Raw genomic sequence first — 72089 nt, 5'->3', positions numbered from 1 at the left:
TTCCGGACCAGTGGAAGGACACTAGTGGAAAAACTGGTGATATGCATCTAAATTCTGTAGTTAATGGTACTGTACCAATTTCTTAGTTTTGATCACTGTAGAATGCTTACGCAAGATGTTCACATGAGAGGAAGTTGGATAGAGGGAATATGATAACTCTCTGTACCACTCCAGTAACTTTTACAAAGTGAAAACTTATTTCAGAAAGTACATGGAAAAGAGACCAGAAAGAAAAATTATATACTATTACAGCAAATTCCAGTCCACTATATTTCTTTGGAAGGAATGATGCTAAAGCTGAAACTCCAGTACTTTGGCCACCTCATGCGAAGAGTTGACTCATTGGAAAAGACTCTGATGCTGGGAGGGATTGGGGGCAGGAGGAGAAGGGGACGACAAAGGATGAGATGGCTGGATGGCATCACTGACTCGATGGACGTGAATCTGAGTAAACTCCAGGAACTGGTGATGGACAGGGAGGCCTGGCGTGCTGCGATTCATGGGGTTGCGAAGAGTCGGACACGACTGAGCGACTGATCTGATCTGATATAAGCTTACTAGAGAAGGTGAGAGGGATAGATGGAAAGAAGAAAGGGAAAAAGAAAGAGACACAGAAAATGAATGTGTGTTTGGCAGGCAGGTGCCTGGGATGAGATGTGAGTTTGTAAGATCTCCTACTGGTTCCTCATGTACACATAGAGTATGAACACCCCACAGTACTGGATGTGGCTCACTCTAGAAAATACAGCCCCTAGATGCAAGCCAGTTGCTTCATCTGGTCCTCAGCTGAAGAAACAGTGATCTGTTTCAACAGTAGAGGACAAACTGACTGTGGTCTTGAATGTGCAGCTGCTAAGTAACTTCAGTCGTGTCCGACTCTGTGCGACCCTATAGATGGCAGCCCACCAGGCTCCCCTATTCATGGGATTCTCCAGGCAAGAACACTGGAGTGGGTTGCCATTTCCTTCTCCAATGCATGAAAGTGAAGTCGCTCAGTCGTGTCCAACTCTTATCGACCCCATGGACTGCAGCCTACCAGGCTCCTCTGTCCATGGGATTTTCCAGGCATGAGTACTGGAGTGGGGTGCCATTGCCTTCTCCGTGAATGTGCAGAGACTCTCCCAATTTCCATCTGCACCTCCTTCTTTAGAAATAAAAATCCTGGTTTTCAGGCTGGAGCATTGTCACCCAGCTAAAAGAAATTTAGGAGATTATTTATTTGGAGAAAGAGTATAATGTGGCAGTGAAAACCAGGCCTTGGTGTCCATCACATACAGCAAAATCAAATATAGCTGTATGACCTCAAGCAAGTTATTGTCTATGTTGAGGCTTAGTCACCTTGTCTATAAAATAAATATAATGATAATCCCACTTTATAAAATTGCTGTGAAGATTAAATTTTCAACCCATGCAAATGCTTTAGATTTAGTGTAGTAATCTGGCCTAAGATATGTGTTCATTAAATGTTATTTTTATTTATTATTTAAATCTTAGTTATTTAGAGAAAATATCTAAAATTTATTGTGGTGGAAAGTTAGTAAAAAGACATTCATGTATATCTCTAGTTGCATGCACCATTAATCTAGTAGTGCCTCCTAGACTATACTCCTTCAGGACAATCTCTGTATTCTATCCACCAAATCACTGGATCTCTCCAGGTTCCTAAAATAAGGAATCCATCCTCTGCTCTAGTGACCAGAGAAGGGGAGCCGGAAGGGAAAGTGAATCTCTTTGCCTGAATGCTAATGTGAGTCCCATCCGCCATCAAAAGATCACTTCACCTCATGCACTTTTCATCTTTCCTCTTCCTTCTTTTCATCTATATATAATTGATACTCCCAGTTGAATAGTCCTAATTACTAAGATTGTATAAATAAGCTTTTTTTAAACAGCTGAAAGTTATAAATAAGAACTTCAGAATTCTTCTCTATCTGTATATGTATACCACATCTCCTTTATCTATTCATCCACTGAAGAATACTTAGGTGGTTTCTATATCTTGGCTATTGTGAATAATGCTGCTATGAACATGGAAGTGCAGGTATCTCTTTGATACTGTTTTCATTACCTTTGGTGGGATGTGAGGAGGTATTTCAACCATATTATGTGAATTAGGATATCAGTAAGTAAATTTCTAATAAGAAGATTTTGTGACTGTAAAAAAAAAATCATTTAACAAATCATGACCATTAAACTTCTTATGCTTATTTTATCATTTAATTTTTTCATATGGAAACACATATAATGGTGGCAGTGGGTTCCATAATCTTTCAGTACTTAGAGTCTCTAGCAGTCTTTATCCAGGCTACCGAAAGACACTGTAAGGCTAAGAAAGCAAGCTTGTGGAACAGCGGTATTGGGAGAAAGAGAAACCCACTTCTTTTAAAATAAATTTCTATTAGTAATATCTTTGTAACTCTAGCTACAACCTTTACCTTCAACTTTGATTCTCCTTTTATTCATCCCCTATATTTGATTTAGTCTTTTCTTCCTTTGAAAATAAGATTTAGATTTACCTTAGTCTCTTCCTTTCACTATTACCATGTAGCATAAATCTTTATCATGCCATTTTAGGATTATTTGAACAATTTCCTTTTCTGGTCTTTCTCACAATAGTTTAGCTGCTGGCTCTTATCTGATTAATTGTTCTATAATACCACTTTTACCATTTCACTCTACTGCCTCAGAATCTAAAATGAATCACCACTGCCTAGTGACTCATTCAATCTCTTCTCTCTGACTTTGAAAGGTTCTAATAATTTTATAGCACCTGAATTAACAAAATTTGTTTCCCTCTGTTTCTTAATATGGATTATAATCAGACTGGTCTTTGCTTTCCTTTCCACCTTGTTCATGTTGTTATTCCCCAACTATGCCAAAGATTGTTATACTTTCATGTCCAGAAGTGTTTTTACCTTTTTGAACATCACTCAGAATTTCCTTTGGGAATCATCCAGCTCTTACCTTTGGTCCACAGGTTTGCATGTGGGTGGACATGTGACCCAAGCTCGGCCAGTCAAAAGACCATGATCCTTTGGTCACAGCAATCAATTCAATAAAGAACACATGACCCAAGCTGGTCCAACTTGAGCCTTACCTGAGCCTTTACTAGGAACTTTTAGAAAAAAAATAGTGCTTGACAAAGCCAGGAAATAGCAACTAACATATTCCTGATGACATAATTGAGCTTTTAGATCTACCTATGCCTGATCTCCTTGGTAATAAGAAACAATAAATTTTTTTTCTGTCTTGACTGAAACCAGTTTGAATTGGTTTGTAAAGAGTACTCCTACCTCTTTGCCTCTTCAAGTTACACTTATACTTTAAGATCTAGCTCTCATGTCACTTGCAAGCTGTTCTTCCCTTTCCTTAACTCCCATTGTACCTTACTTAATCTAGGAAATGGCAACCCACTCCAGTATTCTTGCCCATGGACAGGGGAGCCTGGAGGGTTGCAGTCTGTGGGGTTGCAAAGAGTCAGACACGACTTAGCAACTTAATGAACAGCAACAAATCTATTTGTTTAACACTAAATCATCTCAACTGTTTAATATTTTCTAGTTTTACTTCCTCACTGGACCATAACCTTGAATGCTTGGAGCATAAATTACATTTCTCTTGTGTTCACAACACTTAAGAATTTTTTATACTTAAGATGCAAAACTGGTAAATTTTCGGATATGTTATTCTTCTTTAGGATGCCAATGGTCAGAATTTCAAGAATAAATGAAAACTGGGCAAATTGTTGCTAATCAGGGCCTCTTTTGGTAATTCTGTTCTCACCTTACTGATTTAAAAATAAATATGGTAAGAAAGAAGGGGAAATGATATCAGTGACTGTGTTATGGAGTCACATTTTGCACCACCTCCTGAAGATATATTTTGGGGTCTCTAGAAGGGCCTGATGACAGTTCCCTGTTTTAAAACGTAGGCTTTATTATTATTCAGATATGGTGAGACCAAGAGTTCAGGAGACAGCTACCATTGACAGGATGGCTTTTTACTTACAGTCTTTAAGAGGAAGGGCACATTTCATCACATAGGACCACAATGGGAAGCACTAGGACCAATCGTGAGATGGAGGGGTGGGGGGAGCAGGGGCACAAGGCTTTCTTGTGGTTTTCACCGGAAAGGCAAGGCAGGGTAAGTAGTCTTAGGACTAGCTAGTTTGAATAATTTTGGCAGGCTCTGCTGTGTAGGGTCTGCCGTCAGTCATCTGGTACATGTAGCTGGGTTGATTAGGACAGGGGAATATTGACTTACTGTGTGAGAGTTTGATAAAGAAGTGGTTTAAAACAGAAACAGACTCATAGACTTAGAGAACAAACGTTTGGTTGCCAAGGGGGAAGAGTTGGGGGGAGGGAGAGTTAGGGAGTTTGGGATTGACAGTACATACTGCTATATTTAAAGTAAATAACCATCAAGGACCAACTGTATTAAAAGAAAAAATGGAGAAGGGTTGAGAGAATGTTGCAGATGAGATGAGATTGGCCATGTGTTGATAATTCTTGAAGCTAATTGATGGATTCATGGGGAATTATTTTACATAATATTCCATATTTTGCATATGAAATTTTCCATAATATTAAAAGCTTTTAAAAAAAAGGTGGTTGAAGGAGCAAAATGGGTTCTGGATTGGTCAGTTTGTATATGCAAGGTTCAGAAGAGTTGTTAGCTACTGGATGATTAGCTAGCCTTGAGAGGGGCAGCATTAAGAACACAGAATATAAGAGGTGGGCGAGGACCTGCTACACCCTAGAAGGCCAGTGCCCCAGGGGCCACTGCTGGGATCTCCCACCTTGAGCTCCACTGACCTGAATTCCTGGGGTGAGCCTCTCTCATGGAGCCCTTTGAGGATTCTACTGCCCCCCTTTTTGATTATGGTTATGTAACAAACAAAAAATGTCATGCCAATTGTATTTTACAAATTGCAGAATTGAAGATACAGAGGAATGCCACCCAGTGAGCTAGGCATAGACTCCAAATGCCTTGAATTCCATTCTTTTGCTCTGGAGGTGTGTGCCTACATTGTTTAGTAGCTAAGTCATGTCTGACATTTTTGTGACCCCATGGACTGTAGCCCACCAGGCTTCTCTGTCCATGGGATTTCTCAGGCAAGAATACTAGAGTGGGTTGTCATTTCCTTCCCCAGGGGATCTTCCTGACCCAGGGATGGAGCCTGCATCTCCTGCATCGGCAGGTGAATTCTTCATCACTGAGCCAGCAGGAAAGTCCCTGTGCCTACATTGGGTGGTAGAGGTTAAGTTGCTAAGTCATGTCCGACTCTGGTGACGACACAGACTGTAGCCTACCAGTCCTCTCTGTCCATGAGATAAGACAAAGTAGTGGCAAATAGTAAACACAGTTTCTTTTCTGTTACTCATGCCATAAAATCCTTCCCAGTTGGAAAAGCTGTCCTGGTCCAATACTGCTATGACTATACAAGTAAGTCTGACTAATTCTGGATGGAGTTAGAGTGTCCATTTGACCCTTGTGTAATGATATATTATCCAAGGTAGGCTTTAATCAGTAAAAAGGGGGAAAATTGAACCACCATCTGCCTCTATTTTGTCTTACTGCTCAACTGTTCTAAACCCAAGCGGGAAAGAGGAGAATGTACTAACTGTATTGCCATTAATTACTTTTTCCATTTTTCCACATCACCTTGTAGGCCTCAGATATTATCTCTAGATCATTCTGTTAGGTAGGTAGAATAGGGAAAAGGAGTCCAAAATGGCGGTGGCTAAAAGACAAGGAAGGTCCGAGGACCAGAGTGAAGACTTCAGGCAGAACAAACAGAACAAACAGTACTCCTGGCTAAGCCCAATTTGCATAGGGCAGGCCCAGGTGCAGGAAAAAACATATAAAAGGAGGAGCCAAAGCGCTTTCTCTCGGACTCTCTCCTGCGTGCATGAGCTCTTTCTGTCTCTCACACACTCTCTCACTCTTTCTCTCTCTCTCTCTCCTGCTATCTTCTAAATAAAATAGAGCTGTAACACTGATTTGCCTAAGAGCTATAACACGATTTGTCCAAGACTCAAGAGCTGTGACGCGCCGAGGGCTTTAATGTCCATCGCTCCAAATCTTTGTTGTGATGAGATAAAGAACTGAGGAACATACACTCGTGTGAACATACACTCGCATGACAATTCTCTTTTTTTTTTTAACTATTCAACTTTCAAAATATTGTTGTAGATGGTTTATTAGTTGACTATACACATACAAGTTTGTTAAGTAAAATGAATGATACTGTATTTTTTTGTGACAACATAATAAAAAAGTATATCTTGACATAGAAAATCCAGCCAGTCATCAGTTTTTTTAAATAAAGTTTTATTGGAACACAGTCAGACCTATTCCTTTACATGTTCTATGTAGTTGCCTGGATGCTGTAACAGTGGAGTTGAGTAATAGTGAACGGCTATGACCTGCAAAGCTGAAAATATTTACTATTTGAGTCCACAGAAGTTTGTCAACACTTACTGTATATATGCTTCAAGATTGCCTACACTGTGCCAGACACAGCACTAGAACAGGAGAAGTATGTGACTTAAATCACTTCATATTCTGCCAGGGAACTACATATTATTTTAGCAACTAATAACAAACAAGTGTGAGGTGCTTAGTAACAGAGGAAGGGGAGCTCGGAGATCATAGGGGAAGGAGTGGCTCTCTGTAGGATGATAGGTGCAGGATGGGTGGGGACTCATGGGACATGACTGGAAAGACTCCCAGTGGCCCACAGGAAAAGGATGTTAGACTTCATTCAATAGGAAGTGGAACTTCACTGAGGAATTTGAATCAGAAGAGAAACATAATCAATACACTTTTGAAAAAGAAAACAATTTACTGAGAGAAAAATCATCTAAAGTCTCTAATATATCTGGGCACTCTCATATATGAGGGCAATCTGGAGGCTAGCAGATTAAATTAGGGAGTGTTGCAATAGACTAAATTATTGACCTAGGCCAAGTCCAGCCCCATTGGCAAGTAAAGTACATACCAGAATTCATTTGGCATACAGCATAGAGTTCATAAAGGAAGCTAAAGCCAGACATTAATTATACATACATAGTTATTTATACTTAGAGTGTAAGTTATACTTACACTACCTTTATGCTATGCTAAGTCACTTCAGTCATGTCTGACTCTGTGTGACCCCGTAGATGGCAGCCCACCAGGCTCCCCCGTCCCTGGGATTCTCCAGGCAAGAACACTGGAGTGGGTTGCCATTTCCTTCTTCAATGCATGAAAGTGAAAAGAGAAAGTGAAGTCGCTCAGTTGTGTCCGGCTCCTAGCGACCCCATGGACTGCAGCCTACCAGGCTCCTCCATCCATGGGATTTTCCCGGCAAGAGTACTGGAGTGGGGTGCCATTGCCTTCATGAAGATAAAGGTATTATTGAAACTGTTTACCTCAGATTGGGACTTGAACCCACATGGCTGGGACTCAAACCTGGCCAAAATCCAGTTTGGGACTCTAATCCACATGGCTGGGACAAAAACCCAATCAAAACCTAGTTTCAGGACCTAATGAAGCTCAGGTACTGATGTCTCATTGCAGAAAGAATTCAGTGAGAAACAAAATGAAAGATAAGAAATGGATTTATTTAGAGGGAAGCACACTCCACAGACTAAGTGTGGGCCATTGCAGAGGGTGAGTGCAACAGCCCGGAAATGTGGCATTGTTAGCTTTTATGGGCTGGGTAATTTCATGGAGGATTATTCTAACTATCTTGGGGAAGGGGTAGAGATTTCCAGGAGTGGGACCATGGCCCACTTTTTGGTCTTTTGGCCAGTTCCAGTTGACCTTGAAACTGTCAGGGTGCTTCTGGGTATGTCATTTAGCTTGCTGATTGAGGATCAAGGTTTAGTCTGAAGTTGACTTGTCTGTCATCTGGGACCCATTTGATTCTTATCGGTTTATGTTGTGTCTGTGGGCTATGTTCTTCTTTCAAAAGTTGAGCCCTGACCCCTTCCCTCCTGTTTCAGTATTAGTTGCCTTCCTAGCCGCAAACTACCCCCATCCCCACCTAGCTTAGACTATAAGACTTTCTTACTGATAAGAGAAAAGAGAGGCCTGATAGGTTTAGGCCAATATCAAAAATCCTGATTATATTTCAGGATTATAAAGATAATATTAATTAGTTGAAATCTGTCCAGATAATTTTGTCTTTTGTCTATTATTAGTTTAGAAATGGGAATGTGAAGCACTTTGGGAATTCTGCTGGGTGGCTCCCAGGAAAGTGTCCCTATTGTAGAAAAGAGATATACATGGGAGGAAACAGGTTTTGTTAAATTTGCAGTATCTGAGTGTGATGCTTGGAACTGTGGCAACCATCTGATGATTGTGAGGAATTAAGCTGGCATGTTGAAATAGCAGAGCCCCAGGACAGAAAGAACTGGGTTGATAATGTGGCTAACTCAATCTGGAGCTAATGTACCTTTGGAACGTCATGTTATTTTAGATAGTAAATGTCATTATTACTTAAGCTAGCTTTGGTTGGGTGTTCTGTTCATATCACTGAGAGCAGTCTAATGTAGACACCTAATGTAGGCTCTCAGAGAGAGTCTATCTGTCTTAAGTAAAAGCATTCATATGTGTATGTGGGTATGTTCTGTGTTGTTTCTAAAGCAGTGCTTTTCAAATTTTAATGTACCTATGAAACACCAGGGAATATTGCTTAAATGCAAATTCAATCAGTGAGCCTGAAATACTGCATTTCTAAGAGGCTCCTAGGATTTGTCCACAGTGCTGTAATAGGGTTCACAACTTTGAGTAAATGTAGACCACAGCTATACTTCATTAAAGGTTAGATAAATGGAAAACTTACAAGTGACTAATAGAATTTTTAAAGGGAGAGCCATGAATCAGGATGAGGTACAACAGTGACTGCTAATTCAAATAGATTAGTCCAACGTGTGTGAGTACCTACTATGCTAAGTTGCTTCAGTCCTGTCCAACTCTTTGCGACCCTATGGACTGTAGCCCACCAAGCTCCTCTGTTCAAAGTATTCTTCAGGCAAGAATAGTGGAGTGGGTTGCCTTTTCCTTCTCCAGGGAATCTTCCCAACCAGAGATCGAATCTGCATCTCTTATATCTCCTGCATTGGCAGGCGGGTTCTTTACCACCAGCACCATGGGAGATTAGTCCAATAATATTACTTATTAATTTCAGAAAAGGAAAGGGGTATATAGGTGGTGAAACCAGGACAAGATTTTAGAGGCTGCTTCTACAGAGAAAAAGGAAACAGTAGAACGCGTCTTTCTTATTTGTAGCAGGTGCTCAGAGAAAGCACAAATCCATGGTACTAGTAGGGCTTTCAGATGACTTTTACAGGCCTTTTGGCTGAAAATACTGTGGTACTCCTCCCTTCACTACCATAGGCAATCTAAACTACCACCACTGAAATAATCTGTAAAATAAGTGTAAGGAAGCCCAAATTTTTATTTTTCCCCCATCATTACTACTTTGACACATTTTTCTTTTTGCGGGGAGTAATAGATGTATTACTCTTCTTAAATTTTGAAAGGAGTATATTTGCTTGACTGGTACCTTACACATGTGCATGGGGATGCCAAGAAGGTCACTTGGCCCAAGATTTATGGATGGAGAAGCACAGAGTAATGTCAATTCAATTATGTTTTTAACTTGAAATGTTCTCAACAATGACAACAAAAAATAAATGATTTAGAGCTTAGAGAATGAGAAAACTTCTTTATAGGGACTACTTCAGTGCTTCTGGAAAAAAATAGTGACTCCTAGCAGTATGGTGGATAATCTATGACTTATTCTGAGTAATAGTTTGAGTTAGTTTGAAATTAACTATTAAGAGCATTAAACTATGTGTATATGAAGACTGCAACTGGAAGTGGCTCTTGTGATTAAAACATAAAGATTCACTTAAAGTACAAAGAAATTATTTACAGTAGTTATATCTTTAGTTCCATTATTTAAAGACAAACCATGGTATCTTTAGCCTAAATCCAGGTATTATTAATAGAACAAAGAAAACAGAAGCAAAACTAGCTAGTTCTGAGTTGAAGACAGTACTCAAAAAGAGCAGACTTACTGGAGGGATTCCAAGGAGAACCTGTAAATCCTAGAATGATGATGATTATAAGTAGACTCTGATATTAAGAGTCTACTTAAAGTTTCTACCTGCTTTTCCCTTTTTCCATGAGGCCCTTAGATCAATAGCAGCTTGAATCTTTGTTTATAAAAACAAGATATTTAAACATTAAAGAGTAGGAAAGAGTTTCTCTGCATAAGCATATTTCTTGAAAAATCTAGTCTCTCATTTTTCATCAGCAACATATACATATCTTTTCTTGCCCACCTCGAATGTCAAATTGCTGTAAACAATTATTTGTGGGACTTCCCTGGTGATCCAGTGGTTAAAAATCTGTGCTTCATATCCAGGGTTACTGAAGTCTCACAGGCTGTGAGCAAAATGATAATAATAATTAAAAAAAAAAAAGTATTTGCAATGTTATTTGCAAAAGTTAAAAAAAAAAAGACTTCATGAAACTTATTTAGAAAAAATAAGATCAACTTGAGTTGAGGCAGTAAATCCAGGGATTGAAAGTTTTTTTTAGCTTTGTCCACTTCCTTTCAGACCTGGGCTTTACCATTTAGGAACTGTATGACTTTGATAGTGTTACTTAAAGTCTTTAAATTACAGTGTTTTCATCTGTTAAGAAACCAGGAATGATGATACTACTGTAAGTACTAAGTTAAAGGCAATGATGTAGGCAGTGTTTAACACTTGTAAATTCTTTCATTCATTCCATAAACTGGTTTTAGAAAATCTTCATGAGACAGATATTGTGCTGGATGTTTGGGAATATGGGCTTGAACAAAACACATATGCCTCTTACCCCCAAAGAACTTAAGAGTCTGACAGGGAAAGCATCTGGTTAAAAGGTAAACCAACATAATATACAAGCACAGACTTTCAGTGAAATATCCACTTGGGGAATGTGAGACAAATACAAATATCAGTTCAGTTCAGTTCAGTCACTCAGTAGTGTCTGACTCTTTGTGACCCCATGGACTGCAGCACGCCAGGCCTCCCTGTCCATTACCAACTCCCAAAGTTTACTCAAACTCATGTCCATTGAGTAGGATGCCATCCAACCATCTCATCCTCTGTCATCCCCCTCTCCTCTCTCCTTCAATTTTTTCCAGCATCAGCATCTTTTCAAATAAGTCAGCTCTTCACAGCAGGTGGCCAAAGTACTGGAGTTTCAGCTTCAACATCAGTCCTTCAAATGAACATTCAGGACTGAGTTCCTTTAGGATGGACTGGTTATGATTAATAGGTGAAAAGGCTTGTTTATTTCTAAATCTTTATTTACAAACATTTATTTATTATAGACTCAACATTCAAAAAACTAAGATCATGGCAACTGATCCTATCACTTCATGGCAAATAGATGGGGAAAATGTAGAAACAGTATCAGATTTAATTTTCTTGGGCTCCAAAATCAATGCGGACAGTGAGTGCAGCCATGAAATTTAAAAATGCTTGCTCTTTGGAAGAATAGCTATGACAAACCTAGATAGTATATTAAAAACCAGAGACATCACTTTTCCAACAAAGGTCTGTATAGTCAAAGCTATGGTTTTTCCAGTAGTCATGTATGGATGTGAGAGTTGGACCATAAAGAAGGCTGAGCACTGACACTTTCCAATTGTGGTGCTGGAGAATACTCTTGATAGTCCCTTGGACAGCAAGGATATCAAACCAGTCAATCCTAAAGGAAATAAACCCTGAATATTCATTGGAAGGACTGATGCTGAAGCTGAAGCTCTAATACTTTGGCCACCTGATGTGAAGAACTGACTCATTAGAAAAGACCCTGATGCTGGGAAAGATTGAAGGCGGGAGAAGGGGAGGACAGAGGATGAGATGGTTGAATGGCATCACTGACTCGATGGACATGAGTTTGAGCAAGCTCAGGAAGATAGTGATGGACAGAGAAGACTGGTGCACTGCAGTTCATGGGGCTGAAAAGAGTTGGACGTGACTTAGTGACTGAACAACAACAAATTCATTATACAACAACCTTGAGAATAACGAAGGAATAACTTTGTTGGTGGGCTTCCAAGGTGCAAAGTGGTAAAGAATCCACATGCCAGTGGAGGAGATGCTGGTTCAATTCCTTGGTGGAGAAGATCCCCTGGAGGAGGAAATGGCAACCCACTCCAGTATTCTTGCCCAGGAAATCCCGTGGACAGAGAAGCCCGGCGGGCTACAGTCCATGGGGTTGAAAAAGAGTCAGACACAACAGAGTGACTGAGAACGCATGCATGTAAATTTGTTGGTAGAACTGGGAAAACTAAGGGATTATTAGTGTGTTTTGGATATTAATTCTTGGATATTAATTGACATCTGGATGAAAACATTACAAAACTTTCAGCCCAAAGGGCTCTATTTTATTTGGGAAGATTTTTGGGAGATTCCTGTAAGAGAAACTCATTGCCAAGAAGTTAGAAAGAGGAAGTCTTAAGAAAAGTGTTTTAAAAGAAGGTAAAAAGTGTATTCTAAAGAGCTGAAAGGAGAGAAAACATTTATTAAGCCAATATACCAGATATTTTCACTCTTTATCTCATTTATTTCTCCCAATGGCCCTGTATATCCATTTTAGAAACAATACAGTCTAGACCTCAAGTAGCTTTTTAAACAGATCACACTTACTAACTGGCAGAGCAAAAATGAGAAGTCCATGCTTCTATTAGCTTTTGGCTGCCTTTAGCTCAGTGCAAGAGGTAAAGGAGGGAACCAACACATTCGTTGGAAAGAATGAATGAATATACTTCAGCTCTGCTATTTACGTGTCCCTGCGTAAGACAGTTAATTTTCTGAGTCTGTCTTCACTTTTTAAAGTTAATTATTTAAAAAATTTATTTAGTTTTGACTGCACTAGGTCTTTGTTGCTGCACAGGCTTTCTCTAGTTGTGGCGAGTGTGGGCCACTTTCTAGTTCTGGTGGGCAGGCTTTTCATTGTGGTAGCTTCTCCTGTTGCTGTTTGTGGGCTCTAGGCATGCGGGCTCAGCAATTGTAGTGCAGGGGCTTAGTTGCTTTGAGGCATGTGGGATTTTCTCAGACCAGGGATTGAACCTGCGTCCCCTGCATTAGCAGGTAAATTCTTAACCACTGGACCACTAGGGAAATCCTCTTCATTTGTTAAAGGAAGATAACAAGACTTCCTTCACAGAATTGAGGTAAGGAACAAATAAAGTGATACAATAGAGAAAAACAAAATATAAAATATTAAATGTTAGATAGTGTCAACTACAAATTGGCACTTGCCATGGGTGCTTGCTATCTAACACTCACAAGGATTAAATCATGAGTTGCTGCAGCTGCTGACCTTTAACGGTCCCTGAAGGAGTTCAGTGTGGAGAGTAAAAAGGAGGCACTCTGTGCTCGGAGAAGAACTGGCAGGACAGATCTTCAGATTGTTAGATATTCTAAGGAGTTGATTTTATGAGCCGAATTCTTATATTTCCTCATATCTAGAAGAGCACCAAAATCCTTCATGGTAAAAACTGTTTCTCATGACTAGCAGAAGCTAAATAAGACTAACAGAAATGTTCTACCTAAAGTATATGCTTGATTGCATGTACTCCCCCTTTACCAAAATCACATATATACTGTCCCTTCCCCGTACCTCTTTGGAGCAATTTCTCAGAGGATTATGGGGTGCTGTCTCCTGGGCTGCAATGCTCATTTTGCCCCAAATAAAACTTAACTTGAAATCCTCACGTTGTGCATTTTTTAAGTTGACAGCAGCATGACACAAGTAACAAATTATGATATGTATAATTTGTGTGTGCATCTGAAAACAGCTGGAGAAGGGCATAGCAACCCACTCCAGTAGTCTTGCTTGGAGAATTCCACTGACAGAGGAGCCTGGTGGGCTCCATCGGGTCCAAAGGGTTGGACACAACTGAGCGACTAAGCACAAGCACATGAAAACAGCATTGGTAACAGTTAAAGTTATGAGAATTTATACATAGCTTCCAAGCACCAGACCCTAAGAGAAATGGTACTGGATAGAAAATTTGGAAAAATAAACAAGAAATTTATACACACACACACACACACACACGTGAGTCTCAGTGACTCTGGGAGGTGGTAATGGACAGGGGGACCTAGCGTGCTGTGATTCATGGGGTCGCAAAGAGTCGGACACGACTGAGCGACTGATCTGATCTGATATATTATGGGTGGTTAGTTTTTTTATGTATATACACACTGCTTTATCTCTTTATTTATTTATGGCCGCACTGGGTCTTCCTTGCTGCACACAGGCTTTCTCTGGTTGCAGAGAATTGGGGCTGCTCTATAGCTGTGGTGTGCGGGCCCCTCATTGCTATGGCTTCTCTAGTTGTAGAGCACAGGCTCTAGGCTGCAGGCTTTGAACTTGTGGCTAGCAGACTCTAGAGGGTGTGGGATTCAGTTGCTCCTTGGCATATGGAATGTTCCCTGACCAGGGATTGAACCCGTGTCCCCTGCCTTTGCAGATGGGTTCCTAGCCATTGCACCACCAAGGAAGTCTCCAAGAAATCAATGCATTTATCTGAAAGGGGGTATGAGTGGTTACGGACAGGGTAAGGAAACTTCACATTTGTAACCTTTGCATTTCCCTTTTTAATTTTGAACCATGTATTACTGCATTGCTATTCAAAGAAGAAATAGACTGTATTTTTTATTTTTAGACTTTAAACTTTATAAAAATATTATATAGAAATGTAGCAATGGCACCCCACTCCAGTACTCTTGTCTGGAGAATCCCACGGGTGGAGGACCCTGGTGGGCTACAGTCCATGGGGTCAGGAAGAGTTGGACACGACTGAGCGACTTCGCTTTCACTTTTCACTTTCATACATAGGAGAAGGAAATGGCAACCCACTCCAGTGTTCTTGCCTGGAGAATCCCAGGGACGGGGGGAACCTGGTGGGCTACCGTCTATGGGGTCGCACAGCGTCGGACACGACTGAAGCGACTTAGCAGCAGCAGCAGCAGCATTTCTATATGTAATATGTAACATTTCTATATGTTATTAACATAGATAACCACAGTACTTTAAACTGCCTTTTTTTTTTGATTACTAAATTATGAAAATGAAGCCACTTCATTTTCAACGTGATTATATCTTTTTAACAGAATTTGTGGCCCCAGGACAAGTTTATTGTTGTTGAGAATTAAACAGTTTTACCATTGTTTTGAAGTGCTTCCCTGATGGTTCCGAGGTAAAGAAACTGCTTGCAATGCAGACGATGGGGGGGTGGGTGTGCGGCTGGGGAGAGGGAGATGCTTGTTCTGTCCCTGGGAGGTAAGATCCCCTGGAGAAGGGAATGGCAACTAGTTACAGTATTCTTGCTAGGACAATCCCAGGGACAGAGGAGCCTGGCGGCCTATGTAGTCCATGGGGTCGCAAAGTGGGAGACGCGACTGGGAAGGTACACACCATTATTTTGAAAGACTAATTTCCTCGATGGTAGATTAAATTGAGTGGAATGAGTTATTTTCTAAGAATAACACTAAGTGCAGGTAGGGCAGCCGTTTTATTCATGAGTTCATAGAGAAATGGAGAGAAAAGTGAAAGAAGAGTTAGTGGTTAACTCTGACCTTGCTATGGGGTACCATTAGTCGTGCACCGCTATGGCTGTGAGCTTTGGTGGGCTTCCGAAGTGCGTGTACTACATAGGGTCCTGAATTTTTCCTGATCTGCTGCCATGACCAGTCCAGGGTGGGATTAGGACTTTTCTAGGTCCCCAAATACTGGAAAGATGACAGTGTCCCTCTCCCTTTATGCAATTAAAAACAGAAATTCACTTAATAAATTAAAAGTTAAATTAGGGTGAATGCAAGGCCTTCCTTCTAGACTTTCTGAAATAAAAGTTCAGAAAATTCATCAAAGCTGAACTTTTTTCCTGTATTTTTCTTCCTTTCTAGTATGTTAACCTTAATCAGAAGTCTGGCTCTAAAGGCGGAACCACGCGGTTCCCCTAAGTGGCCAGCCCTAACCCACCAGCAATCTCCTTCGCCCCACCCATCTGGCACTTAGCTCCGCCCACTTCACGTGTCGCCGTGACGTAAGGACGCTGTCGCAGAAGCCTGGCATCAAGTAAGCGCAGGTGGCTGCGGTCCTTCGTCGGGCTCTCGAATGCGCAGGCGCTGTCGTTTCGGGAGCTCTGAAGACCTGGCGGAGCCCGGCGCGGATGGAGGCCTCAGGGCGGCGGGGGCGGAGCGCGCCGCGAGCAGGGGGCATGTCCGCGGCGGGCGCCGTCTAGAGGAAGGCCGAGCAGCCACCACCACGCTTTCAGTCGCGGCGAGACGCAAGCGAGCCAGGCTGAGGGCCGCGGCGGCGATGCAGCGACGGCGGCGCCCACCGCCGCCCGCTTCTCAGCTGCCGGAGGGCTGCGGGGGAGGCGGCGGCGGCCGCGGGGGAGGCGGCGGGAGCGAGGAGGTGGAAGTGCAGTTCTCCGCCGGGCGTTTGGGCTCCGCCGCGGCAGTTTCGGCGGCGGCGGCGGCGGCGGCCGCGCGCAGCACGGAGGAAGAGGAGGAGAGGCTCGAGCGCGAGCACTTCTGGAAGATCATAAATGCCTTCCGCTACTACGGGTAAGGAGCCCGTGGCGGACCCCGGCTCAGCCCGTCGGGGCGCCAGCCGCTTGCGGCGGACCCGCCGGACGCCACGCCTCCGGGGCGTCGGAACCGGGCCGCCTGAGCTGACCTCCGGGCCCCCGAGTCATCTCGCACCACCTTAGCCCCTCCCGGCCCAGCACACCCGCGTGTCTGCCGCGCCGTCTGCTGCTCAGCCTCTTGTCTTCTGACCTCAGGATCAGATTAGCCCTCTTGCCTTCCATCCCTCGTTAAAGGTTTGGCTTTGAGGCCCGTGGGGATGACCGGAAAAGTGCTGTAAGAATTTCAGATAGAAGATGTTGATGGTAAAATCGTCCAGTGCTGGGCATGATTTGTTTGTGTTGTCGATGTCCTCCAAACTGAACAGACGGAGAACCCAAGTTCACCTACACGTGGGATGCTGTAGGACATTTTCCCCAAACTGTTGCCAATTCTTGTTGAGGGCAGCATTAAGATCCCCTGGCCCTCCCCGTCCTAGCTGCACCTCTCTTGCCCTCCCGGCGCTGTGAACGCACAGGCACTTTTGTGGTCCCGTACCCCCACCCCCCATTTGGCGCGGTGAACGCACAGGCACTTTTGTGGTGAGCGAGTGAATGATGCCACTCAGTGTCTTTAACTGGTGGATGAAATTAAGGTCGCAGATAGTCCGGATGTTCTAAAATTTGCAAATTTTTAGGGAGGGAAATGAGAGAAAACACTGTAGCCTTTATGATCTTTTCTGCAAATATGTATCGAATTCTCACTGGTTTGGGCATCGTGGTAGGACTTTTAAACTTCCTAACTTGGACTTTCTTATAAATAAATCTTAAAGTAGCTTAGTCACAAACTTGTAATTACAAGATCTGAAAGGGACTTAAAACAACTGGGTTTTCAGGTAAAGAAAGCACTTTTATTCGTGTGCGGGATGAGTCCACCGACTACTGTGTTCTGAGTCTGCATGTGGAATCTGATAGATGTGACCTCCTTCTCAAGTAAAACTGTTCCCTTAGATGGGCTCCTGCTGTGCTTTATGCAAATTTTTTAATATTGCTTGACTGACCTCCTCAAGGGCAGGGACTGAGCCTTATTTATTTTTATGTCACCAGTGCCTGGCGTTTTGTTGGAACTCTATTTTTAACAGGACGAGTAGTAGCAAAGAAGTACATTTGTCATTCCCAGGTAGTTTGTCAGTTTGTAACTGATGGTTAGTTTGTTATTATTCTGAATTTCAAAACTTGTTTAATAAAAGCTTATTTAGACTCTGATTACATTTGTGACGTGACTTTTTGAAGTTGAAAGATCTTGATGAAATAATTTACTGATTAAACCCAGGCATATGAACCATGGACCACATTACTTACGGAGCTCTGAAGGGAATTAGTAGTACGGGGATTTTATTAGTATCAACAGAGGGAGAAAGGCAGACAACCAGAGAATTGAATTTGTTTCAAGTATTACGTCTGGAAGAGAAGCTGACATTAGGTAGCTCAAAGTGGTAGGTACAGAAAAGTCTGGTATATTTTACTGTTGAAAAAATGTAGAAAGAATATTGGGAAATGTCCTGGGACTGTAGAAGACACAGTTAAAAGTGTGTTTGTATATTAGGTGTAGTATGTGTTAGGACTACTTTAGAATTGATATTTATGATTAAGTATCAGCTGGGCCTTTTTGTGGGGGAGGGCAAGGGATTTTGATCTGAAACTAGGACCCAAGTGTGGTAATACAGAAAGGGGCACTGTGTGTGTGTTCAGGTGGTTGGGATAGTGTTTCCTATACTCTTCTCCCTCTTCTGTAGCAGTTCAGTGTGAGATCGAGGAAAATTTCATTTTTTACAATAATCCTTTTTATTTGTATGTACTCAAAAAATAATTGAAATCCCTTATACTAAAAATAATATACAGTTAAACATATGTTTAGAATTACAGAAACGATTGTGTAGCAGAAAACACTGGATTATTACCTTCCAACATTTTATAATCTTATAGAGCTATACTGCCCAATATAATAGCCATTAATCACATCTGGCTGAATTTAAGCTTAAATTAATTAAAATGTAGTAAGATTTACAGTTCGTCTTTTCAGTCTCAGTAGCCACATTTCAGGTGCTCAGCAGCCACACGTGGCTGTTGTCTGCTGTCTTGGACAGTGCAGATGTAAGCCTTTCCATCATTGTAATAAGTTCTTAGGGACAGTCCTATTCTAGACCATTAGCAGGTAAATCCATCTATTGGAGAACTGGGTTTTACTGCTCACTGTCTTTTCGTCAGGATATAGGAGATTTAGATAAAGGTTGTGAGGCAAGAAATGTCTTCTGATTAGTATTTTCTCTTTCCAGTGGCTTTCAATTTTGTACTTCCTATAGATTTTGCTTAGATGACATAGTCTCACTAAGGTAAAATGATTATAGCATTGTACTGAATAGCAAAAAATGTTAGCCTTAAATTACCACTTTTGTTATAAATGGAGATACCTACTCATATAGGGTATGCTACATTTGAAATATTAAAGGTCTTGTCAGAAATGTCCTACTTTTAGAAATAGCAGTTAGGTGGGATCTTAAAAACTGAGATGTAGAGCTCAGGGGTGAGGGGATAGGCATGTAAAGAAGCAAGCAACTTGCAAAGGGTTGTCCAACCAAATTGTGGTAGAGTCTGGCCTGAAATCTAAAAGCATTAACTAAAAATTTACCCTATATTTGTAAGCAGTGATGCTAGTAAGACAATTTCAACTTTGGGTATTTAATAAATATTTAAAATGGGTTGAGACACTCTGCTGAATAGATATGTTTCCCTGTTTGGAATTCTAGAATAGTTCAACAGGAGCACAGGAATGGGTCTGTGATTCTTGGCTAGACCTATCATTGGACCCACTCTTATAAAAGGTGACTGAGTCAGAGTTGGGGTCACTGCCTTGTAGAGGGAGCTTGAGGTAGGGATACACTTGAGGAAATACAGCCACTGACCCTACTTTCTCCTCTTAGGTACCCAAGGATGTGGCCTCTTAATGCTGACTCAGTTTAGAACCAAGGAGAGTCTGAAGGTTGTAAAATATTCCTTTAAAACAGGGTTGGCAAACTTTTCTTAAAGAGCCAAGCAATGAATATTTTAAACTGAGAGCTAGGTGGTCTTTGTTAAATTGTAGGCCTGTGTGCTTGTATGAAAGCAACCACAGGCAGTATGTGGAGGAATGAGCATAGCTGTGTTCCAGTAGAACTCTTACCGAAAACAGGCAAGTAGCCAGGAGGTCATAACTTGTCCACCGCTGTCTTAAGCACACTGGTGATGTAAGCATTTACAGAAGAGTGAAATTAGCCCCAGTTAAAAAATCCCACAGACAGGAGCCTGGCAGGCTACAGTCTATGGGGTCACAAAAAGTCACGACTGAGTGACTGAACATGCTCGCACGCACAAAAGGATTCTGGTCTTCTTGATCGTGTGAGCTATGAGAAGAGGCATTTTAGGATGACTCGTTAATTTCTGACTTGGTGGATGTATGATGTACCATTGAGCAACAGCAGCCATTTAGGAAGAAGTACAGATTTCTTTGGTGGGACATGTGCTAAGTTCAGGTAGGAAATGTTGAGTTTTGAGGTGTGCTCAGAGGGTGGTTGTAGGGCATCTAGTGCCCAGGAATTCAAGGAAGGAATTACTGTGAGACTGTTTAACCTATTCACAGTATATTATAAACTGTTGCAGCTCTGCTGTTTGCTGACTTTAAGTAGTTTCTTAGTGTCATACTCTACTGATAGGGATGTCAGTTGATACAGTTTTTCTGAAAATCAGTTTGTATCAAGAACTTTACAAATTCTTCCCTTTTCTGATGTGGTAATTCTTTTGGGAATTTGTGGTAATTTTTTTTCCTCTAACATATAGATAGATTTTGAACATAAAAAGTACATTGTGTAGACAGGTAAAAGTATCTAGATGCCCAGTGTTTGGGAAATAGCTAAGTAAATTTTGGTTGTGTAAGATGGGATGATGAGCAGCCCTTTTAGTCATTTGTCATATAGTCATTTGAGAACTTTTTCTGCCCTGGGAAAATTATTTTTAAAGGATGAAGAAGTTCAGTATTTCTAAAACTTTAATATGTAAGTGAGTCACTTGATGATCTTGTTAAAAGGCAGATTACATTTCAGTAGGTCTTGCATGAGACCTGTGATTCTCCACTTCTAAGCACTTCCAAGTGACATGCTGCATTTTTGACTAGAAAGGTATTAGATTACTTTGTCTTAAACAACAGCAATAAAGCAGAAATATGCCAAAGAGTTTGAAGTGCTTACCTCTAGAAGAGGAATTATTAGGAACTTACCCCCCCTGAGTACTTTTACTGCTCTGTATTTTTCATATTTTTGCTATGTATATATTAGCTTCATAAATTAGATATACCTCCTATATTTGAGCTCTAATTATGTTTTAGGCACTGGGCTAAGTGTGTAGTGTGCATTATTTTGTTACAGTTTCAGTGAAATGTGTTAGGTAGGCAGAGGGGTATTCTGGTATTTGCCTCATGGAGTTTTATGTATGTTTTTCAGAGTAATTCATTTTAAGTGACTTGGTTTAGTGCCTGACACTTTCTAAGTCTCAATAAATCATAGCTTCTATCATTATCATCATTATATATTCCTTGTTTATGTATATGAGGCAGTTGAGGCACAGAGAAAGGAAGTAACTTGCCAAGAGTCACATAGCAAATACGTAGCATAACCTGGATTTCAGTCCAGATCAGGAAGCAGCAATTGGTGCAACCACTGCCAACTCCAGTTTACATTAGCCCTAACCACCCTCGGAATACCACCACACACAATCTTCTAAAAATGTGACCAGATTTTTGCATAAGTTATGTCAAGGGTTTCTTCAGAATCTCCTTAGATGTGACTGTTCAGAAATTAGACACTGATTTGACATAAGATAAAAATGAGAGAATTATCTGGATGACTAGAGGGATTCACGCAACCAAATGAAAAAGAATATTTTTCATTTCCATTTAGCACTGAGTAAATGCCAAAGAACGTTTAAAAGAAACACATCATGCATTTATGTATTTGTTTATTTGTATATGTAAATTGTAAAGAATGATGTAGTGAACATCTACCACTCAGTTTAAAAAAAGAACATTATCTTATCCTTTTCCCCTCAAAGGACATAATTTTCCTGAATTTTCATTTCCTTGCTTTCCTTGTAGTTTTTCTACATATGTTCAGTCCCTAAAATATATTGCTTATTTTTATATAAGATGAAATTTGTACATTATGTATTTTTCTGCAACTTGCTTTTTTCCAACAAATATTTTGTTCCTGAGTTTTATCCATTTTATTGTGTGTAGCTGTATTGATTGATTGTATTCCATTGTACAACTATACTGTATTTTCTTTGTTCAGTCTATTGGAGATGGACTTTCTGGGTTGTTTCCAGATTTTTTGCTTGTTATTGCTTACAGTGCTGTGATGAGACTTTCATGTGTCATGTGCCCATTTGCAAGAGTTTCTTGATTTTGTGTCTAAAGGTGTATGATTGCTAGGTCATAGGGAGTGTGCATATTAAGTTTTTACTAGGTAATGCTAAATTTTCTGAAGTGGTTGTACTAACTTATGCACCCACCATCAATCAGAATATAAATATTCTAAATCTTCCACATTTTTACCAATATTTCAGATAGTCAGGTGTTTCAATTTTGCCCATCTATCTGACTGATGTAAAATGATATTTCATTGTGAGTGTATTATTTAACTTTTAAAAATGATGTTCTTATTAGGTTTTATAAATTGGTTGTCCTCAAAGTGACCTTTAGAGTTATCTGGAAACTGTTGTGAATGTTGTTGTATAAAAAGCTATAGAATTTCAGTTTTTCATTTGTTTACTACTTTTGTGGCATGTAAGATCATTTACAGTATTTTTTAAAAAATTCAACTTGGTTGACTCAGTAATTTTAAAACACATATTGTGTATATTCTGATTTTAGAGCAGCATTCTGCTACTTGATGGATAAATCTAAAGCATTCAGCTGTTTTGCTGAAAACCTTTTTTTGGAAATTGAAATCATAAAAATAAACTTATTGTGCATTAATCCTCTTTATGTTTGCTTTTTTTCCTCCCTTCTAATTGATGCAAATGTTTTAAACTATTGGTCTTTTGTTTAGTTGCTTAGAGAGTTTATAATACGATGACAACATAGAAAACTTCATAAGTCAGTATCCTTTAAAAAACTGAAAGATTGTAAATGGCTGGACAGTATACATTATAAGGAAATAATTTGTACAGGAAGACAACCTTAAATATTTTAAGATTGGCCTCTGGTGAGAATTCTTTTGCCAATTAAAAAAACACCTTTTATGTTTTAGCACCAGTATGCATGAGCGAGTGCACCGAACAGAAAGACAGTTTCGATCACTCCCAGCTAATCAACAGAAACTACTTCCTCAGTTTCTTCTTCACTTGGACAAGATCCGGAAATGTGTTGATCATAATCAAGAAATACTACTGACCATTGTGAATGATTGCATACATATGTTTGAAAATAAAGAATATGGAGAAGATGTATGTGAAATTTTGTTCTCTTTGTTTTTATTTTAGGCTTTAATCTCTATATTTTGAGATCTTTCTGGATTTCGTTTCTGTAATTTTGCACGGCTCATTTGCTCTACTTGGAAAATATTTTCACTTATGTTCAGTCCCTTTTATTAGGCTTGATAGCACAGTATACTGGAAACTGGATTTGTTGGCAGATTCCCCCTCCCCCCCCAAATATACTAATATATACAAAATGCATTTTGATACACCTTTCACATAGTGTTCTGACTATTACAGCATGTGGAGTTAGTGACATACATTTTTATAAACAATTTTACTAGCTATGTAAAATTAATTTACCTTGAAATTTTCAGCTATTGATATTCATCTTTTACTTAAAAAAAATTATTTTTACTTATAACTCTCAAGGAACTGGCAGAAATAGGAGCTCAAGTCCTTTTTGTATCCACAGGGTAGATGGAGTTGGGCCACTTGAGCCTGTCCATGCTGTCCCATGAGTGACCTGAAGGAACTTTCTTCCCTCTCTTAGAGTTTGGTCTCCATAGCAGTCCAGTTCCGATCCTCTCATGCGTACGGATTGCTTAGTTAGATGGTGGCTTCATGATTAATGAGCCATAATTTATTGAGGGTAGAAGTGAGACCACCAAACTCTTTTCATTTAGGGTCTCAAGCTGCACTTGAACCCAGGTTGAGGTGAGAGGCTAGTGATTTACCTTCTAAACCATCTATAAAGTATCTTTATAGCGTGATTATTTAACTATAACCATATGCAAGAGTGATTACTTTCTGAAAAACTAATTGATTTCTGTTTTTTAAACAGGGGAATGGAAAGATTATGCCAGCATCTACGTTTGACATGGATAAGTTAAAATCCACATTGAAACAGTTTGTGAGAGACTGGAGTGAAACTGGGAAAGCAGAAAGGGATGCCTGCTACCAACCAATCATTAAAGAAATTTTAAAAAATTTTCCAAAAGAGAAATGGTAAATAGTATCTTGTTTTTAACCAATTTCTTTATGTAAGCACTGAGTTTCTCTAAGAGAAATTTCACAGTCTTGATTCATTTTTACAGTTGTTGAGTGCCTGTATTTTTTCATGTGTTGGTGTGTGCTGTTATATGTGCTGTTCTTGGGTGCTTCAACTGTGTGAGATTGCAGTTAATGTTTTGAGTAATTACTGTTCTAGCACTATGGGAAATTATCTAGAAATTAAATAATGGTTAGATTGAATGTTCGTTATCAATGATGTCTATCCTTTTATAATTTGCTTTATGGCAGAGTGAAAAGCTCTAAACTATTTTAATTTTCCTCTTTATGGAATATTTGTATGCAAATGAGTGATCTATAGCTCAGAGAAGAGATTCTTAACTTTTTTATGCCATGAAAACTTTGAACAGTCTGAAGCCCATATTTTCTTTTTCAGTAAAACATTTCTAAATGAGTAAAGTGACATACATAGGATTGCAAAGAAACCAGTTATTTTGAAATATGGTTATCAAAATGCTTAAGCAAGCTTGTGATATAACCTGCTTTTTTATCATGTATCACATTAAATAAAAGTCTTAAAAGGAGATTTTAATAGATTTTGAAAATACCTAAATACTATATGTTATTTTGAGAATCTCAACAGCTAATATGAAGTGAAAATATATATAATGCCTGTTGGTGATTAAAGTCATGGGTACTTCTAAAGCTACTATTGTTTGTTGGCTGCATTCACAATTGATAGAAACATATCAGTTAAAGGCTAATGAAATTAAAATGTAATTTTTTTTTCACCCCCTTGTAGGTACAGTGAATTCTTTCCATAGACCTCTTTGGTCCATGGATCCCAGGTTAGGAACCTGACTCAGAGGTTATCTGTTTAAAGAGAACCAGTGGATGGAGTTCATTCTATTGTTTAAAGGATCTTTGAGGAAAGAAAGCCTCCTTTTCCTCATCTTCCCCTCTTTGTTGATTGACATCTTTAAGTTTAGATGTATCTATCCAGAAATTTCACTACATATGTGTATGTCCCTTCTCTTCTTTGAAAGCATTTTATTTTGAAATAAGTTCAAAGTTACCCAAGAAGTTGTATGGATTGTATAGAGAGCTCCTGTGTATTTTTTACCTAAATTCACCAATTATTTACATTTGCTTTTTTGTTTCCTTTTCCTACTTCCCTTCTTTCTTCCCGCTTTTATGTGTTTATCCACGGCAGTACATATACACAATTATTTAAACTATTTGAGAGATCAGTTTGTATTATATCATGTTTTTTACTACTTATTATTTAGTTTTTTCTTGAGAACAATGATATTCTCTTACATAAATCCAGTGCAGTTACCAGATTGAGGAAATTTAAACTTGAATATTGCCTTCTCATCTATGGTCTATATTTAAATTTCACAAATTATCCTGATAATGTCCTTTGTAACACTTATTTTTCTGTTCAGTCTAGGATCCAGTCCAGAATGTTATGTTTAATTCTGATGTCTTAGTCTTTAATCTGGAAGAGTTCCTTGCCTTGTTTTTTTTTTTAACTTTCATGACATTGACATTTTTGAAGAATATGAGGAAGTAATTTTATAGAATATTCTTCAGTTTGACATTGTCTTAGGCTTCTTCGTGGTTAGGTCTAGTTTGTGTGTCCTCTCTCAAAATAATACAGAGTTGATGTTGTACCCTTTTCAAGATATTATTCAGAGATATGCAGTGTCTGTTAGCCCCTCATTGATTTTAATCAAGATGTTATTTGGTTCTTCCCACTATTTAGTTACTGTTTCTCTTCTTGCAACTAATAAGCATTTGTTGAGGAGATACTTTGAGACCATGCACTTAGTATCCTGCTCCTTTGCAAACCCTCTCTCTCCTAAAATTGTCATCCATTGAATCTTGGATGAACTAACCTTGTTATGATGTTTGTGGAATGGTGATTTTCTAACTCTACAGTTACCAGCATTCTGTTAATATTCTTATCTATCTATTACAGGGATGACTCATGGTTCCTATTTATTCAGTAGGTTATAATCCATTACCATTGCTTTTTAAATTTTCTTCTTTAAATTTCCTCAGATTTGGCCAGTAGGATTCCAGTTGGTTGGTGCCTATGTCCTTTTTGCATGGCATGCTTCAATTAGTTTTTTGAGCACTTCCTTACTTTCTGGAATAATAAAGACATTTCAGTTCAATTTTGTGTCTTCTCTGCTTAAGTCCTGGAGTGGGGTATTTTCCCAAGGATCTGGTTCCTTTTAATGTAGAATGGAGTGTAGAGACCAAGATTTGATACTAGGCATGTTCATTGTTCCTGAGATGTCATTGCTTATGGGTCTTCTAGCAGATAGAACTTAAACACACACCCCAAACACTAGAGATCATGAGTTCATCTTGGTACTTTCAAAAGTACCTTAGCTTCCCCCATTCTCTCTGTCTGTCTGTCTTTTCCACAGTGAAAAACCTGGCTTCTGACATCAGTATATTTGCTTACTCACTCAGTCCTACAATACTTGGGCTTCCCTGGTAGCTCAGATGGTAAAGAATCTGCCTATAATGTGGGAGACCTGAGTTTGATTCCTGGGTTGGGAAGATCCCTTGGAGAAGGGACTGGCTACCCACTCCAGTATTCTTGCCTGGAGAAATCCATGGACAGAGGAGCCTGGTGAGCTACAGTCCCTGGGGTTGCAAAGAGTCGGACACTACTGAGCAACTAACACTTTCTTTTTCTACAATACACACAAAAGTTTCAGAATTGTTACCTCCATATTATAGGAAAAACAAAACTACCAAAAGGAGTTCAGGATTTTCCAGGAAGTATTCTCCCCCCTAAATTAAGGGTTTTTAATAGAAATATTCTTCACTGTTTACTCAAATTAGCTCCCTTTCAGCCTTCTCACCCGAGGTCTGGTTATATTTTTTATGTGAAATCCAGTATATTTAGGTTTATTTGTTTTTGTTTGCTTTTAGTTTTAGGGTTGCGTGTCCCTGTCTCTTCCCCCATTCCTGTTGGTTTTTTAATTTTTTTGATTTGTGGACTATCATCTTGACAAAACTATATATATAAAAAAGTGATATTCAGAAAAAATGTCATTCATTCTTCTGTCTTTTCTTTACCCCACTCTACCACGTAGGTAATCACTATTACTGATTTTTCATTTATCCTTCTTGTTTGTATTTTCTGTCTTTTTTATGGAGGTAAGTAGGTAAGAATTCCGACCCCCCCCTCCACAAGGTATCCCCTTTTGTCATACACAAACTGCAGCATAATATATATTTTATTTTGCACTTTGATTTTTTTGACTTAATGATACATCCTAAATTAGCTGTATGTCAGTTCATGGAGGTCTTAGTCAATCCTTTTTTTTTTTTTTTAACAGTTTCAGACTACTCCGATCTCCTATACTTGGTTATTTAAGTAAAGAAGTTGGCAGTATCTTGCAGTTATAATGCTATAGTTAATAACCTTGTGCATGTTTATTTTTGGATTGCTGGAGATGTATCTTTAGTGTAAATTCTTAGATGTGAGATTGCTGCATCTGAAAGGTAGATGTATATTGGTGCAACAAAATACCATAAATTTAACTGCTTAAAAAAACACATGTTTGTACTTCATAGTTTCTGTGTGGGTAGGGATCTGGCCATGGTTTCACTCTGTGTAGGATCTTACAAGGCTATAAACAAGATATCTGCTTGATATCTTGATTTGACTGTAGAAGCATAGACTTCCAAGCTCATGCAGATTGTTGGCAGAATTTGTTTCATTGTGGTTGAAGGCCCTGGCTTCTTGCTGACTGAGGGCTAGAAGCCTATCTCAGCTCCTGAAGGTCCCTCACTCCCTTGTGGGCTTTCACAAGTGGCTACTTAGACTTTGTCAAGCTAGCAAGAAAGTCTTTAGAGTAAGCAGGCTGTTGTTACATTATAAGACTTCACTGAGTGTTTTATAATGTAACACGATCACAGGAGTGACATGTATTGGCATTGCTCAGTGGGTAAAGAATCTGCCTGCAGTGCTGGAGACCCAGGTTCAATTCCTGGTTTGGGAAGATCCCCTAGAGAAGGAAATGGCAACCCACTCCAGTATTCTTGCCTGGAGAATTCCATGAACAGAGGAACCTGGCAGGCCACCATCCCTAGGGTTGCAAAGAGTCACAGAGTCAAGACAGGACTGAGCAACAACACTTTAACTTTTTTCATATGTAAGTATTTATTTCTGAACTCTGTTCTATTCCATTGGCCTGTATGTCTTTCCTTATGCCAGTACCATACTTATTTTAATTTCTGTAACTTTGTAAGTTTTGAAGTCAGGAAGTGTGATTTGTACATTTTATTCTTTTTCAAGATTATTTTAGTTCTTTGGGGCTCTTTGCAATTTTATATGAATTTCAGAATCAGTTTCTCCATTTCTCTGAAAGAGGCTGTTGGAATATTGCCAGGGATTGTGTTGAATAAGTAGATTGTTTCTGGTGGTATTGATATTTTAATAATGAATAATATTTCCCAGGTGGTGCTAGTGGTACAGAAGCCACCCGCCAGTGTAGGAGACGTAAAAGGTGTAGGTTTGCTCCCTGGGTGGGAAGACCCCTGGAGAAGAGCATGGCAACCCACTCCATTATTCTTGCCTGGAGAATCTTACGGACAGAGGAGCCTTGTGGGCTACAGTCCATAGGGTTGCAAAGAGTTGGACACACCTGAAGTGATTCAGCGCTAGCACTAATTCATGATATAGGATGTCTTTTCATTTATTTAGGTATTCTTTAATATCTTTCAGCCTTGTTTTTTAAGTTTTAGTATACAAGTTTTCAGTGTAGCATCTCCTTGGTTAGATTTAATCCTAAGTTTTTCATTCTTTTTCATGTTATTATAAATGGAATTGTTTTCTTAATTTCCTCTTCTGATTGTTCTTTGCCAATGGATAGAAACAGAACTGATTTTTTAATGTGTTTATGTTTATTTTTATGTGTTGCAACTTTGCTTAATTTGTTTACTGGCTCTAGTAGCTTTCTTGTTGGTTCTTTGGGATTTTCTGCATAAAAGATCATCTTGTTTGTGAATAAAGGTGGTTTTTGCCTCTTCCTTTCCCATTTAAATAGCTCTGGAAGTACATCCTTATCTAGTTTCTGGTCTTGGAAAGCTTTCAGTCTTTTCACTTTTGGGTGTAATTTTAGCTCTAGGTTTTTTATAAATACCCTTTTTTGATATTAAGAAATTTTCCCTCTCTTCCTATTTCCTGAGAGTTTTTGTCATGAAAGGATATTGCATTTGTCAGTGCCTTTTCTATGTCAAATGCTTTTTCCTATTATTAATAATTTTCTTTTATTCTGTAAGGCTACCTTTGTTTACTTTAATAAGTGCTACAAGTTATTTTGTTAGTTTTTATCAGTGGTCCTACATGAAATATTCTACAACTATTAAATCATAATCTAGTTTCATATTTCCTTATTTTTCATAGTTTTTATAAATAAATGTTTTCAGTTTAGGGAACTTTTATAAATATTGCTGCTTTCAAAAATCTTAAAGATTCTTCTAGTTGGTATACTCAATGTATGTACTATCTATAAAATAATAGATCATATATTTTACTAGTCTTTGTAAACATAAAGTCCAGATATTTCTCAATATTCAAAATATCTTTGTTTCTGAAAAGTAGGTTGTGAGATAAAATTCTTTACAGTTGAAATATACCAGAATTTGGGTATTTTTGGAAGGCTGAATGTCAAATGCATATGTCAGCATAATTTCTAGCACTTTAAATATGATTTCATTCATACTTAGTGATCACTGAATCATGTATATTACCATAGTATCCTGTCAGCATGACAATGTTAGCCATAGTAAAAGGGGATCTCATGGTTAAAGGCACTTAATGAACTAGCACAAGTATTATTTTATTGTTATTTACCTGTTAGTAGTAGTATTTTTATTACTGTTGACAGATAAAATGTAGACTGGTGAGAAAAGGATGAATTAACTTTAATGTTTCTAACAGGTTATTTTAATATAAAAGAATAATTTAAAAATGTTTTAAATAGGTATTTTACAGGATTCAAAATTTTAAAGGTTTCAAAGGATATAAAGTCTCCTCCCCAGTTACCCATTTCCCTTCTCTGATAGTAATCAGTGTTATAAAAGTAGGCAGGGATGTATGAATTTTAAATCAAGTGCATCAAAGTATCAAACTTTTTTTTTTGTCATGCTGGTACCCAGTGGAAAACTTACATATTTCTTCCTCTGTCATTTGTTTTGCTTGTTTAATTTATATTGGTTTCCTTAGAGCATATAAGATGAGTTTTTCAAAAACCCTTAAAAATAAGCCTAACAAAACATAGCAAAGTCTTTATCCATATTAAAGTCATAACTTTGCCACAAAAGGTAAACTCTAAGTCCTGAAAAAGGGACATGATGTAGTGCTTCAGAATTCAGGTAAATTCTGGTCAAGTTTGGGTCTCAGATAAAATTTTCAGGATTCTGTTTGTGCCACAGCAAACACCTGTGAATTTGATATTGTTATACTCAGGCTGAATTTCAGTAATGTTTATGTCAGCTAGCCTTTTGATTATGTTCTTTTCTTTTTGAAATGTCAATAAAGGCCTTTTCTAACAGATCTGTTTGCAAAACATAGTATACTTAAATATGCATAAATTAACTATTCTTGTGGTCATTAAAATACTTTTTTCCTGTGTAAGCATATTTGTCTTATCAGTTTTTCCAGTTTGTTCCTGTTGAGAATTTTTAAATGTCTTAAGTTCACAAGTATAAGCAGCTTTGAAGCTGACAGACTGACATGTGTATTGGGGCCTGTTTGTAATTAATGAAATGCTGTTTTAATTGTGCTGAATGCCAGATACCTCAGTTATTATTAGCTCAGAAATTTAGTGCTATGAGTTTATAGTTGCTAAGGAAAGAGAGATTCTTAGGTTCAACTCCTATTTGAAATGGGAAATCACAACCATGTGGAATCATATTCTTTTATGAATCCTGAAAACTACCAGATTGTAGTTTTTTAGATCTTAGTTTCATTAACCCAGTCTATTTTAGAAGAATTTGAAGTGTTATTTTGTCTGTTTGTGGGTGGTAAATCTATTATATCTTTGCCTCTCAGGATATGTCTAACCCTTCAAGAAGACTTTTAAAATCCTTTAAAGATGGCTTTTTCTACTTAGATTAAAATAAAGAATGTAAGTTATAAAAGAATTATTTCCATCTGAAAGAAACCATTTTATAAGAGCAAATGAAGATTGCCAAATAATGCAAAGGTAGTTTAGAAGCTGAAAATAGTCTCTTTAATATTTTAAGAGATGTTAAGATAAAATAAATAAGATATTTAATAATATCTCTTTAATCCAGAAAGCTCTCTTAGACCAGAGAGAGAAATAAATATTTCAGATTTCTTTTTCATCAAGATCCCAAGTGCCTACCATTCCAGGATTTCAAGTACTTAAAAATCTTGAAAAAATTTTTTCAAGTATTAAAAAATAGTGGAAAAACCAATTCAAGATGATCACCTAGTAGAAAAATAGTGTAAACAGTAAACAGAAAAAGAAATACAACATGCTTAATCTCATAAGAAAATGCAAATATAAAAACCATACTAAGATGCCATTTTAATCTACTGTGAGAATTTGAAAATTATATAACTTACTGAAGGTATGAGGAAACATATGTTGCTGGTGGAAGAATAAATTAGTAAAATTTAATGGAGGGCAACTTGGTAACATTGAACAAAATTCAGTTTTGATCCTTGCAATTCAGTTTGGGGAAAGCTTTCTACAGATAAGCTCCTGCGTATGGAAATTATTTATGCCAAAGATATTAGCTTTAATGTTATATAATAAGACATTGGAAGCAATCGAAATGTCCTTAATTAGCATTATTATTTCGATACATTATTTTATAGTGTTAAATGGACTACTTAGTCATAAAACATATTAAGAAAGCTCTGTGTACTGATTGGGAAAGAAGTTCAAGATACATTAAATTGGGAATTATGGTAAGCTTTTTCTTAAAGGGCCAGCTAGAAAATATTTTAGGCTTTGTAGGCATTGGGGTCTCTGGCTACTGACTATTTAGCTCTGTTGTCATGAGAACATTGCCATAGACAGTACATAAATGAATGGACATGGCTGTGTTCCAATAAAACCTTTTTACAAATACAGGTGACTGGCTAGTGGGTTATAGTTGCTGACCCCTGTATTAAATGAAAGAAGCAAAGTGAAGAACTGGGCATATAAACAAAGGTATGAATGAAGCACTGAAAGCACTGAGAAGTGAGTTAAAGCTTTGCCTGGGATATTTGGGAAAAGAAAGACTTTATAGATAAGGTGATAATTTAAACTAAGTTTCTGCAGGTATGTTGGAGCTCTCAAGATTATGGTGAGAAAGAGTTTTCTGGAATTGATTAAAAGTTGTCTTGGTGATGTACGAAGTTGTTTGTTGGAAGTAGATAAATAAGTTGGGACCATACTTTTGAAGGGACTAGACACTAATTCTGATTTCTAACCCATTTTCTAGTTTGAATAAAGTGTCTCAACATCCAACTGTATTAAACCTTGACATTTTGCCATATTTATTTCAGATTTCTTTATTGTTGTTTACCAGTTGAAACTGCTCTGCAAACCATACAGAGCACATTCTTCTCTCTTTATGGAGATAACAACTAGCGTAAATTTGTTACTCTAATCTTAGCTTTCTACGTTAGCTACATGTTTATATATACATATATGAATAACACATTGTGTTCTGTATGTTTTAAAAGATCATATAATGGTTTGTGATGTCATTTCACAATTGTTTTTTGCCCAGAATTGTGTGTTTATGAGTTCTCTATAAAGACTAGCAGTGTTCAATAGAAATACAATGCAAGTCGCCTATGTTATTTTAAATTTCCTAGTAGTCACATGAAAAGTGAAACAGGTGAGATTAATAATATACTTTAATAACCCAGTATATCTAAAACATATTAACATATAAGTATGTTACAGTATATAAGATTTTAATGAGATATTTTACATTCCTTTATACTGTCTTTGAATATTGGCATTTATTTTATACTTGTAGCACATTTCAATAGAACTAACCATATTTTAAGTATTTAGTAGCCACATGTGGGTAGTGACTTCTACCATGTGAATTGTGATTGTAATAGAACCAAACCCTTCTGATGCTTGAAAGTTGTACATACACTTACCACCAGGGGTCAGCTAATTGTCATCATGCTGACACACCAAGAAAAAGTATTTTGTGTGTTGGAATTCGCTTATTTGCAGGTGCTATGCAAAAATTATTCTGTATACAATAAAGGAAACTTTTTCCAAGAACAGCGTTTACTGATGGTAAAATAGCTGGAGAGCAAAGGTTGGTATAAACATGGCCAACCACGTGCAACCATGGCCTCTTCAAACCCACAAGGGCTCCTGTACTCTTTATTCTTGCTTGTCTAGAAAAGCATTGGAAGTTCCCCACTATTATCAGGGGTGTTACATTTGTAGTAAATATATTGCTTATCCATCAGTTCAGTTCAGTCCCTCAGTTGTGTCCGACTCTGTGACCCCATGGCCTGCAGCACACCAGGCTTCCCTGTCCATCATCAACTCCCAGACCCTACTCAAATTCATGTCCATTGAGTCGGTGATGCCAACCAAACATCTCATCCTCTGTTGTCCCCTTCTCCTCCTGCCTTCAGTCTTTACTAGCATCACTGGAGAAGGGAATAACAAACCACTTCAGTATTCTTGCCTTGAAAACCCTATGAACAGTATGAAAAGGCAAAAAAGATTGCTCATCCATAGTCCAGCCTAATAACTACATACACTTGTTTACTTGCCTGATTTTTGCTAAGAATCTCAAGCAAGCAACACTTGATTACAAAGGCACATATTAATTATATGGCTCCTGGTTTTCTAAGTTTAAAAAGTCAGCTCACCAAAAAGGTCTAAACTTAAAGATTTATATTTCTCTTATTTTCATAGAAAATATCCTAGACTTCATAAAGACTCAATAGAAAATGTCTTTTAGAAAGCCTTTGTTTTATATACATTTTGATTAGAGACTTTTTCTTGTATGCTGTTAATATCCCTTATATGAAGACCCAACAGAAAAAAAAATTCTAAGAGCAAAGGTTTGGGAAAAAATTCTCCCATTCATTGCTTGATTCTTGATCAGTTTGTCAATTCTTAGTTTGTTTTAAAATGTGTTTCCTTCAGTATGTCTACTGAAATCTATTTTTTCTTACTACAAATAATTGGTAGATATGTAGTAATCTCTCTTAACTCTTAAGGTAAGGCTCACTGTATTCTTTATTCTGTGGCTTTAGGACAGCCTTTTAATAACAGTTCTATATAGAAACTTTATGCCACAAGGTAGGAATAGAGTTCTATAAGCTTGATTAGTTCAGGAGTATTTAATAGCTGTCAAAAAGCTAACTTTAAGTGAACAAAATAAATATTCGTACTGTTATTAGTACACTTTCCCTTAAGGTTGGCATGATTTCTAATTTCTGCATGGTAATCTTTTACTTTCTTAGAAATTGATTATTATTGATTATTTGGATAAAGATTTAAATACTCTATGAATTTACTTCCAGATCCTTTATATTTTCTGTTGCATTACCTTGATTTTTAAAAAAATTGCTGAACAGAGCCACTTGGGGAAAATGCATGTTTTTTATTGGACAAATGGAAACTGAGAAAAGAGGTAGTTCTAGAGAGTAAATGTTTTGGTGGGTCTAGAAGGGAGTAGAAAATGATGATGGGTCCTTTATACAAGGGCCAGCATGGTGTCCTACAGATAGGAGTTTTTCAGAATCTAGTGTTAAAAATATGTGTGTTCATGTTAGATAACCAATATAGGTAGGCATGAACCAAATGAGATGTTCCCATTTTCTTTATTAAAAATCAAAGTGTTCATACACATAGACATATTGTATATAATCTGGAATGTAAAGGCAACATTCTATTTTAGTGAAAACTTTTATACGGCACCTTGGTTTTAGTTTGGCCATGTCAAGTATTAAAGAATATCTTACAAATCACAATAAGCCTATTTGTCAGAAGTCATTTTTTAACAAATTTCAGTGTATGCCTTATTGTATATATAAAATTTAGCAGTGAAACAGGCTAAATAGACTTCGCTGAGGTTTTTATACAAATATATGTTCCATATATATCTAAGATTGAAGGACCCTGTACAAATCCTCCTGTTACTGTATTTGTAGACTGAATTTTCAAAAGCCCCATAGTTCTGTTTGTTTGTTTTCAGAGTGGGGAATGCTAAAGGTTATCATATGAGCTACTAGTAAAAAGTCCTATTGCTGTTTGGAGCACTTCAAACTTAAAGACCATACACTTTAAAGATAAAGAAGTGTTCATGGGAGTAGATTTGGAAATTGGATTTGTTTTATGAGCTAAATTTGGGGAATACAGGCAATAGTGAAATTCCTTTTTAGTTGACGTGATAACAGCTGATTATATACTTTTTTCTTTGGTTTTCCACAAGAATACCATTTTAGTTTCCTTAAGATTATATTGAGCCAGAAGTCCTGAAAGGTCTTTGCTTTGCTAAGGATTTTTAGTGATCTGAAAGTACAATGGCAGATATAATAGCAAAGGAAATTTGTGATGGTAAGGTAATGGTAATAAGTGGAGAACAGTTTGGTTGCAAACCTATGGCATGGTGTAATATGTTGGCCATTATATATGTTCAATTAGTGAAGAAGGAAATGGCAACCCACTCCAGTATTCTTGCCTGGGAAATCCCATGGACAGAGGAGCCTGGCGGGCTGCAGACCATGGGCTTGCAGAGAGTTGGACAGAACTGAGCAACTTAACCACAACAACAGCAATGCTCAATTAGAAAGCACTTGCCTCTCTTCCTTATAAGAATATCCCAGCTCCAAATTCTTTTGCCAACTGAAATATATCAGATTTTAAAGAGAGACCTGACACATTAAAATCTGGTTGTACTTGATTTAGCTATATAAACCATTGTATTAGAAACAGAATTTAGAAATAAAGTTTTGTTTTTACTGTTTCATGTGCTGAAATAATTGTGTTTGGTTTCTTTGTATGTACAGAGATTCCTTTGGAATGATTTGTCTTTCCAAGACAGGTGATAGCTAGGAGTATCTTCATAAGTCTTAGATAGAAGGCAGTTTATCTTCTGAAAAATAATACTTTGGGGATAAAACCCTAGTCTGCTAACATTTGATAATTCCCTATATGCTTATTTCTCATTGATATTTAGAAGTATTTCTCAAATTTAAGAAGTCAGAGCATTGAGTGAGCTTATTCTTATTAAATATCTTAAGTTTTTAATTGTTAATATGGATTTTGTCTTTTTTTTTCTTTCTCCCCTTTCCTTTGAGGAGTTTGGACATAATTGCCTTATTTCATTTCAGGGATCCTTCTAAAGTAAATATTCTGGTACCTGGTGCTGGACTAGGAAGACTGGCCTGGGAAATAGCTATGCTAGGTTATGCTTGTCAAGGAAATGAATGGAGTTTTTTTATGCTTTTTTCTTCAAACTTTGTACTCAACAGGTATTTAATTTACTTTTTGCTAGAAACAGTAATTGCTCAGAATCGGATTGACTTATCCTATTTTTGAAAAATTCTGAATTTGAAGAGAAGTGCATAGTGTTTAATTATGGTATATATCATAAGTGTTTCTTGTATTAAAATTAAATTGCTTATACAGTTACTACTTTAATTAGTTGCCTAGTTAACAGAATGTTGAACAAGATGGGTAAGGGATGTTTTAAAAAGTGCTTGGGTATTCATGACACTGAAATGATTTCTCTGCAGAATTTAGGGCTAAGTATTGTTCAGGATGGAGTATTTTCTTATTGTTCCTTAAACTTCTTCACCCCTTTGTTTCTTTAGTGGAATAAGATTTTAATGTAGTAATCACATTTTTTTTTACTTAAATTCTCATAAAATCATTCACATGAAATGACTCCACATAACTGAGTTGGAAAGATTTCTCAGAACTTCTGTGGCCTTATTTATAAAGTAGTGGAAAAGAGTCTTTAAATCCAGAAGAGGTGTGTTAGAGAAAAAATAAATAGCTGCCTTGTTTAAATAATATGTTGTCTTGTCTTGGTAGCAGTGTGAGTTAGGAGATAGGGAAAAGGTAAAAAGGAGAGTGTTACAAAAAAAATTAAAATAATTAGGTAACAAAACTCATACCATTTTTTGAAAAAAAAATACTTAGACTGTTTTTTACTTGGGCTCGAGTTTTGGCAGTATATGTTTAAAAATTTGAATGAACAGCACATTTATATATCTGAATTTACCTTAATTTTGTTTCTGTCTTTTAATCCATGATTGGTTACTCATCTACATGCATATGTGGAGTTTCAGATAATTGGGTATAGTGGTAACACTTTTAAGTATTTAATTATATAAGTAAATCCTCAATCAGATTATAAATTTTGGTATTTAAAGTAGATTTTCTTGGTAAAATATTTACTTAACACTGAATTTTATGCTCATATTTTACAGATGTTCTGAAATTAATAAATATAAGCTTTATCCCTGGATTCATCAGTTTAGCAATAATCGAAGGTCAGCTGATCAGATTCGACCCATCTTTTTCCCTGATGTTGACCCCCACAGTCTTCCTCCTGGTTCTAACTTTTCTATGACAGCAGGAGATTTTCAGGAGATATATTCAGAATGCAGTAAGTCCAAAGCAAGCATTTTAAAAATCACATCCTTTATTCTAAATTTAATGAGCTAATTTTTTACTGAGCCAAAGTTGTCATTCATTTTGATGGTAGAATTTAAGGTATACTTCAGTGACAGTTTATCAATAGAATGTTTTCAGAGTTATGTATAAGACAGTCATGGGAACTATAAAGAAATACGGGATCTGCAGTTTAGAAATTTATAATCTGTTGGGTCTATTAATATAAGACAACATGTAAACAAAGGTTGAGTAATGAATATAGTAAAAATGAAAGTAGGTTAGTATGACAAGTGAGCTGTTGTGGAGACAGTGACTTAAATAGGGAGGAATGGCGTTCAGAGGTACAACGATATGAATGAGTAAGGTAACCAGGGATGGTAGAACAGCCTGGCTGCAAGGAAAAAGGACTATGGGGGATTTAATGGATGATGAGGCTAGAGAAGTAGGTTGGTTCCAGATTGTGGAGGCCTTTTATAATCTATGAAGTTTGGACTTCAGCCTGGCAAAATGTAGAAGAAACTTGAGCTAGTCATTAGAGAAAGGGAGATGATAATGGGGAAAGAGGAGAGAGACTTGGCAATAAAAAGAAAAAAAGAAGGCTGAGGGGTCAGCAAGTTTGTTTGTTTAACAGGTATTTGTTGAGCACCTATTAAATAGGAGGTATATTCCAGGTCCTGCGGAGACAGCAATGAACAAAACAAAGTTCCTACTCACAGGGAACCCATATTCTAGTTTTGAGCGAGGCAATAACAAATTAATATTGTGAGGAAGAAAAATAAGGCAGGTAAAGGGGATAATGATTGACTGAGGAGGGTCTGCTGTTTTATATGGAATTACCAGGAAGGTCTTTCTAAGGGGGAAACTTAAAAATTGAGCAGAGAACCTCATAACACTGAAGAGGCAAGTCATTCAGATATATGGGGGAAAAGTGTTGCAGACAAAGGAAATGGCAAAGGAAGGAAGATTCTGAGGTGTGAAGGACACTTGTTCTGCTCAAGAAGAGCTAGAGGATCAGTTTGGCTGGGATATGGTGAGCAGTGGGCGGGTGATGGGAGATGAGGTTAGAGGGTTTGGTGAGACAGACTTGTAGGCCATAGCTAAGACTTCAAATTGTACTCGAAGAGGAATGGGAGGCCTTGGAGAGATTAGAGCAGGAGAGTAACAAGGTAGTGAAGTTATTGTTTTTCCCTGAATGCTGACACTGGGAGATCCTGCATTGAAGGTACAAGGAGAGAGATGGTGTTAGGATAAGTCAGGGAGCAGAGTCTCAAAATAGAAGTGAAATAATGAAAAACATTGCTTTGGCATGTAAAAATGACTTTCTTCTGGAGCACAGTTTGAAAGAGGAGATGGGGAAGGTGATCATGGTTGGATGAAGTGCCTTACCTGTACAGACAGCCACTTTCAGTGCAGTCTCTTCTGTCTCTGTGCCAAGCCACGGCCTCCAGAAGCCAAACTGTTCTCTGTTGGCTTTTCACCCTCTGCTGATGACTGTCCCATCCCTCTTTTTAACTGGCAGTTCCCCCAAGTACTGGTGGATGCTTATGTATTTTGATACCATTCATTTCTCAGTTGGCAGCAGATGCATTCAGTCTTTTTTGAAACCTTCCAGAATTGGTAGTTAACACTGGTTTAAATCACAACTTAAAATTAAAATGATTGTTAATTTCATTGCAACTGATTTTATTTTTAAATTTTAAAAAATTTTTAATTGTTAAAATTTTTATTAGAGTCATCATAACTGATTTAAATAAAGCTAAAAATTGAAAAGATTATAAACAAAACTCATAAATATTATTTGGTGCAGATATAGTGATATAGGTTATCAAAAATGATTTCCAAATTGGTTACATTATCAAATTAGCAATAAAAGCTTTTATGAATGATGGCATATTTTGTAAATGATTTATTTGGTTGGCTAGATTATAGTATTTGATTGAAAGAGTTTAGCTTCTATACCTCTGTAGTTAAATATTCGTATCTGTAAAGAGGTAGCTGGTTCATTTATAGAATTCATGAAAAGGCAAAACATGTAGTGACATGTAGTAATTTGATTTTCCTTAAATAGATACCTGGGACTGTATTGCTACCTGTTTCTTCATAGACACAGCTCACAATGTAATTGATTATATTGATACAATATGGAAAATACTCAAGCCAGGTGGAATTTGGATAAATCTAGGTAAGTTCCTCAGTATTTATTAGAACCTGTACATTAATCTGAATACTTATAGCTGTTCTGCATTGGTAACTTCACACACAGTACTAAATATTCACAAAAGTTGCCATTATGTGATACGTTTGGTTTTTTAAATAATATATTTTTAATCGGAGGATAATTGCTGTATAATATCGTGTTGGTTTCTGCCATACATCAACATGCATCTGCCATACATCAACATGAAACATGTCACATATGTCCCCTTCTTCCTGAACCTGTCTTCCATCTCCCACCCATTCTACCCCTCTGTGTTGTCACAGAGCACCAAGTTTGAGCTCCCTTCATCATACAGCAAATTTGTCACTGGCTACCCATTTTACATGTGGCAATGTGTATTTTTCCATGCTACTCTTAATTCGTCCCACCCTCTCCCTCCTCCACTGTGTCCACAAGTCTGCTCACCAAGTCTGTCCACTGCGGCCCTGCAAATAGGTTCCATCAGTACTATCTTTCCAGACTCCATGTACATGTGTTAATATACAATATTTGTTTTCCTCTTTCTGACTTACTTGACTCGGTATAACAGCCACTGGGTTCATTTACTTCATCAGAATTTACTCAATGCGTTTTTTTATGGCTGAGTAATATTCTATTCTGTATGTACCACATCTTCTTTATCCATTCATCTGTCAGTGGACATCTCCTCCATATCCTAGCTCTTATAAATAGTGCTGCAGTGAACATAGGGGTACATGTGTCTTTTCCAGTTATGGTTTTGGAACCATAGTGGGATTGTTGCATTGTATGATATTTTTATTCCTCGCTTTTTTAAGGAATCTCCATACGGTTCTCTATAATAGCCATATCAATTTACATTCCCACTAACAGTGCAGACATTTCTCCAAAGACAGATGGCTAATAAACACATTAAAAGATGCTCAACATCACTCATTATTAGAAATGCAAATCAAAACTACAATGAAGTATCACTTCACACTGGTCAGAATGGCCATCACCAAAATATCTACAAACAATAAATGCTGGAAAAGGTGTGGAGAAAAGGGAACTCTCTTTCAATGTTGTACATGTTTTAAAACCTCCATAGTTTCCTTTAGATTGCATTCTAGTTGGTGGTGCAGTTCCTCCAATCATAGCTAGTCCCTCCAAAAGCAGTGGAACCCCCAAAAGTTGTATATTCATACTAGGTCAGTCTCATAGCAGCCATAATTTCAAAGAGGTGGTGGTGGTTTAGTTACTAAGTCGTGTCCAACTCTTGCAACCCCATGGACTGTAGCCCACCAGGCTCCTCTGTCCATGGGATTCTCCAGGCAAAAATACTAGAGTGGGTTGCCATTTCCTTCTCCAGGGGATCTTCCTTACTCAGGAATCGAACCCAGGTCTCATGCATTGCAGGCAGATTCTTTACTGACTGAGCTTCAAGGGAAGCCCAAAGAGGTACTAATTATTAATTCAATGATAATCATTCCCTCATCTTCCCAATTCTCCACTCCATGGAGAAACAGCACTTCTGTTCAGGAGAGAGTGGTCTTTTAAAATTTCTGTAATGAAACATTTGAGGGGAAGCACTTAATCTCTCCCATGAAATCCTCCTCCCCAGTATATATATGTATGGGGAAAGAGTAGGTATGATAACTTATGTATCTCCTTTAAATTTAAGAAAGAGTAGAAATATAATTTCATTTATGCAAAAACCTTTTTACTGCATCCTATTGCTGGTTGCTAGAAATCAAATGATGAGTATGACGTGGTCCTTTCCCTCTGGAGCCTAAGGGAAATTGCACATTTTATCCTGTTCCTTTAAAATAAAGGGGAAGTAATGATAATCAAGGTAAACATACTTTTCTTTTTTAGTAAGATAGATAATCTTTATTAAGAAAGACTATATACGTAAAAGTCAAGTAAATATTGAGTCCTTGGTCTTCAGTATTGGTGTAGTTCTGTTGGTAGGTTCTGTTACTTGCTCTCTTTAATGATTTAGCTTACCAGAGATGTAGTCAGTAGGTCTAAGCCTCCAGGTCATAGTAGGTCTTTTCCAAACTTCTTTTTAGAAGTCCATAAGACAGATGAGAGCAGCGTAATATATAGCCATGATATGAAGCAATTATCTCAAACTTTGAGTCTTCCTTAAAAGAAAAGTACTCCTTTACTGAAGGAATGACTGAAAGATAGCATTACCAACTGGGTATTTGTTTCCTTGTTGTTAGGCATAATGTTGGCCACTTAAAAAATACCTGTGTAGTCTCAGAACAACCATATGTTGAAGTGGAGTTTACTGTATAGTTGAAGAAACTGAATCTTGGGTTCAGTAACTAGCAGAAAAGTTGTGGCGTTTATATATGGCAGATGGGCTGACAGTCCAGATCCAACCCCTTGACTGCCTAATCAGCTACCTCTGCAGGCTTGCACTGGGTCAGTCTATAACTCACCTTTATTCTGACTGTGTGTTTATGTGTCTAAAATTTTTCATACCAGTTATTTTGTTATATAAGGTTTTGTGTATTTCCAGAGCATTTGACTTAACTTTCATAGAAACAACTTTTCTTTTTGAACATTTATTGGTTTATTAATATTTTATTAAGTTATATAATAACAACAGTTACAACTGCATGGAGGAAATACATGTGGCCCTTGGTAAGTATACTGTTTGATAAGAGTAGATGTGCTGAGGTGTGGCCTGTGGTCTGTCATTGGCATCACAGTTAATTCAGCATGTTTGTTAACAGGATATCAGTTAAGAAGAGGGCTTCCACTCTTCTTACCAGGGAGTTTCTCTTATGCTCCAAGCCAGTGTGTCCAACTTGGATGTACCACAGATGCTTCCTAATGCATGTGTCTGGAGGAAATGATGCCCATGCTTCCCCTTTGCCTTTTCTGTTCCATCATCTACTCAGATTTCCCCAACCAGAAAACTGGTGTAGGCCTTTAACCTCTCTTCTTCTCCATCTGCATCTAGTCAGTCTATAAGTTTTACCTCCTAAAACTCCTTAATAGCTCTTGTATTTCTTTTTAACCCAGGGTTTCTCAACCACTGTACTTGTAAGTTACCGTCAATGTTTTACACTCCTTTTACTTCTCCATTTACCACCAAAGTGATCTTCCCAATGTGCAAATCTATTCTTATCAGATCTCTCCAGCATAAAAGTCTAGCTTTGTTGGTAACCTAAACCCTTCTGGATGTATACAGTGCCTTTTGTGATCTCTCTTCTGTCTTGTGTCTCAGCTTCATTTTTTGTTTTGTTTTGACTATCCTTCCTTGTCCTGACCTCAGGTACTAGTCTTCTGACCTAGAAAGCCCTTTCTCTTTCCTCTCAATTTTCATTTGGCTCTTCCCTATATGTGCTCTTTAACACTCTGCTCAGGAGATCCTTTCAGATTGGGTTAAATATTATGTTATTTCTCTTTTATACTCTCACAAGTCTGTCAGCATTTAATGCATTGTGGTGTAGTCACTCATCATTTTGTTTCCCCTACTAGTTTCTGAGTTTCACAAGGGTAGGAATCTAGTGCTTCTTCCTCACTTGGAGTTAACTGTTATGTATATGAATGGATGCATTGTTTTAGAATTTGAAATAAGGATCAAAGTAATTTTAAGATGCCACAGAAGATTGATTGGCTGCTAAGAGACATGATGATAAAATGGCATTTACATTGGTAAATTCAATCGCTTCTCGGCCTTTTGGCTAAGATCAAGTGTAGTACATTGGTAAATTCATAACATTCCTGTGGTTTGGGCTTCAGTTATGTAGACTTGGAAACTTAGTTTCATCTGTAAACTGAGAATGTGTCCCTAGCCCCTTGGGGACAATTTCAGTCTAACTTATGCAGATGACACCACCTTTATGGCAGAAAGTGAAGAAGAACTAAAGAGCCTCTTGATGAAAGTGAAAGAAGAGAGTGAAAAAGTTGGCTTAAAGCTCAACATTCAGAAAACTAAGATCATGGCATCTAGTCCCATCACGTCATGGCAAATAGATGTGGAAACAGTGACAGACTTTATTTTTGTGGGCTCCAAAATCACTGCAGATGGTGACTGCAGCCATGAAATAAAAAGATGCTTACTCCTTGGAAGAAAAGTTATGACCGACCTAGACAGCATATTAAAAAGCAGAGACATTACTTTGCCAACAAAGGTCCATCTAGTCAAGGCTATGGTTTTCCCAGTAGTCATGTATGGATGTGAGAGTTGGATTACAAAGAAAGCTGAGTGCCAAAGAATTGATGCTTTTGAACTGTGGTGTTGGAGAAGACTCTTGAGAGTCCCTTGGACTGCAAGGAGATCCAACCAGTCCATCCTAAAGGAAATCAGTCCTGAATATTCATTGGAAGGGCTGAAGCTGAAACTCCAATACTTCGGCCACCTAATGCAAAGAACTGACTCATTTGAAAGACCCTGATGCTGGGAGGGATTGGGGGCAGGAGGAGAAGGGGACGACAGAGGATGAGATGGTTGGATGGCATCACCAACTCAATGGACATGAGTTTGTGTAAACTCTGGGAGTTGGTGATGGACAGGGAAGCCTGGCGTGCTGCAGTTCATGGGGTCGCAAAGAGTCGGACGTGACTGAGCAACTGAACTAAACTGATGCTTATATAGACCAGAATGTCAGTATATTCATATGTAATGAGAAATATGCCCACTAGCCATTCTGGAATACTAAAAAGTTATATTTGAAGTTATAATGAAAAATTTGCCACAGTGTATGAAATTAGAGTTGGGAATATTATTAACTTATAAAATGCTCTGAGGGGTATTTAAGGTACTCACTATGTTTTCCAGGTTTGGGAAAACTAGTGAGCTTTTCAAGGGAACGGTTATGTATGCACATATCCTTTGGGAAAGGCTCTGATTTTGCAAAATGCAGAAAAAATGCCTATGCATCCTGTTTTTCGGTTTTTCGTGGTGACTAGTACCCCTTAAATGCATCTATATGTAATTTAAAAAGTGGGGGTGCAGAAGTGTTTGTGTCTATGTGTCTGTGTGTACACTCATGCCCTGATACATAGTTGGATAGTGGAAGGCAGGCAGTTATCAAAGTGAATCTACCTTCATCTGGAAGAATTAGCAAGTTAAAGTACCAAAGGAGATCTTTGTAATGTGTAATGAGAAATGGAGCCTATTAGAGTTTAAAGCACTATAAAGCTACAGAATTTTTAAAAACATGAGAGATTGCCTATAAAAGGTAGATGATTGGACACTTGGACACATATATTAGTTCCTCATTGAGATCATGTTAACAGTTCATAAAAAGTTATAAACATGGATAAAGAATGGAAGGATGTCATCAGGGGACAAAAGAATGTAACAGTATTTCAGAAGATAGGGTAGATGGATAAGTTTTGCAAAGAAACCAATGTGAATACAGCCAGTTGACCTGGAATAACCATAGAAAATGAGGCACCAAATGAAACAAACATAAATTGAAAGTCTATATGTAGGGAATAGCTGACCTCTTCCAAGACACCCACCTTATGTACATTTCCAGACCATGCTCAGCCAGGAGACCAGAAGTTTAATTCACTGGAAAAAGTGAATGGAAAAGGAGCAGAATTTATGAAAGCATGGGCTAATAAAGAGTGAGGATGAAATATAGGACAGAAAAGAAGAGGATCAATTAAAAGTCTGCATTGGAAAATGATTGGACAGTGACCACCAGTTACCGTATTTCTACCCACAACACCTCCCTACCCTGCCTACAAAGCTTTTTCCTGGGGTTTGGGTACTGGCTGTCTGTTTTGCATGGATGTAAGCCATGTTTCTTTAAGTGGACATATTAATACAGTTACTGAGCTTTTAATAATTGTATGTTGGATCTTTTTCTCTTAAATCTTTTCTGTATCTTTATGTTTTAGACGTATCTCTTATATACAGCATATAGTTAAATTTTGCTTCCCTGGTGGATCAGCTGGTAAAGAATCCACCTGCAATGAGGGAGACCTGGGTTCAATCCCTGGATTGGGAAGATCCCCTGGAGAAGGGAACGGCTACCCCCTCCAGTATTCGGACCTGGAAAATTCCATGGACTGTATAGTCCATGGGGTCACAAAGAGTTTTACACATCTGAATGACTTCCACTTCATCTAGTCTAATAATCACTGTCTCTTAACTGGAACTTTTAGAAGCTTAAGGATATAAATGATTTAAATCAACTTATCTGACAGAATGTGGTCCACTGGAGAAGGGAATGGCAAACCACTTCAGTATTCTTGCCTTGAGAACCCCATGAACAGTATGAAAAGGCAAAATGATAGGATACTGAAAGAAAAACTCCCCAGGTCAGTAGGTGCCCAATATGCTACTGGAGATCAATGGAGAACTAACTCCAGAAAGAATGAAGGGATAGAGCCAAAGCAAAAACAATACCCAGCTGTGATTGTGACTGGTGATAGAAGCAAGGTCCAATGCTGTAAAGAGCAATATTGCATTAGGAACCTGGAATGTCAGGTCCATGAATCAAGGCAAATTGGAAGTGGTCAAACAAGAGATGGCAAGAGTGAATGTCGACATTCTAGGAATCAGCGAACTGAAATGGACTGGAATGGGTAAATTTAACTCAGATGACTATTATATCTACTACTGCGGGCAGGAATCCCTCAGAAGAAATGCAGTGGCCATCATGGTCAACAAAAGAGTCTGAAATGCAGTACTTGGATGCAATCTCAAAAACTACAGAATGATCTCTGTTTATTTCCAAGGCAAACCATTTAATATCACAGTAATCCAAGTCTATGCCCCAACCAGTAATGCTGAAGAAGCTGAAGTTGAACGGTTCTGTGAAGACCTACAAGGCCTTTTAGAACTAACACCCAAAAAAGATGTCCCTTTCATTATAGGGGACTGGAATGCAAAAGTAGGAAGTCAAGAAACACCTGGAGGAACAGGCAAATTTGGCCTTGGAATATGGAATGAAGAAGGGCAAAGACTAATAGAGTTTTGCCAAGAAAATGCACTGGTCATAACAAACACCCTCTTCCAACAACACAAGAGAAGACTCTATACATGGACATCACCAGATGGTCAACACTGAAATCAGATTGATTATATTCTTTGCAGCCAAATATGGAGAAGCTCTATACAGTCAGCAAAAACAAGACCAGGAGCTCACTGTGGCTCAGACCATGAACTCCTTATTGCCAAATTCAGACTTAAATTGAAGAAAGTAGGGAAAACCACCAGACCATTCAGTATTGACCTAGATCAAATCCCTTATGATTATACAGTGGAAGTGAGAAATAGATTTAAGGGCCTAGATCTGATAGATAGAATGCCTGATGAACTATGGAATGAGGTTCATGACATTGTACAGGAGACAGGGATCAAGACCATTCCCATAGAAAAGAAATGCAAAAAAGCAAAATGGCTGTCTGGGGAGGCCTTACAAATAGCTGTGAAAAAAAGAGAAGTGAAAAGCAAAGGAGAAAAGGAAAGATATAAACATCTGAATGCAGAGTTCCAAAGAATAGCAAGAAGAGATAAGAAAGCCTTCCTCAGCAATCAATGCAAAGAAATAGAGGAAAACAACAGAATGGGAAAGACTAGGGATCTCTTCAAGAAAATCAGAGATACCAAAGGAACACTTCATGCAAAGATGAGCTAGATAAAGGACAGAAATGGTATGGACCTAACAGAAGCAGAAGATATTAAGAAGAGGTGGCAAGAATACACAGAAGAACTGTACAAAAAAGATCTTCACGACCCAGATAATCACGATGGTGTGATCACTGACCTAGAGCCAGACATCCTGGAATGTGAAGTCAAGTGGGCCTTAGAAAGCATCACTATGAACAAAGCTAGTGGAGGTGATGGAATTCCAGTGGAGCTATTCCAAATCCTGAAAGATGATGCTGTGAAAGTGCTGCACTCAATATGCTAGCAAATTTGGAAAACTCAGCAGTGGCCACAGGATTGGAAAAGGTCAGTTTTCATTCCAATCCCAAAGAAAGGCAATGCCAAACAATGCTCAAACTACCGCACAATTGCACTCATGTCACACTCTAGTAAAGTAATGCTCAAAATTCTCCAAGCCAGGCTTCAGCAAAATGTGAACCGTGAACTTCCTGATGTTCAAGCTGGTTTTAGAAAAGGCAGAGGAACCAGAGATCAAATTGCCAACACCCTCTGGATCATGGAAAAAGCAAGAGAGTTCCAGAAAAACATCTATTTCTGCTTTATTGACTATGCCAAAGCCTTTGACTGTGTGGATCACAATCAACTGTGGAAAATTCTGAAAGAGATGAGAATACCAGACCACCTGATCTGCCTCTTGAGAAATTTGTATGCAGGTCAGGAAGCAACAGTTAGAACTGGACATGGAACAACAGACTGGTTCCAAATAGGAAAACGAGTTCGTCAAGGCTGTATATTGTCACCCTGTTTATTTAACTTATATGGAGAGTACATCGTGAGAAACGCTGGACTGGAAGAAGCACAAGCTGGAATCAAGATTGCCGGGAGAAATATCAATAACCTCAGATATGCAGATGACATCCTTATGGCAGAAAGTGAAGAGGAACTCAAAAGCCTCTTTATGACAGTGAAAGTGGAGAGTGAAAAGGTTGGCTTAAAGCTCAACATTCAGAAAACGAAGATCATGGCATCCGGTCCCACCACTTCATGGGAAATAGATGGGGAAACAGTGGAAACAGTGTCAGACTTTATTTTTGGGGGCTGCAAAATCACTACAGATGGTGACTGCAGCCATGAAATTAAAAGACAGTTACTCCTTGGAAGGAATGTTATGACCAACCTAGATAGCATATTCAAAAGCAGAGACATTACTTTGCCAACAAAGGTTCGTCTAGTCAAGGCTATGGTTTTTCCTGTGGTCATGTATGGATGTGAGAGTTGGACTGTGAAGAAGGCTGAGCACTGAAGAATTGATGGTTTTGAACTGTGGTGTTGGAGAAGACTCTTGCGAGTCCCTTGGACTGCAAGGAGATCCAACCAGTCCATTCTGAAGGAGATCAGCCCTGGGATTTCTTTGGAGGGAATGATGCTAAAGCTGAAACTCCAGTACTTTGGCCACCTCATGTGAAGAGTTGACTCATTGGAAAAGACTCATATGCTGGGAGGGATTGGGGACAGGAGGAGAAGGGGATGACAGAGAATGAGATGCTGGATGGCATCACTGACTCGATGGACGTGAGTCTGAGTGAACTCCGGGAGTTGGTGATGGACAGGGAGGCCTGGCGTGCTGCCATTCATGGGGTTGCAAAGAGTCGGACACGACTGAGCGACTTCTCTGATCTGATCTAATCTGATCCCAGATTCAGGAAAATGGGATCTCCTTCAAGCTGGCTCCTGTGTCCTTTTGACATATCCCTGCCATTGTCTGAGCATCTTCTTTCTGGCATAACTAGGTATTCTGGGCTCATCTTCCCCTTTTTCTGCCTGAGATCAGCCAGTTTTTCCAAGGATTTCTGGCTCCTTTTAATGGGGAATGGTATGTAGAAACAAAATTCTGCATTCTCCCACTGTCATGGTGTTGCTTCTAGGCCTTTTTATAAGTATATGTATGTATCCTTCTATGTCTATAAACATGAGTTCATGTTTATAAATCGTGAGTTTATGCTCATACTTCTAGTTCCATAGCAACTTTAGGTACGGAGTACAAAGTTGGCATATAGCTTTCAGCACATTTAAGACATCATTCCAGCAGCTTCTATTTTGTTGTTTATAATTCAGCTATTTTAATTGTTGCTTCTTTGAGTAATCAGTTTTGTTTTTTAAGATTTTCACTTTGTAGTTTTTTTCAGGCTCAATATTACATTCAGATGTAAATTGTTCTTTTTAAAATCTATACAGTTTGTTGGGCCACCTGAGTCTGTAAATTGTTTCATCAGTTCTGAAAAATCTTAGCTTAAAACAGATCTCCACTTGCCAATGAGACAACCTTAGCATCAAAATAAATAATAACAGTTATTATTTCTTTGTGTACCTCCTCTCCCACATTCTTTTTCTCTTCTTCTGGAAATGCAGTCAAATGTACTCTCGACCTTCTCAACAAAGCTTTCACTTTGCTTTACTTGCTATTTTTTTTTTTCTTGTTTTGGTCTGTCTGTCCTGCATTCTAGGTAATTTATTCTGACCTGTCTTCCCATTCACAATTTTTTTGTTTCACTGTGTCTGACATCTATTTCATTTCTATTTGGTGGGGACTGTGTGTGTGTGTGTGGGGGGGTTATTTTTATTATTTTGTTTTTTTGTTTGTTTTTGGTTAGCTATGCCATTTAAGAAGGTTCTGTTCTCTGCATATGTTTTCTCAATGGTCTTTTACTTCTCTGAAAATAGTGTATTTTGTATGATAATTGTAATATCTCACATCTTTGCAGGTCAGCCTCTGCTTTCTCTTGTTGCTGCTGGCTCTTGCTTATAGTTGTTTGTTTCCCTGGGCTATAAGATGCAAAACTGTACATGTAATATCTCATTCTAATGCGTCAAGGAAAGACTGCAAGGAGATACATTAAGTTTTCAAGTGGTTATCTGTCTTTACTAGGATTAGACATGGGTTTGATTTTATGTTGTTCATGTTATTTTAGCTTTCTGTTATTGAGCTTACATTATACTTACAGTTAAGGGAAAAATGTTTTCTTTGCTTCTGTTATTGTCATTAAAGAAAAAGTGAAGACAAAATGGATTAAAGACATAAATGTAAGAACAGAAACTATAAAACTCTTAGAGGAAAACAGAGGCAGAACACTCAATGACGTTAATCCAAAGCTAGATCCTCTATCACCCACCTCCTAGGGTAATGGAAATAAAAACAAAAGTAAACAAGTGGGACCTGATTAAACTTAAAAGATTTTGCATAGGAAAGGAAACTATAAGCAAGGTGAAAAGACAACCCTAGGAATGAGAGAAAATAATAGCAAATGAAACAACTGACAAAGGATTAATTTCATACAAGCAGCTCATACAACTCAGTACCAGGAAAACAAACAACCCAGTGAAAAAGTGGGGTAAAGACCTAAATAGACATTTCTCCAAAGAAGACATACGGATGGCTAACAAACACATGAAAAGATGCTCAACATCGCTCATTATTAGAGAAATGCAAATCAAAACCACGATGAGATATCACTTCACACCAGTCAGAGTGGCCATCATCAAAAAGTCCACAAATAATAAATGCTGGAGAGGGTGTGGAGAAAAGGGAATGCTCTTGTACTGTTGGTGGGAATGTAAATTGATACAGCCACTATGGAAGACAATATGGAGATTCCTTAAGAAACTAGGAATAAAACCACCGTATGACCCAGCAATCCCACTCCTAGGCATATACCCTGAGGAAACCAGGGTTGAAAAAGACACACGCATCCCATTGTTCATTACAGCACTATTTACAATAGCTAGAGCATGGAAGCAACCTAGATGCCCGTTGACAGATGAATGGATAAAGAAGTTGTGGTACATATACATAATGGAATATTACTCAGCCATTACAACGCATTTGAGTCAGTTCTGATGAGGTGGATGAACCTGAAACAGTGAAGTGAGTCAGAAAGAGAAAGATAAATATCATATTCTAACGCACATATACAGAATCTAGAAAAATGGTTCTGAAGAATTTATTTACAGGGCAGCAGTGGAGAAACAGACATAGAGAATAGACTTATGGACATGGGGAGAGGGGAGGAGAGGGTGAGATGTATGGAAAGAGAAACATGGAAACATATTACTGTATGTAAAATAGATAGCCAATGGGAACTTGCTGTATGACTCAGGAAACTCAAAGAGGGATTCTGTATCAACCTAGAGGGGTGGGATTGGGAGGGAGTTTCCAAAGGGAGGGGACATATGTATACCTATGGCTGATTTCATGTTGAGGCTTGACAGAAAACAGCAAAATTCTGTAAAGCAATTATCCCTTCAATAAAAAATTTTAAAAACTGTGAAGAGACAGGAGAATTGAGAAAATAAAGAACTCCTTCAGGATTGTGATAGTGTTTTATTCATCTTTATATATTCAGTGCCAGGTATTTGCTTGGTGCTTGATAAACATTCCTTTAAAGAATGAGCTGGGGACTTCCTTGGTGGTCCAGTGGTTAAGACTTTGTTCTTCCACTGCAGGGGGCACAGTTTCAATCCCTGGTTGGTGAACTCACATCTTGCATGACTTGTGGCATGGCCATAAAGTAAATTAAAAAAATAAAAATTTAAAAATAGTAAAGAATGAGCATAATAAATGTGAAAAACTGCTCAGCCTCAAGATAATGCAGATGAAATTATGCATGGCCTATCATTTTCCTCTTGCCAAATTAGCAAATACTTAGTTTAATAAAAATACTTGGTGTGTTTTTTCTTTATAATTTAGATTTTTTGAGGAGGGGTATAGTTAACATATAATAAATTCACTTTTTTAAAATGTATAACTTGAAGTATTTTGGAAGCTGGATAATCATGCAGCCATTACATCTATCAAGATAGGGAACATTTCTATCACTTGCCCGAAAAAGGTCTTTTCTGACCTTTGTAGTCAGTTCTCTCATCTTCAGTATCTGGCAGGTAGAACTATGTTATTATAGTTCTCCCTTTGCCAGAAAACCATATAAATAGAATCATAGAGTAAGCTGCTTTTTGTGTCTGGCATCCTTCACTTAGCATAATGCTTTTGAAATTCATCCATTTTGTTGCATGTACCAGTGGCTTTTTTCTTTTTATTGCTGAGTAGTATTTCATTGTATGGATATACTACATTCTGTTTATTCTTTGGCTGGCTGATGGACATTTGGGTTGTTTCCAAATTATTATGATTATGAATAAAGTTGCTATAAACCCTCATGTATAAATCTCTGTGTAGCTACAAGCTTTCATTCCTGCTGGTGGAATTGATGGGTCATATGTGGAACATGCATGTATAACTTTACAACAAACCGCCAACCAGTTTTCCAGAGTGACGGTACCATTGCATTCCCACCCCTTGTTAAGTAAGGTGTTAAAACAAGTACTTAATTGCAATTGTGAGTGAAAAGTAGTATGTCTGTTTTGGAAAGCATTTTGGCAGTCTGAATCAAGTTAGTAAAAATATTTACTCTCTTTGACCTAGAAACTCCACTGCAAGGCATGTCTTTGTAATATATTTCTGAAATATAAGCAGATATGTTTGTTGAAGTACCATTTGTAGTAGGAGACTGAAAAATACAAAGCAACTGTAATGGTTGTCTTCAGGTGGTAAAATTACAGATGATTAACTATATTCAGTGCTATGCTGGGCATTATAATGGATTAAAAAGAAACATAAGACATGTTCCTTTGTTCACGTAGCTTGTAATGAAACACAACATGAGTAGAAATAAAATATGGTCTGAGTCTGTAAGAAGTATAGGAATGTGTTTATGTAAATATAATAAAACAGTATTATTGGAGGTTCTTCAAATAATAGAGGAGGAACAGCATACGCTTTAGTACTGGAGATACTTGGCTGTGAGGCTCTGCATTCTTTAATAAAAGAATGCTTCAAAAGCTTTGGGATGATCTTGGATACAACAGGTGCTCAGTAAATGATAGCACCGTCCATTTTTACTAGTACTAATAAAACTTAACAGGAACTTAACTTTGATAGAGTAGTTTGGTGGGCAATCATTACTATCTTTTGAAAAGAACTGCTGCTGCTACTGCTAAGTCGCTTCAGTCGTGTCTGACTCTGTGCGACCCCATAGACGGCAGCCCACCAGGCTCCCCCGTCCCTGGAATTCTCCAGGCAAGAACACTGGAGTGGGTTGCCATTTCCTTCTCCAATGCATGAAAGTAAAAAGTTAAAGTGAAATCACTCAGTCATGTCTGACTCTTAGTGACCCCATGGACTGCAGCCTACGAGGGTCCTCCATCAATGGGATTTTCCAGGCAAGAGTACTAGAGTGGGGTGCCATTGCCTTCTCCTTGAAAAGAACACTAATATATAAATTATAATTATTTTATTCTAGTGGTTTATGTACAGTAAAAAAAAAAAAACAAAGAAGAAAACCTTTTAACCCTAAGTAAGTTCCACAGAGTGCTCAGCAGTTTGGGACCAGCAATTTTGTCTTGTTTGTTGCTTTTATCTCTTGTGCTTATTAACACATGGTAAGAGGAGTGAGGTAGGGTGGGGGTGGTGAGTTGGTCTCAGGATTTATAATTAACCCAATGAAAGTAAAGAGAAGATTGTCTAGTCCCTTAGTATAACTATGGAATGATAATGTTACCTGGATGAAGTTGATAGATTGGGCAAAATGTGAAATTTAAAAGAATGGAATATCTGGTTTGAGTCAGATAACAGTTCCTTGGATGTCTAGAGTGAGAGAATAATAAAGGGGGGATGTCATTTTAAAAAGTTGTAATAGCTGTGGTTAACCTAGCACCTTCTGTATGCATGGTGTGTTATATCACATTAAAGTCATGTTACAGGTGGGGAAGAATTAGTTGGTGTTAGAGCTGGAATATTAACTGTGCTTTAAAAAAGCCAGCTTTAGGTGGTCCAGTGATTAGGACTTGGAACATCTGTACTGTGGTTGCCTGGGTTCGATCACTGGTTGAGGAACTAGGATCCCACAAGCCAAAAAAAAAAAAAATAATACACCAGCTCTAGTATCACCTTTTCCTTCCAGGAAGCCATACCTATAACTCTCCAACCCCCCTTACCCCTACACCTTTTCCTGCCCAGCCTGGCTTGAAGACCCTTCTCTGTTTTCACAAAATAGTTTGTAACTGCAGTTTTGCATATACTTATGGAATTATAGTTACAGTATACCCTTGCATTTTGGGGACCTGGTATTCTGTGAGTCAGCCAGTCCTTCAGGAACTTAGAGAGTTAATAGGTATAAAGCCCATGACGGGGAGAATCACAGTGCAAGGCTCTTACACCAGAGGGACTCACTCCCTGTGAATGTAGGCCCAGCACTCAAATGGCAAAGTTTTAGGGATACTTGTCTTTGGCAAATATAACAGTTCTTTACTTCTCCTTTTTATATTTCATCCTCTGCCCAACTTATTACTTAACTTGGGAGTTCAGTTTAAACAGCTAGTAGTGTATGTTTATATTTAAGTAGTGTCATAATATCTTTAAATTATAGGTCCTCTGCTGTACCACTTTGAAAATTTGGCGAATGAACTTTCCATAGAATTAAGCTATGAGGATATAAAAAATGTTGTTCTGCAGTATGGATTCCAGTTAGAGGTAAGGATGGAATGAGTATTGTCAAAGTTTAACTTTCAGAGCACTCAAACAGAAATGGTGATATCATGGCAGTTACTGGCTTTACTTCTTAACCTCTTTTGTTTTCTAACCCATGAAGTGAAAATAATACTTCTTAGCTTTTAGAATTATAAGGATTTGGGATAATGTGTATGTAAGTGGAAAGCTGTCATACCTAGTATAATCACCTTTCAATAAGGGTTAGCTGACCACTATCATAATACTGGCCTTTGTAGACACATCGCAGGTAGATGGGATGAGAGGTCAGATGTAAGAGGGATAGTTTACTATATGTACTTTTGTACTGCGTGGTCTTCCCTTATATGATTATAAAGTTTCATGTTACTTCGACTATTTTAGTTTATTTAGAAGCATTTGATTCATTTAAAAAACAACATGTTTGTTCTTAAGAAGCAGTATATTATAGTAGTTTAGAGTTCAGGCTCTGGAATTAAGACTTCTTGAGCGTGAATTCCAGTTTCACCACTTACTGTAGGTGTGACCTATTGTTTGTAATTTGAGATTACTTACAGTGCCAATCTTAGAGGGTATGTATGTGTAATAAATGAATAATACACAGAATATGTTTAAAATAGCATGTTGTCTTCATCATCATTATGATCACTGTTTGCATTTCAGGTGGAAAAAGAATCTGTCTTGTCAACATATACTGTGAATGATCTATCCATGATGAAATACTACTATGAATGTGTTTTGTTTGTGGTCCGTAAACCACAATAACAGTCTCAAGTGATTATCATCAAGAAAAAAGTTTAATAGCAAATGCTGAAATAAACAACTCAGAATCAACTATCATAATGACAGGACACAACCTCAAATCAGTGGTGCCTTCTTATTCCTAACAAAATTTAGAAATAGTGTCTATTTTCTTAATATGTCTATCGCTTTTTCAGAAATATACTATGCCATGCATATTTGTACTACACAAGTAAAAATGGAGGAAATGTCTTCAAGTATACTTTTTCCTTGAAGCCCAGAATTATCTTTCAGTAGAAAAAACTTTATTTCCAGTGTCTTCATGAAGCTGTCCGTTAAGTCTGCCATATGAATAACTTATAGTATTGCAATCCATAAAAATCTCCCTTTTTGTTGTTTTGTATGCATCGTACTTGTTATTTTTTAAGGATCCTTTGTCACTTTCAACATCTGGAATTGGGATTTTGTTTACTTTGAACCTAAGCAATCTATACAGAAAATATTTATCCTTTTTTATCATTCAAATTATTTTATTTTCTAGCTCAGCTGGATTTATAGTTAGCATCAAACATTTCATCTTTACAAAATGCTGAGTTTATAGGATCAAATTAGTCTTTTGGTCACACTAAGTTGAACACTTTGAAAGCATACTCATCATGGATCACTCTGAAATATATGAGATCTCAGCATTCTAAGTGAGGCACACAAGTATTTATTAAAGGTACCGCTAGGAAACTGGGAAAATAAGAATAAAATCTGCCCATTTGAAATATATGATTTCAAACTATAAACAAATAGTTTGTCAGTTAGATGTTTACAATAATGTCTTTACTTTAGATTACCTGAATTACAAAAGCAAGCACTTTTTTTTTCCGTTAAAACAATTATATACTAGTAAAAACTGTCATGATAGTATTAATGTGGAGAAATTTTCATTTTGAAATTTAGGGATAAATAACTGCCCATGGTCTGTGTATTTAATACTGTAAGCAGCAACCATTAGCATAATTTCAGATTAGTATCCATTTTGTTCCCTGATAGCTATAGCTAAAACAGTATATGCTGCTTTAAATTTCTACCTCTAGCAGATCTTTTTTGGAGGGAGTTTTCCTTTGTATTTTTTTAATGTTTATTACCCTGTTTTCCAGTAGCTTGATAAATAGATGACTAATTTAATGTGTTTTAACCTTTTCTTGGAGAAAAGGGAGTAATATTGAATATTTTCATAGATGGTTGTGATGACATTAAGTGACCTCTGTGGCAATTTTAATTAAATAGACTTAATCTCAGTAATGTGCTGGTAACATAAATGTCATGTTTTCATAGGAAAACTTATTTATAAATCTTTACACCTTTATTGTCAGTTAGGTGAGGGGAGTCCTGGTGTGATTTGACATCCTAACCAGTAGGATCTTTTCTGCATACACTACCGGAGCGCCTGGGGCCTTTATGCCCATGATGTGATAAATGATTCCATTAAGTTGATTTGTCAAGTTATAGACACCTGTATGTAATCTACTGAATGTTTCTGAAAAACTATTTCTCTTTTTTTGTGTTCCTGAGTACTTGGCAGATGTTCATTTAGTGGGAATTCTGACCTACCACATGGATGAACTTGAAATTAATGGCAAGGGAAAAAAAAAACGAACTTATTTTCTTTTAAAGAAAGAAACTTAAAAAAGAGCATAAGTATTTCTAAAAAGCCATTGAAAGGAAGCATGCTGTTTGTAATTTAGAAATGCTTTTTATTCACTGATAAGTATTCACTTTTTTACAGCTTGTATCAAAACAAATGATTTTGGTTTTCTCATAAAGGGCAAAACAGGTTGACACCAATGGGTTGGCATTTCTTAAAATTTTTGCTATCAGGTTTTATCCTTTAATAATGTTATTTGTACTTCTAAATTACAGCTTTTAGTTAATTATGAAATCAGTTATTTCATTTGTTTCTTGACTTCTCCTCCATATTATGAATGCTGTTTTTAAAATATACTACACAAATTTGCATCCCTTTTTTTCTCTTATAGCTTTTATAGTTAATATATTCTAAACTTGAAAATTGTGGTATCAATCAATAATAGAGGTGTCACTGGAGGATTTAATTTTGTATTATGTGTAGAAATAGCTACTAAAGTGTGTAAGCCTTAAAGTTTAAAACATTTTTCTTAAATAACTATACACAGATTTTTCATTTTTTTCATAAAGTGGGAGGAGATAGGTCATTCTGCTTGCTTTTCTTTTTTTATTTCCATAATCGGAAGCAGTACAGGCTAGGGTATGTTAATCAAGTGAGCAAGATGAGATATGTAAAATATAAAGAGAAGCTGTATAAATCACAGTATAAAATTAAGTTTGGGAATTGTAAAATGTACTGTATTTATATGTAACTCATTCTAAAAGTTGCCACAAAGGCTGAATTGGAAGCTTCATGTCTGCATGAAATTTCCTATATTTTTAATGTGTATGATGGACTTAATTTTTCTTGAATATTAAAATCTGACAATTGCTATGAAACTGTATTTGCTTGCTTGTTTCCATCTAACATGGGATAACCATAGATATGGGAATTTTAATTAATTGAGAACAATACATTTGGACCCTGGGATTAGCCTTTTATATGCTTCTAGAAAGTCAATATGATTAGTTGAACTCTGAGTATGCTAGGCCTTGTACTAATTAAACTTGGTCTTTGGTTTTGTTATATAATCAAACAAGAATTATAAAGGAACCAGTAGAAGAAAATTCCAGCAACAGTCCAGCACTGGACTGGCACTTACTTTTCCTGAATTATTATTTGTGATCTTGGGCAAAGCACTCTGAGTTTGTTTCCTCATCTGTGAAAGAGGATTGATACCACCTAGTTCAGTGGTTTTTATGAGGTCCTCTGTACTGTGAAATATTATTATACAGGCATACCTCCTTTTATTGCACTTTGCAAATAGTGTTTTTTGTTTTTTTTAACAAATTGAAGTTTTGTGACAACCCTTGTGTCTAGCAAGTCTGTCAGCATCACTTTTCCGACAGTATTTACTCACTTCATGTCTTTGTGTCATTTTGATAATTCTTGCAGTAATTCAAATTTTTCATTATTATTGTATTTTGCTGTGGTGATCTGTAAACACTGATTTTAAGGTATGCACGTTTTAAAAGACATTTAATAGATGACAGTACAGTGTAAACATAACATTCATATGCCCTAGGAAACCAAAATATTTGTGACTCACTTTATTGTGATATTAGCTTTATTGCAGTGGTATCTGCAATATCTCTGATGTATGCCTCTATGTGAATATGTGAAAGCACACAGTGGACAAGTAAATGTGATTTCCATATGTGTTGACTGCTGTATACACACAAATCAGTTCCACATGGATGAAAGATTTAAATATGGAAGCAAAAATATAAAACCATACAATGTCTAGAACTTGGAACAGGAAAGGACTTTTTAACAAGTAGTATGTGTAAACCAGAAAACAAAACATTGATAAACTTGACTGTTAAAATTAAGATATCAGGCAGTAAAAATACAAGACATACTGGGAGGAAATATTTATAATATTTACAACAGCTACTACTCATAAGAAAATTGCTTTCCAGAATATAAAAGAAGCTCTTCCAAATCAGTTAGAAAAAAACAACCATATCAGCTTTTTAAAGCTGCAAAGAATTTAACAATCCTTTCACAAAAAGCTACAGATCCAAGTTGGGCCAAGCAGAGGCTGGCTGGGATCAGGCAGAGTGGTCTTGAAGCAGAGGTGATGGTGAAAAGGCCTACGCCTTAAGACAAAAAAGAAGCATAAACTATAAACAATGAAAGAAAAGACTGATAATGTAGACCACATTTACGTTTAGAACTTCTCAACAAGACACCATGCAGAGTAAAGAGCCAGAATTACTGCTCCAGGAATGGCTCATGAACTATGTAAAAAAATGCCCAGTTTCACTGGGGAAATACAAACAGGCCACAATGAGATGTACCACACTGCTCAGGTAGGCCCATACTAAGTTTACTGGTGAGGATGTGCCAAAAAAGGCATCTTAACTTGTACTAGAATAAGCTTGTAAAAAGCACTTTAGGAAGCTAGTCCAGGTGAAGTTAAACATAACGCTGTACTACTCAGGAATTCCATTCTGTAGAGACAGGCGGCTCAGTGGTAAAGAATCCGCCTGCCAATGTAGGAGACGTGGGCGACCTGGGTTCGATCCCTAGTTTAGGAAGATCTCCTGGAGGGGGAAACGGCAACCCACTACAGTATTCTCTCCTGGGAAATCCCATGGACAGAGAACCCTGGCGGGCTACAGTCCATAGGATTGCACAGAGTCAGACATGACTGTGCAACTAAACATGCATACAGAGACATTCTTGCACATGCGCCTTAGAAATTATGAAGAAGCATGCTCATATCAGGGATTCCCCGATGTCTCAAAGAATCTGCCTGCCAATGCAGGAGACTCGGAGACATGGGCTAGATCCCTGGGTCAGAAAGATCCTCTGGAGGAAGAAATGGCAACCCACTCCAGTATTCTTACCCAGAAAATTCCATGGACTAAAGGAGCCTGGCAGGCTGTAGTCTAAGGGATCTAAGAGTTGGACATGACTGAGCACACACACATGTTCAGTTCAGTTTGGTTCAGTCGTGTCCGACTCTTTGTGACCCCATGAATCGCAGCACGCCAGGCCTCCCTGTCCATCACGAACTCCCGGAGTTCATCCAAACTCGTGGCCATCGAGTCGGTGATGCCGTCCAGCCATCTCATCCTCTGTCGTCCCCTTCTCCTCCTGCCCCAAATCCCTCCCAGCATCAGAGTCTTTTCCAATGAGTCAACTCTTCACATGAGGTGGCCAAAGTATTGGAGTTTCAGCTTTAGCATCAGTCCTTCCAAAGAACACCCAGGACTCATCTCCTTCAGAATAGACTGGTTGGATCTCCTTGCAATCCAAGGGACTCTCAAGAGTCTTCTGCAACAACACAGTTCAAAAGTTTCAATTCTTCAGCGCTCAGCTCTCCTCACAGTCCAACTTTCACATCCATACATGACCACAGGAAAAACCATAGCCTTGACTAGATGGACCTTTGTTGGAAAAGTAATGTCTGCTTTTTAATATGCTATCTAGGTTGGTCATAACTTTCCTTCCAAGGAGTAAGCGTCTTTTAATTTCATGGCTGCAATCACCATCTGCAGTGATTTTGGAGCCCCCAAAAATAAAGTCTGACACTGTTTTCCACTGTTTCCCCATCTATTTCCCATGAAGTAATGGGACCAGATGCCATGATCTTCATTTTCTGAATGTTGAGCCCTAAGCCAACTTTTCCACTCTCCTCTTTAACTTTCATCAAGAGGCTTTTAGTTCCTCCTCACTTTCTGCCATAAGGGTGGTATCATCTGCATATCTGAGGTTTTGATATTTCTCCTGGCAATCTTGATTCCAGCTTGTGCTTCTTCCAGTCCAGCGTTTCTCATGATGTACTCTGCATATAGGTTAAATAAACAGGGTGACAATATACAGCCTTGATGAACTCCTTTTCCTATTTGGAACCAGTCTGTTGTTGCATGTCCAGTTCAAACTGTTGCTTCCTGACCTGCATATAGGTTTCTCAAGAGGCAGGTCAGGTGGTCTGGTATTCCCATCTCTTTCAGAATTTTCCACAGTTGACTGTGATCCACACAGTCAAAGGCTTTGGCATAGTTAATAAAGCAGAAATAAGATGTTTTTCTGGAACTCTCTTCCTTTTTCCATGATCCAGCGGATGTTGGCAATTTGATCTCTGGTTCCTCCGCCTTTTCTAAAACCAGCTTGAACATCTGGAAGTTCACGGTTTACATACTGGTGAAGCCTGGCTTGGAGAATTTTGAGCATTACTTTACTAGGTGTGAGATGAGTGCAATTGTGCAGTAGTTTGGGCATTCTTTGGCATTGTCTTTCTTTGGGATTTGAATGAAAACTGACCTTTTCCAATCCTGTGGCCACTGCTGAGTTTTCCATATTTGCTGGCATATTGAGTGCAGCACTTTCACAGCATCATCTTTCAGGATTTGGAATAGCTCCACTGGAATTCCATCACCTCCACTAGCTTTGTTTGTAGTTAACAGTACACTATCTTTAAAAATTTGAAAAAAACTCAAATGCTTATCAACAATGAAATGGATTCATATGGTGGAATACTGTATTTAACATGAATGAAATTACATGCATAAAAATATGAAATAAGGAAAATAAAGCAAATGACCGGATTTTAAAATTGGGTAAAATTTGAGTATTTTATCGAAGAAAACATACAGATAGTAAGCGCGCACTTAAAAAATCCTGAATATCATTAGTCATTAGGGAAATCCAATGCGATAAACTACAATGTAATAAATGAGATATTATGTCCATTCAAAGCTTTACACATAAATGTTCTCAGCAGCCCCAAACTGAAAACAACCTACGTGTCCACCGAAAATGAATGAATAAACAGACTGTGATATATCCATATATATATATAATAAACGGCAAGTTATTCTGCCAGAAAATGAAATTTGCCCTTTGCAACAATATGGATGGATTTAAAGGTTATTCTGCAAAGTGAAATAAGAGAAATAAATACGGTATCATTTTACTTATATGTGGAATCTAAAAAACAAAATAAATGAGCAAATGTAACAGAGAAACAGTCATGCTGCTGCTGCTGCTAAGGCGCTTCAGTCGTGTCCGACTCTGTGCTACCCCAGAGAAGGCAGCCCACCAGGCTCCGCCGTCCCTGGGATTCTCCAGGCAAGAGTACTGGAGTGGGTTGCCATTGCCTTCTCCAACAGTCATAGATAGACAGAACAAACAGCCAGAGGGGAGGGGGACTGGGGATGAGAGAAAACGGGAGGAAATGCAAAGATCAAACAGAAAAGCTACTGTTTACTACCTTACTTATTCTATTTCTATAATAAACAATTGGTTACTCCTAACTTCTCAAAACAGCCTTGATGTGTAGGGGCGTGGGATAATTAATTACTGATCAGGGAACAATTACTTTCCTTGCATACTTTTCTCTAGAAGATCACAGTAGTTTCTCCCTTTAAATCACTTATACATAATTTTCTTCTTTACATTTTTCTTGGTTACTGTTTTTATCAACTATTAAAAATAAGGTTGTTATTCTCTCATGTCCTTTGACAACACACACAGTTTTGCTCTAAGAAAGACTTTGGAATCTCACTTCTGACCACCGCGCAGAGCAAGCAAGGAACGCTGCGTTTCCCACATAATTTAAAAGCCAAACATTTCAAGTTTCAATCGGAAAGCAACACAGCTACTCTGAAACCTCTGAAAGGCCACTGGGCCTTTAATAAGCCCGCCTCGCCCCAGGGCGCGCACTTCCGGCCGCGGGGGCGCTCGGGAGCTCGCTCCGCGAGTCTTCACCAACCACCGGCTCGGCTTGGCTTGCGCGAGTGCGCCCGCGCACATTTGTGCGCAGGTTCGAATCTCCGCCGCCTCGCGGTTGCTCCCTAACGTCCGGCAGCACCTCGGCGGCGGCTGCGGCGGCGGCGGCGAGGGCTGCGCGCGCGAGGTGGGCCGGATCGGCTGCCCCGCCCCCTCCGCCCTTTCCAGCGGCAGCCTTGCCTTGACTCGGTCCTTGGCTTCCCTCGCGCGCTGCGCGCTCCGCCCTCGCCTTCCGCCCCCACAGGTATCCGCATTCGGCCTCCCGCGCCAGGCGGGCTCCGCCCGAGACTTCGGGGCCCATGGCCAAGCGCCGTGCGGCCGAGCCGCTGACGTTCCACGTGCCTTGGAAGCGGCTCCTGCTCTGCGACTTTCCTGAAGAGCCGCCGCCGCCGCCGCTCTGGATCCCGCCGCCGGGGGCCTCTTATCCCGGGCGGCCCCTCGGCTTCCCCGAGCTGCCCCGAAAGCGTAAAATCGACGCGGGGGCTATGACTGAGCCTTCGGTTTCGCCCAGCAAGCGCCGCGACGACGGGGATACCGGCGCCCAGGGCGGCGCGGAGCGTGAGGGCCGCGGCCTGGAGACCGGCGAGTCGCAGCTGCTGCAGCCGCCCGTACGGCCCCGCGGGCCGGGGGTGGAGCCCCGGGGTGTCCGGCCCCCGAGAGGCGGTGGCGACGATGGGGCGGGGCGCGCACAGCCCCAGCGGGGAGACTGGGGGGCCGCACCGCGCCAGGTAGGGGCTGGTGGTGGGCTGGGCGCTCCGACGAGGGGCGGGGGCGGGGGCCGGGGTCGGGGAGAAAGGGTCACCCTTTCCCCGGCACTGCGCGTCCCGGGAAGGAACCTGTCGTCCCCCTCTAAAGTCGTGTTTGTCACGACACTCCCGCTCAAGATGAAAAGCTGGGGTCCTCCCCATAAGAATGTACACTGACAACCCCCCTTCTACCCCCACCCCGGCAAGCAACACACCAAGGGCCCTAGAGCCGGCCTTGGGCAGCGTCTTGGTTCGTTACGACGGGCAGAGAGCACTAAGCTAAACTAGAGGGAAACAGACCGTTGGGTGAGTTATACACGTGGCCTTGCACCTTCAGCACTTGTGCTGTCCAAGAGGGAAGCAGGGGCATGGGCCATGACAGACGAGAGAGCCTGGTGAAGACGTTGACCGTGAACCGCGATAAGTTAAGCTCCACTACAAAGTTCAGAGAAAGGTGTATTGCGTCTGCCTCGGTCTAACGATGATTGCTTTCTGGAATTCGTGATCGATTTCTTTCTAAAGAGGGTGACCAATGTAGTAGCCAGCAGTTTGACGTCCTTTAAGGGATGGCACAGCTCTTTTGGTTGAGAGGAAGGACCTCTGTATTTCGGGGAAAAGGCATTCTTAACATAGTGTTAAATTCACCCATTCCAGTCCATTTTAGTTCACTGATTCCTAGAATGGCGACATTCACTCTTGCCATTTCTTGTTTGACCACTTCTAATTGGCCTTGATTCATGGACCTGACATTCCAGGTTCCTATGCAATATTGCTCTTTACAGCATCGGACCTTGCTTCTATCACCAGTCACATTCACAGCTAGGTATTGTTTTTGCTTTGGCTCCATCCTTTCATTCTTTCTGGAGTTATTTCTCCACTGATCTCCAGTAGCATGGTGGGTACCTACTGACCTGGGGAGTTCCTCTTTCACTATCCTATCATTTTGCCTTTTCATACTGTTCATGGGGTTCTCAAGGCAAGAATACTGAAGTGGTTTGCCATTCCCTTCTCCAGTGGACCACATTCCGTCAGATCTCTCCACCATGGCCCGCCCATCTTGGGTTGCCCCATGGGCATGGCTCAGTTTCATTGAGTTAGACAAGGCTGTGATCCTAGTGTGCTTAGATTGACTAGTTTCCTGTGAGTATGGTTTCAGTGTGTCTGCCCTCTGATGGCCTCTTGCAACACCTACCGTCTTACTTGGGTTTCTCTTACCTTGGGCGTGGGGTGTCTCTTCACAGCAGCTCCGGCAAAGCGCAGCCGCTGCTCCTTACCTTGGACAAGGGGTATCTCCTCACCGCCGCCCTTCCTGACCTTCAACGTGGGATAGCTCCTCTAGGCCCTCCTGTGCCCGCGCAGCCACCGCTCCTTGGATGTGGGAGACGTGAGTCTGAGTGAACTCTGGGAGTTGGTGATGGACAGGAACGCCTGGCATGCTGCAATTCATGGGGTCGCAAAGAGTCAGACACAACTGAGCGACTGAACTGAACTGAATGCAGTGTTAAGTCTGATCCTATGAAAAAGGATCAGAAAATTAATCTGGTTCTTAACATCAGGCATATGTATAAAGATCTTTGGAGAGTTCCACTTCCGTGAGAAATGAGCCTGCCCCATATTGGCACTTAAGATGTCTAGATCTGTTGTCTTAGGTGTGGCAGCCGCTCGAATTATGACATAACACCTGAGGTGTGACTAGTTCAAACTGAAATGTGCTCAAAGTGTAAAATACACACTAGATTTCAAAGATTTCAAAAAATTTTATATTGAATGGACATTGAAATCATTTGAAAATACTGGCTTGAATAAAATATATACTTTTAAAATATGGCCATTCAGTCAGTTCAGTTCAGTCTCTCAGTCGTGTCCGACTCTTTGCGACCCCGTGGACTGCAGCACGCCAGGCCTCTCTGTCCATCACTAACTCCCAGAGTTTACTCAAACTCATGTCCATTGAGTCGGTAATGCCATCCAACCATTTCATCCTCTGTCATCCCCTTCTCTCGCCTTCAGTCTTTCCCAGGATCAGGGTCTTTGCAAATGTCAGTTCTTCGAATCAGGTGACCAAAGTCTTGGAGTTTCAGCTTCAGCATCAGCCCTTCTCATGAATATTCAGGATTGATTTCCTTTAGGATGGACTGGTTGGATCTCCTTGCAGTCCAAGGGACTCTCAATTACGGCCATTAGAGAATTTTAAATAATGTTTGTGACTGGCATTGTGTATTATTGGGCAGCTTTGGTCTCATCTTAGGAATTCAGGCAGTGTTTTGGCACTTAGGGGTTGAACCAGGAGCTTTGCAGGTGGAAGAAGTAAATGAAGAGCTGAGACTTAAGCAAGTTCTCTTCAACCACTACATCATATCATCTGCCCCACATTTCTCCATTGTCCTAAATATCTTATACATCAAATACTTTGCCAATAAAATAGAGTAGTTTCGAAAGATCTTGTTCCATGGTCGTCGGAAATTATCCTTTAGATATAATTATGATGATGAGCATTTCTACCCCAGGTTTTCTTGAAATTAAATTAGACTTTTAAATTCAAACTATTTTTAGATGTTCAAGTCAGCTTAAGACTGAATGATAGCCCTTAGTTTTAAAGTAGAATAAAGAATTACAATTTCCAGTTAAATCATGTCATACCAATGTGCAAAACCTGAAAAAAACCAAAAAGCTAGGATGATAGTCATCCAGACCTATTTGGTATGGAGGTAAGTACTGTATAGTCTGAGAACTTGACTGTTTCTGTTACCCTACCCATACCTAGGCTTTCCTACCAGAGTATACTGACTGCAGTATGCCACAAATTGGTAAAAGGGAAATGAAAATGGCAGGTAGGCAAAGGAATTTTTTAGTAAATTGACAGCAGACATCTGCTTAGAATCTCCTGGATGCAACCTGTATCTTCCACAGCAGTGACTACATCTAGAAGCTTTCTGCTTCCTGGACTCACTATAAGCCTGAAGCAGAGAACAAGCCTGTTTTGAGGGATTTCTTCATAAAGACTAGTCCCCTGTTCTCTTTCCACAGGAACCCTCATGTTCCTTTTTTTGGTCCTTTTCCTTGACCTGCTTCTTTGTGCAAACTTAATTTTCTTCAGCTTTTTTTCCCCACTGCCACCAAAGATGCATGATTTTTGTGTTAAGAGTCTTACAGTCAAGGGAAAATAGGATATAGCAAAAACATGTAGAAGTTAAAAAGCTTTTTCAGTTCCTGCAGCAAATGTCTTCCTTGTTCCTCTTGTTCTCAGAGCTTAAGTCCCTATCTTTATCCTTGGGATTTCATTTAGGGAGAATTTCCTCAAATATGTCCTTTCTATACGAAGGATGAAATCTAGGCAGAATGATGGTACCTGTTTTCTGTCCTAGAATCTCGAGTATTTATTGAGTTGTTTCAGGTATTAACTGGAGAACTAAAAACCAGGTGTTACTTCAATGAGTATTCATGTATTTTCTCATGTTAGAGTCACTTTATGCAGATTTAGTACTCTGTCAGTGCTGACCTTTACTGTTATTAATTGATATTTAAAATAGAAAGCAGAAATGGCATGATTTTAGTTTATAATGATACAGGTTCATCGGCTTCTTGGGATATAATAACTAGCTATATTTGGCAGTTACAGTGCTAGACCGTAATTCGCACAAGAGCGAAGAGTCTTTTTTTATCTGTGATGAAATAGACTTCAGTCAAGATGAGAGTTAATGGGTGTTGGAGTTATCACATAAATGCAGACCTGTCCTGTGGGCAAAGTTTGTGCTCTTAGCTAGTAGGTTATACTGACCTTGTTAAGGGCTCTTTTTTGATTTGTGTTTTATAAGTAGGTAATTTGGAAAATAGATTTTTTCCAAAAGACAGAGAAATAGGTCATTGTTTTTAACCGTTGACTTATTAAAATGAAATTTTTCTTGGCATCGTTTGGGTTATTAAATTTTTATCCCAGCGTTAAGAAATTCCCAAGGGATTCTTAATTCGCTAAGCCTTAGTGTCTAAGGCACTGAATGAACTTACTGAAAAGTCCTGTGCTCTCCATTTAAGTAACTAGCGACACGTGCCTACTGAGCATTGAAATGCGGCTAGTCTGAATAGTGCTATGCTATGCTATGCTATGCTAAGTCACTTCAGTCGTGTCCGACTCTGTGCGACCCCATAGACGGCAGCCTACCAGGCTCCCCTGTCCCTGGGATTCTCCAGGCAAGAACACTGGAGTGGGTTGCCATTTCCTTCTCCAGTGCATGAAAGTGAAAAGTGAAAGTGAAGTCGCTCAGTCGTGTCCGACTCTTAGCGAGCCCATGGATCGCAGCCTAACAGGCTCCTCCGTCCATGGGATTTTCCAGGCAAGAGTACTAGAGTGGGGTGCCATTGCCTTCTCCGCTGAATAGTGCTGGATGTGTAAAATACCTGGCAGATTTTAAACTTTTACTATGACAAGAAAAATGTAAAACATCACATTAATTTTTAAAAATATTGACTGTATCTTGAAATGATGGTGTTTTTGGCTCTACTAGGTCAAGTAAAATTTTAAGATAGATTTCACATGTTTCTTTTACTCTTTTTTTTTTAACTGAAGGTACCAGAAATTTTTAAATTATATATGTGGCTTCTGTTATATTTCTGTTGTATACTGCTGCTATAGCAAGTATGAACCTGAAGTACAGACACGACTTAATATACTAAATATAGATATATTGATACCCGTCGAGGAAAGGTGTTAACCTTCAAAGTGATCACCTTGGAAATCTGTATATAATCAATAAGCAATGCACAACATATTTAGGGGATGCTTTTGAAATTTTGTGCCAATTTTGAAATTCTTTGAAACATCAACTTCATAGTTACTTGGAACAGTTTTATAGCCTTTAAGAATAAGCTGTTGAATTTTTAAAGGACTCGCACTCACTTGGATTTATCAGTTTTGGTTTATTGAGTTAAAAGTCATGTCTTGAACAAAATGGTATGTTTAATAAAATGATCAGTTTCAGATTTTCTTGTTATTTACTATATTTTTATTCTAATATTTTTTAGAAGGTTGTCAAAATATTTTAGCCTATGTAAAATCAACCCATTAAAATTCCAAACCTCAGGGCAGAGGCCAAAAGTAAGTTTTAAGATGTGTCTATGTATTTTTTATATTGTTTTCCTCATTGAAAGGTAAAAAATTCTAAGACCATCTTCAGGCATTATTTTTGGGTTGACAAATAGAAGGAAATTCTGGGAAGAGAAGCTCTTGGAGGAGATTCTTTTAAATTTAAACTACTAGCAAGAAATACTTTCACAAATTCATGAATATGAAAATATGGATTTGAGCCCATGAAGTACTTTGATTAGGCAGAATTAATAGTTTATTTGTTGACGATGCAAAATTAAAGACTGCAAAATCTTATGTGAGTTTGTTTTAAAACAAAAAATGGGTTTCATGAAAAACCTCAACTTTTTCTAGACCATTGATGTGCTTTCATCTCTCTCCTTTTCACTAAAGCTCAGTGAAGAATTTTGGCAGTATAACACCTTCCAGTACTGGAGGAACCCTTTACCACCTATTGATCTGGCAGACATTGAAGATGTAAGCGAAGACAACCTGATAGAAACAGCACTGCAGGGCAAGAATGAAGTGGCTGAGATTGATATGGAGTCTTGACAGAAGGAGCTAAAGAAGTGGGTTTTTCTCAACTTGTGGAGACATCTCTAAGTGAATTTATGTATTCTTAAGGAAAAAAGTTATTTTCCATACTTGATGTGATATCATTCCCAAACCTGAAAAATGAGGAAAAGTTGTTTCAAAGATAAATGCTGCAGTCACTACTGTACCTCCCAATGGGGATTTGTCAAGGATATAGTGCAGTTGTAGGGGAAGTACTTATGTGTGCATTCTTAAGAAAAATGTATGTGTAGGTTCTAAATTTGAAGATATCAGTCTTACAAAAGTAATTTTGACAGTTACAGAAATAGATGGGAAACATTCAGATATTCCTCTTGTTGTACCAAAAAATTAATTTGTGTACATGAAATGAATATTGTTTTATAATAACTTATTAATAAAATACTTTCTAATACACTTCATTGACTCTTTTTTTGTTGAACAAATAGCTGACTTAAACATCTGTGCAAACTTAAAATGGGGTTCTTTCTGAAACCTAGTATAGTTTTAAAAGAGCTTTCTAAATGTAAAGTAGTGAGAATTTCAGTTTGGGTAGCATGTTTGTATAACTTCCAGTAGTTAATATTTGTTAAACTTGACTTTAGGCCATCAGTAATGGATGAAGAACAAAGAGAATTGAGCAGGTGATTCCTTCTCCTCCTTTCCTAGGATAAGAAGAACTTTATATTTCTTTTTATGTTTTTATTGTTATTTCTTGATTTTGAATTGCTTTGAGGACATGGTGTTTATTGCTTATTATCTAGACTTGTTGTCATCAACACTTATACAACTTTCAAAGATTTTGTATGGGCCCCACTCTTGAGAGATTCTCATATAATTGTTCTGAGGTGGGCTTGGGTATAACTATTTTTTTTAAGCACCAATCGTTCTTCCTCCCATTTCTCAAATGTGCAGACTGGTTTGAGAACCAGTAGACTAATAGTAGGTTTTCCTGTTTAAAGGAGATAACTAATGAGCTGAAGCACTGCCTTCTTAATTAGCTTTGTTTTTATTTTGCTCTGTTGATGGCTTTGTTACAACTAAATTGTGTTATGAGTCTTTCATTGTTGAAGAAATTAAGCAATTTATGTTTTCAGTTATATTAGTATCAGTAATTAAGTTAATTAACTTTTGTACTGTATCCAGAGTGTTGGCTTTGTAATTGACTGACTTGTCTTTGTATGTTTTTGTTGTTGTTAATGACACTAGATCCAAAATTTAGGAAGGATGCCATTGAGAAAAAAAGAAATCCTAGTGTGTACTGTGGAGTGTGTACTGTAGCATTTAAATATGGGCTGACATTAGTAAGAATATTCTAGAAGAAAAGACACACGTGTATAGCTAAGTCTTTGGGGTCAGGTATGGTTCAAAGTCTTGTTCTACTGCTTTCTACCTATGTAATATTAATTTGGGCTTCCTTGTTGGCTCAGATGGTAAAGAATCTACCTGCAATGCAGGAGACCTGGGTTTGATCCCTGGTTGGGAAGATCCCCTGGGAGAGGGCATAGCAACTCACTCCAGTATTCTTGCCTAGAGAATCCACATGGACAATTATTTTTCATCTCCAAGCCCCAGATGTGTCAGCTTGTAAAATTAGAATAAATAATATCTATCTTAGACTATATTTATTGTGAAACAATATACTAAATACCTGCATCATCTTGTCTAATTCTCATAATATTCTTAAAGGTACAAAAAAAATATTTGGAATAAATGTGCTTCTTATAGTTGCACTTCATTCCGCTTTAAATTGCTACTAGGAATTTTAAGGAGAAGAGCTGGAATTTGAAGAAATAGCAAAGGAACTGTGGAGTGGAGGGTAGCAGTTAAAGTCAGTGAAAAGGGGAAACTTTCTTCCTGCTTTATAGTTAATCCTGAGGGTAAGGTACCCTTTTATTTTGGGAAGGTGTCCATTTTTTTGCACTGCTCTTCTTAGTGCCTGAACAATGCCTGCCACATAGTAGACAGTTGCATGAACGAATGAGTGTGTGCTCTTATCTGTTGGGAAGGTCATGCTGGCAATTTTAGGCCATTTCCCTTAGAAGTGTATACAAAAGGTTTGTTGTAGAGATCCAATAGACATTGGAAATGTGTTAAGTTAATTATATTTATTATATAATAACTAAGACTATAAGGACTAAGATGTCTCCCAAATGAGCAATAAGAGATGTTTACTTTGACAAAAAATTTCATAGGATGCCACATTGCAGTGTCTGAGTGAAGATGCAGAGTAGCTTGGATATCTTTTTCAAGGATATGTCAAAAAGCATTAAAACCATAAGGTAAAGATTCAGGGAAAATACTTGTTGTTATTATGTTAAAAGTTTTAGTATTTTATGTAGGTGTATATGTATTTTAGTAAAATGTAATAAAATTTATACATATATATTAATACATAAAATATGTA

General features: G+C 38.4%; 2 protein-coding genes and 1 pseudogene across 2 annotated transcripts; all 3 read left to right on the top strand.

Annotated features, from left to right (window-relative positions):
* Positions 1-16180: 16180 nt before the first annotated feature.
* CARNMT1 (carnosine N-methyltransferase 1) lies at positions 16181-58406 on the top strand. Its single transcript, XM_002689664.7, has 8 exons — positions 16181-16637; positions 22975-23170; positions 23985-24148; positions 36531-36671; positions 37635-37813; positions 39890-40003; positions 55049-55152; positions 55810-58406. The coding sequence occupies exons 1-8, from the start codon at positions 16183-16185 to the stop codon at positions 55909-55911; spliced, it is 1455 nt and encodes a 484-aa protein (XP_002689710.3). The 5' UTR covers positions 16181-16182; the 3' UTR covers positions 55912-58406.
* On the top strand, positions 43664-43824 carry LOC112447942 (uncharacterized; annotated as a pseudogene).
* A 4860-nt stretch (positions 58407-63266) lies between the features above and the next one.
* Positions 63267-70099, top strand: C8H9orf40 (chromosome 8 C9orf40 homolog). Its single transcript, XM_002689652.6, has 2 exons — positions 63267-64032; positions 69524-70099. Exons 1-2 carry the CDS (start codon positions 63604-63606, stop codon positions 69680-69682), a joined length of 588 nt encoding a protein of 195 aa, XP_002689698.1. The 5' UTR covers positions 63267-63603; the 3' UTR covers positions 69683-70099.
* Positions 70100-72089: the final 1990 nt, after the last annotated feature.

The sequence above is a fragment of the Bos taurus genome, chromosome 8 (assembly GCF_002263795.3).
Source record: "Bos taurus isolate L1 Dominette 01449 registration number 42190680 breed Hereford chromosome 8, ARS-UCD2.0, whole genome shotgun sequence".
Lineage (NCBI taxonomy): Eukaryota > Metazoa > Chordata > Mammalia > Artiodactyla > Bovidae > Bos > Bos taurus.
Note: the sequence above shows the minus strand (reverse complement) of the source record. Positions and strands in the feature narration are given on the sequence as shown.

Coding starts and splice junctions, on each gene's coding strand:
- CARNMT1 (XM_002689664.7), top strand. CDS start 16,183: ATGCGCAGGCGCTGTCGTTTCGGGAGCTCTGAAGACCTGGCGGAGCCC. Junction 24,149..36,530: donor AATTTTCCAAAAGAGAAATG/GTAAATAGTATC, acceptor ATTTCATTTCAG/GGATCCTTCTAAAGTAAATA. Junction 36,672..37,634: donor TCAAACTTTGTACTCAACAG/GTATTTAATTTA, acceptor CATATTTTACAG/ATGTTCTGAAATTAATAAAT.
- C8H9orf40 (XM_002689652.6), top strand. CDS start 63,604: ATGGCCAAGCGCCGTGCGGCCGAGCCGCTGACGTTCCACGTGCCTTGG. Junction 64,033..69,523: donor GGGGGGCCGCACCGCGCCAG/GTAGGGGCTGGT, acceptor TTTTCACTAAAG/CTCAGTGAAGAATTTTGGCA.